The 69,265-nt window shown below is 31.5% G+C and overlaps 10 protein-coding genes and 1 long non-coding RNA gene across 14 annotated transcripts in view; 7 read left to right on the top strand and 4 right to left on the bottom strand.

Moving 5' to 3' along the window:
* Nucleotides 1-5,041: 5,041 nt before the first annotated feature.
* LOC114179382 lies at nt 5,042-6,729 on the top strand. Its single transcript, XR_003603463.1, has 2 exons — nt 5,042-5,365; nt 5,507-6,729. It is a non-coding gene; the product is annotated as an uncharacterized LOC114179382 (long non-coding RNA).
* Nucleotides 6,730-15,288: 8,559 nt separating this feature from the next.
* Nucleotides 15,289-16,816, top strand: LOC114174779 (L-type lectin-domain containing receptor kinase VIII.2-like). Its single transcript, XM_028059594.1, has one exon. The coding sequence runs from the start codon at nt 15,597-15,599 to the stop codon at nt 16,554-16,556; it is 960 nt and encodes a 319-aa protein (XP_027915395.1). The 5' UTR covers nt 15,289-15,596; the 3' UTR covers nt 16,557-16,816.
* A 5,892-nt stretch (nt 16,817-22,708) lies between these two features.
* On the top strand, nt 22,709-28,390 carry LOC114186963 (proline transporter 2-like). Its single transcript, XM_028075054.1, has 9 exons — nt 22,709-22,914; nt 25,362-25,426; nt 25,522-25,742; nt 26,171-26,395; nt 26,480-26,574; nt 26,795-26,984; nt 27,281-27,405; nt 27,481-27,696; nt 27,798-28,390. Exons 3-9 carry the CDS (start codon nt 25,643-25,645, stop codon nt 28,173-28,175), a joined length of 1,329 nt encoding a protein of 442 aa, XP_027930855.1. The 5' UTR covers nt 22,709-22,914; nt 25,362-25,426; nt 25,522-25,642; the 3' UTR covers nt 28,176-28,390.
* An 88-nt stretch (nt 28,391-28,478) lies between these two features.
* Nucleotides 28,479-30,461, bottom strand: LOC114186974 (immediate early response 3-interacting protein 1-like). Of its 2 annotated transcripts, XR_003605178.1 has the most exons (3): nt 30,216-30,461; nt 29,338-29,586; nt 28,479-28,699 (listed from the first exon to the last, which is right to left on the bottom strand). XR_003605178.1 is itself a non-coding variant. In XM_028075066.1 (2 exons), exon 1 carries the CDS (start codon nt 29,580-29,582, stop codon nt 29,349-29,351), a length of 234 nt encoding a protein of 77 aa, XP_027930867.1. In that variant the 3' UTR covers nt 28,484-28,699; nt 29,338-29,348. The 2 variants fall into 2 exon arrangements, 1 of the variants encoding a protein (XP_027930867.1); XM_028075066.1 differs by lacking the exon at nt 30,216-30,461 and having other exon boundaries at nt 28,484-28,699; nt 29,338-29,582.
* Nucleotides 30,462-32,485: 2,024 nt separating this feature from the next.
* Nucleotides 32,486-39,624, top strand: LOC114185439 (probable sugar phosphate/phosphate translocator At3g11320). Its single transcript, XM_028073163.1, has 6 exons — nt 32,486-32,696; nt 32,816-33,006; nt 37,299-37,772; nt 37,882-37,985; nt 38,270-38,498; nt 39,416-39,624. The coding sequence occupies exons 1-6, from the start codon at nt 32,645-32,647 to the stop codon at nt 39,560-39,562; spliced, it is 1,197 nt and encodes a 398-aa protein (XP_027928964.1). The 5' UTR covers nt 32,486-32,644; the 3' UTR covers nt 39,563-39,624.
* A 1,963-nt stretch (nt 39,625-41,587) lies between these two features.
* LOC114173629 (uncharacterized protein At2g39910) lies at nt 41,588-45,082 on the bottom strand. The gene is made up of 7 exons (XM_028058124.1): nt 44,447-45,082; nt 44,081-44,167; nt 43,785-43,975; nt 42,956-43,151; nt 42,617-42,681; nt 41,947-42,048; nt 41,588-41,862 (listed from the first exon to the last, which is right to left on the bottom strand). The coding sequence occupies exons 1-7, from the start codon at nt 44,957-44,959 to the stop codon at nt 41,712-41,714; spliced, it is 1,305 nt and encodes a 434-aa protein (XP_027913925.1). The 5' UTR covers nt 44,960-45,082; the 3' UTR covers nt 41,588-41,711.
* A 1,472-nt stretch (nt 45,083-46,554) lies between these two features.
* LOC114188892 (LIM domain-containing protein WLIM2b-like) lies at nt 46,555-49,851 on the bottom strand. 2 transcript variants are annotated; one of them, XM_028077594.1, is made up of 6 exons: nt 49,623-49,851; nt 49,193-49,436; nt 48,415-48,514; nt 48,284-48,318; nt 48,093-48,182; nt 46,555-47,031 (listed from the first exon to the last, which is right to left on the bottom strand). In XM_028077594.1, the coding sequence occupies exons 2-6, from the start codon at nt 49,325-49,327 to the stop codon at nt 46,810-46,812; spliced, it is 582 nt and encodes a 193-aa protein (XP_027933395.1). In that variant the 5' UTR covers nt 49,328-49,436; nt 49,623-49,851; the 3' UTR covers nt 46,555-46,809. The 2 variants fall into 2 exon arrangements, with proteins under 2 accessions (XP_027933395.1, XP_027933447.1); XM_028077646.1 differs by having other exon boundaries at nt 49,193-49,431; nt 49,623-49,831.
* A 3,035-nt stretch (nt 49,852-52,886) lies between these two features.
* LOC114177263 (trafficking protein particle complex subunit 5) lies at nt 52,887-56,321 on the top strand. The gene is made up of 8 exons (XM_028062541.1): nt 52,887-53,067; nt 53,192-53,280; nt 53,630-53,693; nt 54,466-54,543; nt 55,520-55,596; nt 55,693-55,759; nt 55,860-55,967; nt 56,059-56,321. Exons 1-8 carry the CDS (start codon nt 52,996-52,998, stop codon nt 56,086-56,088), a joined length of 585 nt encoding a protein of 194 aa, XP_027918342.1. The 5' UTR covers nt 52,887-52,995; the 3' UTR covers nt 56,089-56,321.
* A 1,723-nt stretch (nt 56,322-58,044) lies between these two features.
* LOC114180211 (endoglucanase 1-like) lies at nt 58,045-60,565 on the top strand. The gene is made up of 7 exons (XM_028066512.1): nt 58,045-58,325; nt 58,426-58,635; nt 58,748-58,948; nt 59,040-59,132; nt 59,241-59,402; nt 59,608-59,719; nt 59,907-60,565. The coding sequence occupies exons 1-7, from the start codon at nt 58,092-58,094 to the stop codon at nt 60,392-60,394; spliced, it is 1,500 nt and encodes a 499-aa protein (XP_027922313.1). The 5' UTR covers nt 58,045-58,091; the 3' UTR covers nt 60,395-60,565.
* A 1,214-nt stretch (nt 60,566-61,779) lies between these two features.
* LOC114175563 (sedoheptulose-1,7-bisphosphatase, chloroplastic) lies at nt 61,780-64,435 on the bottom strand. The gene is made up of 8 exons (XM_028060319.1): nt 64,164-64,435; nt 63,929-64,048; nt 63,638-63,823; nt 63,086-63,167; nt 62,759-62,980; nt 62,479-62,579; nt 62,318-62,389; nt 61,780-62,196 (listed from the first exon to the last, which is right to left on the bottom strand). Exons 1-8 carry the CDS (start codon nt 64,260-64,262, stop codon nt 61,915-61,917), a joined length of 1,164 nt encoding a protein of 387 aa, XP_027916120.1. The 5' UTR covers nt 64,263-64,435; the 3' UTR covers nt 61,780-61,914.
* Nucleotides 64,436-68,984: 4,549 nt separating this feature from the next.
* The window catches only part of LOC114179715 (uncharacterized protein At2g39920-like), a 2,011-nt gene continuing 1,730 nt past the window's right edge, over nt 68,985-69,265 (top strand). The window contains exon 1 of one of the 2 annotated variants that reach the window (XM_028066139.1): nt 68,985-69,265. This exon is cut by the window's right edge and continues 206 nt beyond it. The gene's annotated coding sequence lies outside the window, so the exon portion shown is untranslated. The other variant, XM_028066147.1, reaches the window with a different exon arrangement.

Below are 69,265 nucleotides of genomic sequence, written 5' to 3' on the forward strand. Positions count from 1 at the left end.
CTTAAAATTGATTCATCTATACTTTTAGCAAAGTTTAATATTAAATTTTTGTGTTTTAAACAAAAATGTTACCCGAAATAAAAAAATTCAATTTCTTTATCAAACAATAAAATAAAAATAAAAAAGATTTAAATTACTTTCTGGAAGAAAAAACATCTTAAACAGAATTTAGCTACAGAATAATTTTTTTAAATTATTTAAATCTCTCTTCCAAACGCACTCTCACCGTCAAACGACATAATTTTATTTCATCACATCATACACAAACAGTATCAGTTTTAGTAATACACTTTTTCTTTTCTTCATAATTTGACTGATGGGGAAATATGTAAACAATAACCAAAGTAAGAGATCAAGATACATTTCAACTTTACTGAGGTTAGAATGTATGATCTAAAAAATAACACCATAAGATGTATTTCTCATCCTTTCTTCTTTGGAATTTTTATTTGGATCACAGTTTTATCTTCTTTATTCAAGCTTTCGTTTCGGCCTTCTCTGGGCCAAATCTCACTTTTTGGGCTTTCACTTCCTGTACCGCGTATATTACTTCACACACCCCCTCAAATTGATCATTTTGTCCTTTGTGAATATGATTTCCGGAACAATATTTTGAATTCTGGAATGTGTTTTCCAGAATTTCTGGAATAAGATTTTCGGAATAAAATTTTCAGAAATTTATTTTACGAAACAATGTTTTAAAAACATATCAAATGTATTTTGGAATTGATTTTCCAGAATGAGTTTTCCGAAATAAATTTTCCAAAACACATATAATACCTTCCGAAATTAATTTTCCAAAACAGATATATAAGATAAGTTTTGGATGTTTCAAATTAAACTTTCAGGAACATATAAAATATGTTCCCAATAGAGCTTTTCAAAACTGTTATTTTTCACATTTTCTCTCTTTTTATTCCTATGCGGTGTTTTCCCTTTTTTTCTTGTTCGTCTGCAACTATGGTGACGATGGAAGTGGTAACGACAGCGATCGTGGTGATTACGGTGGTGATGAAGGGTGTTTAAGTCTTTTTTCTTAATTATGGTGGTGCAGGAAGCAATAGCCCATTTTGTTGTTGATTTGGAGTTCGTTCGTGGACTCCAACCAAATGTTTAACCATCGACCACAAGAACAACAAAAAACAGTGGAATGCAATGCGGGTGGGCCAAATCTCCCCTGGCCCACATCTAGTTCCAGCGAACGCTCTCACTCACACTAAGTGCCGAGCGTGATGTTGATTGGAACAGTGATACAATACAACTGCTTATATATGTTATATCTTGATCTTCTCATAGGGTGTCAATAGTTTTTAAATTTCTTCAGCCGCGCCAGTAACTTATTTTTCACAATATATAGATTTACACATTTAAAATAAAGATCAGTTATAATTGTATGTTTTTACTTTATAAATTTTTTAAATGGCCGATTTTAATCACATAGTTAATTTATTCTAATGTGATGACATGATAATTCCGTAAAATTAATCGACGTTAACTATTTATTTCTTACAAATTCGATCATTTAAAATAAAGAATTAAATAATTCATCATTAAATAAACCATAAAATATTTTAGAGAACAAAAATAAAGAAAATAAATCACTTTTCAAATTGAAGTAAATAAATTAATTAGATCGCAATTATCAAATTTTTCGAAAATATAATTAACTTAACTTTTTTTATTAACAATTATGGAAATTATGTATTTGTTCCAAATAGAGATTCCACAACAGAATATGAATAATAAACTATCATTGAAGCTTTAAATGACTGTATTTTTTAGAAGTATCAAATCAACTTTACTTTAAAGGATTTTTTTTTTTGAGAATTTAATTTATTAATATAAAAGATAATCATATTTTTTCATTCAATAAATTTAAACTCCAATCTTCCTGAAAACAATAGAATTAAAATTTTCAATGGTAGGAAGCTAAGGTAGGCAGAAGATATATTTTTTCATAGTGTGTTTCCTTTTTCTGTACACTCTTGGTGGTGAAATGGTCCCCCCTGTATCCCACATTGGCATGTACCCATATAGCCCCAGCCTCTCACAACAATCTCATTAATTTACTTTTCATTCCTTCTGCATAAACATTATCTTTCGTTGGTTCAAATATTGTCGTTGTTTTGATCTAAAAGTAGACAAAAAAAGTTATCTAGTATGATTAGGGTTAATGAAGGAGTGAGTAAGATGACATGCCGTAACAAACAAATGGACTTAAATTTGTTGTGCAAAACAATATCTCATTGACTGTGACTAGGACACTGCACAAATACAGGCTCAGAGAAACACTTTCTAGTGACCACTGTCCGAGGATCGCACCAATACTTTATTAACACAACACAACCCAATTCCAAATTCTAGATATCATTTCTGCTATTTAAATTTAGTTGAAAAACCAGCTTCTGCTACATCACCAGGAGCTGATAGGTACGTACCATAAAACTTTTTTCATACCCCAATCCTGATTGAACCCTCAAAGTGGAACATATACAAGAAAAGATTGAAATGTGAATGGAAGTTGACACTGAGCAGAAATTGTACGTTAGTGGGAGATGTACAAAAGGAGAAAAAGAAAAGAAAAAAATGAGGGTTGGCCATGAAATATGGGTGCAGTGCATGTTTGAAAGCAATGTGTAGCAGTGATTAGTGAGTATTGAGAAAGGATGGGTGGAAGTAACATTTGTGTCCTTCAAATAACAGACACATATGCATAATGTATTCTCCCTCAGAGGTCACAGAGCTGAACTAAAAATCTTCCACTTTCAAATCACACGAGACACCATCGTCCTGAATTTGTGTGTATATACTGAGATCGTATATAAAGCATTATAAAATGTTAAGTTAGTGGTGAGGTCTATGAGGCATCATGATTCGTTTTTGACCCAATTGGATGTGGGCATTGGTGAGTAGTGATGTTTTGCACATTAGTGTGGACAAGATCTAGCACCATCTATCATAATTTGGAGCCATCAACTGATTAATAGAAGCGTAAGAGTAAGATCACTTGTGACCATTATGTGAAGTCTTGCTCATCGACCAACTTTTGGAGACTACTGTTTTCTTCTCCTATGCTAACACTATGCTTCACCTTCTCTTCTAATAACCACACATTTCTAATGGCCTTTCATGCAAACTCATCTCACATGCAATGAACATATATACCTTTAGTAAATTCGCTTTGAAATAAGAAATACAATTTCGTAGAAGAAAAACAATGTTATTCGAAATCAAGTAAATAACATTTGAAAGGAAATATTCACTTGATGCTGAAGTGTGCAATTCTAAGTAGCCATGTGGAGAACACATGGTTGCCAAAATAGTAAATAATGTGTTCCTCACATGTTTTCTAATGGAATGAGTGGATGGCTAATAGTAGAAACTAGCTTGAATTTATTTTTCAATTTTAAGAATATATTTATGATTTTCTAGTTTCAATTAGTATCAATTTCAAGATGAAAAAGTAATGGTTTACTTAATTTTTATATTCTACATATTAAACTATGTGTGATAGAAATCTCAAGGTTTTGTTTTTCTATTTGCTCCAAATTAAAGGTTTAATTATATTTTTTAATCTTTGATAAATTTGAAAACTTTCAGTTAACTTTCTAATAAATTTTATGGTTTATAAAATTACAAAATTACAAAATTAAAAACTATAAAATTATATTATTTTATAAAATATAATTTTATATTTTATATTTCATAATTTTATAATTTTATAAATTTATAATTTATAATTTATGTTTTTTAATATTATAATTTTTATTTTATATTTTATAAATTTATTATTTTTATTAGTTTTAAAAATAATTTTAGATAAATACAAAAATAAATTTTTGGGAGAGATATTAGTAATGATGGTAGTTTACAATAATATATTATGTGACCGTAATTAAGTATGATAATAATATAAGATAACGTCATATAAATGACAAATAAATTTAATAACAAAATTTAATTAAAAAGTCTTAAAAATTTTGAAAACTCAATAAATCATAAAAATCCAATAAGAATTTAACAAAAAAAATTCCAAATTAGATTAATTTTATTCCAAACAAGTAATATTACATAAAAAAAAGTCATTATTTTAATGGTTGTAATTGAGATCGCACGTCCAATGAAATTAGATTAATTTTTTTATATATAAAACGATAGTAGTTTTAGTTTTGATTAGTTGTACACATATCCGATCAATTTATTTTATTTTCTTCTCTTGTTGTTTACTGGAACCAATTACAAAATTTAAAGCTACATTACATTACAAAATCAAAGAAATATTACAATTATTTTCTTCTCTGTTTATATTAGTAATACTAATTGCAGTTATTTTCATTCTCAGAAACAGTTTTCTGGGACTACAAAGATGGAATGATTTTTCATAAGAGTGAGATATTGAAATGAAATACTTTATTATTGCATTTAATTAAGGAATTTACGATTCAAAACACTAGAAGAAAATAAACAAAACCCTGCCAACAGGAGAAAATTATATGACCATTTAATCAGTTTAATTAGATCAAATCCAGTTTATTACCTTCTAAATTTTGTATTAATGAAAAATTGAACTTGGAACTCACAGACAAGCAATTCTCTAAAAACAACTTTAAAAATACTCCTTCAATGTCCTCTTAATTACTCTTCTATTTACTCATTCAATTATTTGTTAAGCAGAAAAAGTAAAATTTGTTGTGGCGAGATTCAACTCGTCGTTTAATAATAAACAATGGTGAGAATATAATTAAGATATATATAGCAAATATAATATTATGAACTAATTGGGAATTTCCAATAATGGATAGGTGGCCCACAAGGGGGTGAAATTAATTTCCGTGTGTTTGAATTGATAGGGAATGGGCTCTACATTCCACAAAATATCTTAATTTTCTGAATATCATTTTCCATCATTCCCAAATCTACGTTCACAACAATAATAAATAATTTATGAAAATAAATTGAAAGAAAAAAAAAATGGTAATGGAAACAGTACTCCTTGTTATTACAAGCACCACTTTCTCCTCTCACCAAAAAGTCTCTCCCTCAAACTCAAACCTACCCACTTTCTCTCACATAACAGCACCAAGAGAGAGGACTATATAGTGTTAAACCCTCAACACACCCAACAATTCAGAAGAAGAAGAAGGGTTTGGTTATTCCACTGCAACTGGAGGAGGCATCCAAAGGGATCGCATTGATCCAAAATCCAACCTTTCATATTCTCTCTTTCCCACTCACAATATTTGGGATCATGCTATCCTTTTGGATTTCTCCTTCAGTGGCTTCTATAACCCCATGCTTTTTCCTGCACCACAACTTATCATCCATTCTCTGCCTCAAACACAATCGCACAATTCATTTCATTTCTGTAAGTATGTTTTCTTTTCCTTTCCAAACCCTCTTGTCTCTAACACTTTCCTTCTCAATTTCCATGCTTATGCTCTTTTTCAATTCTTGAAATATATATTTTTTTATCAGAACCCAATCATATACTGTTTGTAAAAACCAGGTCTTTGATTGCCTTAATTGTTTCACGTTTCTAAGCTTTCTTGAATCTGTATTCCTTTTCTGAAAAGAGCCACCGGATCGATCCGACCCTCCAGGTAATTAGTTTTGCAAGTTTTTTCTGTCATCTTCCTTTTTTTTTTTTCATACAGTAGTTGCTTTATGTTTTCGCGATGTATTGTTTTCCATGAATGTTAGTTATGTGTCAGTTTATGTGTGAAAGTGTCATATACACATACTAAGTACATGAATATATCTCAGAGTGAGGTCACTCTCTGAAGCCAGACATATATTATACGCTTAAAAGTTAAAATTACAACCTAACTTAGCTTTTATAGGTGAAGTACACATGGGGAGACCCTTTTGCAGTTTTTGTGTTAAGATTAAGAACCATTGGGATGTTTCTTTTCTATGATGCACCACTCTTCATAGTTTCTTGCCTCATCTTAATCAATCAGCATCCTTTAAGGGCTTATGTTATTGTTAGAATAAGAGAAAGAAAAATCTAATTTATGTTATCTGCAAGTGCTACAGATGCGCATATTCTGGCTTTAAGAAGTAGAGGGTGGCACTGTTAGAAAAATAGAAATCATGATTAAGTACAATAAGAAAGTGGGAGCAAGCTATTTAGCAATCAGTACTACGAATAAAACAGTACCAAATGATTGATGGGAAGGAAATGATTCTATGTATTTTGGCTTGGTAAAAATCATATCTACCCCATTTTGGAAGCTTTTGATGATTACATGTATCCAACAGATTGATTTTACCTTTTGATAAAGTGGCTTTTTTTGGTTTCCAACGAAATCAAATCTTTTCTGTATATATTACACCTAACTTGATGAGGTTTTCTGGTCACAGTTAGTTGTGTTTGTGTTGAGATGAAAATGTTGGAATAGTTTCCATGGCCACGCAGTAGCATAGTGGTGGCCCTCACCTGCGTCAATTATACTCCAAAAACTCTTGCTTTTATGGACTTTAAATTAGAATCCAAGGCATTAGAAGTCAATTACACTTGTAACTTTGGGCCTCACAACTCGTGTTCAAAGTTCAAACCGTCACTGATACATGTGCTGAGACAAGTTAAGAATTAAAAGTGAAGAAAAAGTCTTGCAAACGTTGTTTATTTTTTAAATAAAAGGATCATTTTTTTTTCCTTTTTCCTATTCTTGGCACATGTACCCAACATTCTAGCATAAACCCACCTATTCTTCATTATCCCTTTAATCACATGCCTCCATATTCTTCTCTCCTCTTCCACTTTTTTTTTTGTATACTTTTTCCATTTCTGTCAACAAAATTAGTCGTTGAATCTCTATCAGTTTCCCTGAAATGGCAAAAGCTTTTCAGAATAATAATATAGTAATGTAGGTAAAGGCTAGAATGAAGGGTTTCGCCACTTGTTTCATGAACCATTATCCCATTTAGTTTATTTTAATATTCCAATCCTATTTACTCAATTTGCGTATCACCTAAAATGTGCTCAGTTGCTGATTTGAACTATTTGAAAGACTAAAAAGAGGCTCAAGTGGGGCCTTCTTGAACTTGGATCTATGCAGCTATACTTGGGAGTTAAAAAATGTAATATTGTATAATATAATATTCTTGGTTGAGCATAATGATAAAAAGATCATTATCATTATGATTTAAAAAGCAATAATTATAATTATTTATTCAATATAAACCAAAGTTGAATAGAGCCTCTAATGTGGTTCAAACTGTTTCCTCTCTTTCTTAATTAATCGTGGCATATGGCTGTTTATGGCCTTCAACCAACTGATATCAGTTCGAAAAATGGAACTATTCAAGGAAGCAAATTATTCAGTATTTGTCTTTTACAATTATTGTAAGACCTTAATTTAGTTTCTACAAAGCATGGTCAACAATTAGTATGTAATAAAATAAATTGACAACGGGATCATTTGCTGATGCTTTTTTTTTTTCCTTCAAATGTATAGCTATATTCGTAATTTCATTTGTTATAGGCACATTCACGATTCCATGTTAAATTATCAAATATTTGTATTTAATTCTTGAATTTCTTTTGAAGATAAAAACACTTCTATGATAAAACATGCAGAAAGTGTGTTCTGTAAGACCCCTATAAACTAACTTGTGACTTATTTTACATAAGAATTTGGTGAGTATATGTTTAATGAATACATGAAAGTAACATATTTTCTAATTCTGTAGTTTACAAACTACAAGCTATTTCACCTAGTTTGTAGTTGATGGTTTATTTATTTATTTTTTTTCATTATTATCTTTCATGTTTTCATACATTTCAATGGAGATAATTAATTATTCCATTGTTTTTAGTATTTATTGATTTATTGATTTTTTATTTTTATGAAGTTCAAATTACAAAAGTTAACATTATGAATTGAAGTAACAAAATTTCATTACATGCGGATATGTAAAAATTATACAAATAACAATTGTAAAAAACATTATACGTAAAATTAATTTAAATTGAGAAATAAATAGTTTTAAAAATTAAATAAAATTAAAGTTGATTGATACTCATTATATAAACTCGTCTAAATGAAACAACTTCAAATATAAAAAACATATACAAATTTTAAAAATTAAATAAAAGTACTAAGAAAATCTAAAATTGTAACTATATAATAATATATTTTGCTTAAAATTATAATTTTTTATATATATATAAATGAAACTCATGCAGATATATATTTGTCATCTAATTTATCTGAAACTTCTATTTTAAAAAGAGGGATCAAACCTTCCCCTCCCTTCCTTTTCTTCTAACCATTTAATACCTTAGTAAGTTTGATCTTGAACTTCAATATCATCTGTAATATGGATATCCATACCCATTATACTCTAATTTAAATTAAAAAAATGATTAAAATATTAACATATTAATTTTGAATGAGTTGTTTTTTTATCATTTAGTTTTAAAAAAATGATTTCTTTGTAAATTGTTATTCAACATTATTGTATTTTATTTGAATTTATGATTAAAATATGTTGTTAAATATTTATTTTTATTTTTTAGTAAATACCCACGGGTATCCACATAACATATATCTGACGGATATAAGTACAAGACAAATGTTTATCCAACGGATATAGTACGGAGAAGCTACTACCCTTACCATACACGTTCCGTTGACATTCATATATGTGATACACAAATAAGATCAAGTCATTTATAACCTAAATAAATTTGAGATTAAATTTTGGTATGATATGCAAATGTACCTTATTAAGCATAAATTTTAAAACATTAGCACAAAGAGGAAATTAAAATTTGCAATACATACACACAGATATATAAGTTATAACAAAATATATTGAAAAACTAATATTAATTAAATATAAATAATAAAAAGAATATAAAAAATTATATATATATATATATATATATATATATATATATATATATATATTTATTGTAAAACTCACACCATAAAAAATACTAAAACAAGCGAAAGCTACATGAAAAAATAATATTGTTCTGAATATTACTATTTACCCACCTATTGTAATTGATCTACAATAATCAGTTATAACATGCTAACCGGTTTATGATAAAATTTATTTTAACTAATACTGGTGTGTGTAAATTATATATTTGGTCCTCATTTTCCTTCAATTTTGTTAATTCAGTTCTAATAATTTTTTTTTTCAATAAGGTCTTAATTATCGTTAATTTTGTTCAATTTGATCATTTTTTACTAACTCCATTTAAATATTTAATGATTAGTGGTAATGAATAGTAACTGTCACACGTCCCTTCGTGGTTTTTTTTTGTAATTTTTTATTTTTTTTAATTTATGAAGAAATGTCCACATTTCAATCCAATTACTGTCACGTGTTATATTTGTTATTTTTGTTCAATTTAATCTAATTTTTTTTTTGTAATGAACAATGACTGCCACATGTCATTTCGTGGTTCTTTTTTGTAATTTTTTTATTTGTTTTAATTTATGAAGAAATGTCCACGTTTCAATCCAACGACTGTCACATGTCATATTTGTTATTTTTGTTCAATTTAATCCAAAATTTTTTAAAATGGAACCATTTTTTCTCTTTATAAATTGATACTAAATTTAATTTTTGTATAGATGTTATAAATAATGTTTTATTAAAATTCACATTTTTATTAATTTATTTTTAGGGTTACAATTAGTTTAAAATTAGAACGAAAACTTTAAAAATGAGAAATAATATTATTGATCTAAAATTTTAAACTAATTGTAGCCCTAAATGAAAAATATTTAATTAAAATTTGAATATTAATAAAAGCATGATTATAACTTATATAAAAATTAAATTTGGTAAAGAATAAAAATTTTTATTTTTTTAAAAAAAATGAACTAAATTAATAAAAATTACGTTTCACCAAACATAGGCAAATTATACCTATTATGAAAAGAAATCTAAATAAATACATAAATAAATACATGAAGTAAACATTAAACTACTTATATTATTATATTATTCTCTATGAATCAAAGCTAACTTAGCTAATTTATCAACATAATGATTTCCTTCACAAAACACTTTAGTAACTTTAAACTGCATATCTTACAAAAATACAAGCACCGACGTCGTCTCCATGTAAGATTCCAAGAACTAGGGTTTTGGATGGATTCTCTATTGGATTTCTTTGTGGTATTTCTCTACTATGTCTCAATAATATACTGATTACCACAAATTTTGAGGTTTTAAAATATATTAAAAAGATATTTAAAATGTCAACACGCTGTATTTTTAATATTCAACAGAGAACAACACAAAAAAAAATAGTAGAGAATCTGGATTCAAGAACTAGTAGTTGATTCAAAAAAACATAGCAAACTAAAGAATAATCACTTCTCAACCAAAGCTTTTGAAAATCCTTCCTCCAAGCATGCTCAAAATCGTAAATGACTCTTATAAAATCAGCATAAATATACCCCTAAAGAAGCGGAAAAACTATTCATATGTTCACCTTGACTTCCTCTAAAAATATCAACTCATGTCATGAAGTCAAACCAAGACAACTCCTAAAAAAATCTCTAAATTTACCTTATGCCAATTGACAGATGGAACTTGTCATATTAAACGAAGTCATTCTTCCTTTCCTAGTTTGAATATTGAAAAATTTCAATACCAAAAAAATTAGGGATAATATTACTCGTATGTTTTTAGATTAATTCACAACCATTGGCACTAACTCCTTAAATTTGATTTTTTTTTTTACTTTAAAAGATTTTGTGTTTTTTCTTTAAAGATGGATGAGAGCACTTATATATATATATATATATATATATATATATATATATATGCAATATAATATATGTTATGGTTTTTAATCTTTATACTAAAGAAGGATGTTGTTATAAATTATGTTTTTATGCATCTCACCTTTGTGAACATCTGGATTCTTGAACGTGAACGACCATGGAAGGTACAGTAATTATAAACCAATATGAAATTTAGCAGTTACAGCTCCTAACGCTGATCCAATTTGAAATCACGGTCACACAAAAACGTGGTCTCCAAAGTGTGGCAGTTTTACGAAGATCGTGGGAGTGGCTTACGGAAGATTTTGAAACTTTTCCGTCGTTAAAGCACGTTGAATTGTCAGGTGTCCATAGTCTCACGTTCCATATCAGATGCAAAGGATCCGTTGACATTTCCAAACGTTGTCTTCAATGCAAGAGCTTCTACTAGTCCGAGTTGTTCCAGAATCCGACAAAGATGTCTGAATGATGAAGGAGGAATATGCGGAGTTTAATCGACAATCGAGCTAGAAGATTAGGCGCAGTTTGACCTATGCAGAGTTGCATTGTGTCAACGGACAATCTGACGCGTTCAGAGTTCATTGGACAAGGCTTTCTCGATTACACATTGTGGGGTGAGTGTTGACCGTCACAAAGAGCCACTTTTTTACGACGGACGGAGTCCCGGTGACGGTGACGGAGATTGGAGTTTTGAGTGTCTGATGAAACTCTGAAAATGCTAATCTTTTTGTTGTTTCTTATTAAAACATAGAGTGTAATTTATTTTGGACGGTCAGGATTTCTTGAAATATAGAGAATATCGATCATTGTTTGATAGTTGAAACAAAACAAAACACTCTAAAATAGTACAAAAATTTAAACACATCCTATTTTTATATACTTGTAAAACGTTGGAAATTACACTTTAGAGGAGAAATTTTGTCACCCTAATGTGGCCACCTAACTTCACCTGAATTAATCGAGCTTGAATTAACATGAGTAGTGTTGGACGAAAAATCAATTAAAAGTGAAAGGTGGGAACAAGAGCGGTTCTAGAAGGTACGTAGAACACGTGTGTGGGCTTTCCTTAAATTATAGAGGTGTATTTAGTTCATAGTTGTAATGAAATGACATTGAATTGAAATTGTACGCAAGGATGGGTCCAGGTTGAGGTGAAGATTTTTGGGCATAAAGAGTGTAAAGATTGTCTTCAAATATGAAATGTGTATAGTTCAAATGTCTCCCTCTCGGACTACACAAACTTTATATATAGAAGACATAAGCTGCCAAAAGAGAAATAGACCATGTTTCTTTCATGAAATTAGGGGGAAAAATAATAGAGTATGTTTAATAAACTATTTCCTAGAGATTTTTGTTGTACACCATCCTTCCTACAATAATTGTCGGTTTGAAGTTCTAGTCATCATACCTTGGCAAAAAATTACACTAATCTAAAAACCTCTTTGCTTTGGTCCTTTGGAGGAAAGATTGACTATGTGTAGGACACACATTTGGCCCCATAATCCCTTGACCTGTCTCCAAATTCAAACTCTCATTTCCTCAATTTCTTCTCATTCTTTAGTATTATTGTTCTTTGTAAGAAGTTGGTGCCACAAATTGAGGATCTAAGGATTTGATTTCTTTTCCTTGTGGGTGGGATCAGTTGATTGAGATGTGTGAATTCATAATGTTATAAGATATGTATTAATTACTTAACTATAATTCTTCATCTCCTTTATTTTTCACCCTCATAGGTAAATTTTAAAAGTAAATGTAAGTCTAGGTAGCATAAGACAACAACAACACTGTTGGTTTTGTTTTGTTGACAAGAAATAACATTCACCCGGTCGACCATAATAATGCATGGATAACAACAAAAGTTGTTTTGCCATTATCGCACAGTAACATATGAATTGCCTGTTACTGTTCTAAATGTATGGAGCACTCTTAACCTTAAATCATGCATGGATCAATTCTCACGTTAAAATTGAATGAGAAAACTTTTTTTTATTATAATATTGGATTTGGTTGGAAACACACTCTACTTCACTTTACTTCAAATACTCTTTAGAACTCATTTCAGAAGTAGGTGTGCTTGATGCAAACCATCCCTTACCCTTGTTGATCTTTCGGTTAAGCTTCATGCAAATGAAGGAAATATTATCATTAATGAAGCGCAGAGTTTTAACACCGATTATTTTTGTAATTTTATTTTGATTTTCGAAGCAAAACATATTAAGGCAACATAAAATAAGGTGGTCTTTTAACTTGGATTCTAAATCGAAGTATAAACTTTGATATTAAGGTTTAGTTGTCTCTAAAATCGAAATTCAAAATAATAAAATATTAAGAAAAATAAAGAAACTTTGGTTATGTAAAACAACCGAAATTGTGGTATTAAAAAAGATTAATACTAAAACCAAAAGCAAGTAACATAGATAAAAGTTGAAAACTGGTATTACCTAAGTTCTTGTATAGTCAAGAAACTTATTGAATTATGATGACAACTTCAAAAATAATTTTTTATTTTTATCTTTTTTATATTATTTGATATAAAACTTTGGTGAACACTCATTACAAAACCACCACAACACTACATTGTTCTTTTTTTTTAAGCATTACATAGTTGTTGTTAAATGAATTGGTAATTATCTTTTGTTAAATTTCAGAAATTGTTTACCCATACAAAGCATTGATATAATTTTTAATCTTAAATTTAAAATAATAAATTTATAAGTCTTTATGTACTCAACTTTTTATATGTAACTAATTTAGAATTTAGACTCATTTAAATTTCTAATGATATGATCGTATACGTGAGATTTCTTTACTTTTTCATATAACTTATGTATCTTTCATCGGTGAAATCCAAATACAATTATTTTAATGAGGATAACCTAAGATGATTAGTAAAATAGATCATCCAATTTCCGGAATGGGATATACAAGTTGTAGAATTTAGCTAAAGTAACAGTGAAACATATACAATGGTACATCAATTTAATTTTGGTTACATAACGGGGTACCAAAATCAAGGTCAACTTCAACATATTGTTATTAGCCAAATTCAGCAACGTAATATTTTAGGTATGAAGTTATTGAATTTGTTCTGCCAAATGGAGCATGAGAAATGGAGAAATTAAGATTGTGTTTCCTTTTAAAAATTTGTGGATTTGTTTTTTCAGTATGGTGGCCCCTCCTGTGAATAAAATTAACTACATAGGCATAAGTTTAACTCTCACGGAAGCTTCTTTCTCCTATGTCTATGCATAACAGCTAAGGGTAATTATGAATCCTATTTTCAAATCCATTTTGAGGTGGAAAGGTCTTCAATAAAATTAAATTCAAGATTGCAAATCCATTTTGATGAAGTACTGCACCCAGCTCTAGCCACGATGCGCAGTCCGTATAATTGTGAGTTGGAGATTTTGTAACTTTGTATGACTAAACCAAAATCCCTCATTTTAGGGAGTTTCAACACCCCAGTTGCACAAAGCTTTAGGCAATAAACAACAATAATAATGCATTTATTAGAAGGCAAAGCAGAAATTTAGATGGAATACCCTGTAATGCAATGGTGAATTTGAGTAAAAGCAGTGTCTTCCCTGTGCATTCACGAATCTGAAAGTAATGAAAGTCCATAGACGAGTTGTGGAGTGTGGAGAGGCCCACATAGGTGCAGCAACTAATGCGCCCTAGTGTGGGGGCAGAACAAAACAATGAATGCGGCTACGGATTCACTGTTTAGTGTGCAAAATAATGAATGCTCTAGTATGTGGAAATTAATCTTCGGTGGAGTTCGATCTTCATTTCAACTCCATCTGTTTCCATCTTTGGCTCACAACAATTTTCTTGACTTTCGTTTTATAATAACTTATTGTTCCACATCTTTTAAAAAAAATTGATTTTATAATATTTAAACAAGGTATAAACTTAATCTTACAAATTGATTATATGAGAGTGAATTAGATTTAAATTTTATTTACACGAACTCAGTCTTACCTTATAATCTGATTTTGCGGGACAATACTCCGATGTAAAGATGAACACTCATCTCATTTTATACTTTTTAATAATTTTCTAATTAAATACGAAAATTATGTTTAATAAAAACTATATAAAAAAAATTTGTACTGTTTCTCTCAAACAAATGTGCACCTGCCTTGTCATTTCATCTATTCAGCTTTAATTTTTCTGAGTGGCGAATCTTGGGCTTAGACTTTAACAAACCCAGGTTCCGGCGCTGCAATGGGCCCAACCCCAAATATAGTCCAACTATGATGAGCCTACATTCATTATTTCTAACTTGTCGTCACCCTAGACCAAAACATAAAAAAAACCCGTCTAGGTAAAGAAATATAATTGCAATTTCTGTAAACTTTCATCGTAAATTGAATTGAATAAAAACAATGACAAATACTAATCCATATGATTTCTAATAATAAAGAAAATTTTCCTCATGCAAATCACATCCCTTTTTAGACTAATATTAAAAAAAATCAGAAAGTAGTAAATCATTAATTTCTGAAGGAGTTGCACGGATAGAAACACAAACACACGACAGTAGATGAAAATGTTCATGTTATACAGCAATTTAAAGATAGAAAAGGGTATTCTTTAAGACAAAAATATGTATGGTTTTTAATTTGTGAGATAGTATATATCAAGAATAGAAGAAATCATAAAATGAAACTAAGAAAAAAAGGGTGGATTGAGCGGTGGAGACGTGGGCAGCAAAAGAAGCAGCAGTTTTGAGCTGTTGAAACCAAAAACAGAAACATGCGTGAAGAATAAAAGATTGAAGAGAGAGAGGGAGACACAGAGAGAATCATTATCCCACCGAAAAAACGTAGCGGCATGGTTGCATTCTCCCTCTTCATCCTCTGTTCCTTAATCATCCTCGTCCAGCCGTCTTTTTCCTCCACGCAGCCCCCCAATCTCGACCCTGACAGCATCAAAATCTTCGGCGACGCCCACGTTGTCACCAACAACGACGCCGCCCCCCACGTGCGCCTCACCAACCCCTCCCTCTCTTCCTCCGGTCTCCTCCGCCGCCCCGAGCCCCTCGTCTTCGCCGACGCCAATACCACCCTCTCCACCGAATTCTCCTTCTCCATCTCCGGCAATGGCGACGGCGTCCTGTTCCTCCTCACCGCCGCTTCCGGCAACGGTTCGGATACCGTCGCCGTCGAGTTCGACACGTCCAAGGATGAAAATGTAGGAGACCCCAACTCGAACCACGTTGGCATCGACGTCGGAACACACGTGTCCCTGGCTGTCGCGAATGCTTCCGACGTGGGTCTGGTTCTGAATAATGGGGAAAAGTTGAATGCTTGGGTTGATTATGAAGGTGGTTCTAAGGTGATGGAGGTTAGGTTAAGCAAATGGGGTGAACAAAAGCCTTCCGATCCCATTGTTTCTCATAAGATTGACTTTTCTAAAATGTGGGGTGGGAATTCTGTGTTCGCGGGTATAACTTCTTCCAATGGTGGCCACTCGCTGCAGGTTGTGAGTATCTATTCGTGGAAGCTTAGATTGAAGAAAGATCCAAATGGGTTGCATTCTCATCCTGTGGATCCGAATGGTTTATCGGAGGATGAGCATAGGAGAGTTTGTCCTCTGACGGTTCTTGCTGGGGTGATTTTTGGAACTGGGTGTCTTGCGTTGATGACGTTTGTGGTGCTGTTTATGTGGGTGATTTTCTTCCAAAAGAGTGCGGAGGAGTCTCTTGCGAGAATCCCTGATCACTCTTCGGATATCAGGTATGAAAGAATTGATGTGGCTGTCGACAAGAATGCGCAGGATGATGAGAGTTAGAGACTAGGTGAAGACTATCATGTTTGTAACTTTTGTCGTCACTGTGTTGTGTATTTATGTCCCCTGAAGGACTATTGTAGGAGAGGTGTTGATACTGTAAATATGTCTGTAATATGTAAAGTATGACGGCTCCCTGCTTGGGAAGCACTTTGATTTTAACTCTGTGACATGATTGTTGGCAGATTGTTTGCAGCTTATTGCAGCTGCACTTGTGATGTACCCTATATCGATACTATATGTTTACTTCTTCATTCTGTGTTTTTTTTTTTTGAGCTAAATTTCATTAAGATTTAACAGATACGTTTGAGATTTTATAGCAACAGAAACTAGAGGATGTCGTGTTTCCTAACTAAATTCAAGGGGTTGTGATATCCTCCAAAAGGGATTGAAAAAAGGATGCACTAGCGTTGTATTTCCTGGTTCGATGAGGAAAGAAAGGAATTAACTTAATGCAACACAGATTGAAAAATTCCTGTTTGTTTTCAGCGTCTGCTTTTTTTTGGGTGCTTTGATGCAGTCAAGTGGTGACATGATGGATAACACCAATATGCGTTGGAACTATTCATATTTATCTATGTTTTCTTCTTTCCTTCAAGCTTTGTCCTTATCGAACAATCTTCTATTGTTTTCCACGCAATTAGAATCATAGACTTTGAGGTACAACCAATGATGCTTTCTAAATCAGTTTTTGTGCCTTACGGTAATTGTACCCTTCAAGATAGATATAGAAGGAGATTTCACGACTTCTGACTGGAAAATTATCCAAACACTCCTTAACTTATAATATTCATTCTGGTAGAAGCACGACTTCTTCATCCCAAAAGTGAAAGCAAAGTAAATCATGCGATATTCTACCTCTGTCATTGCATGTTGTAACTTCTTTCTTAGAAATGAACGATGCTTACAAACATTCTCTTTTAAACTCCAAACAAATATTAAAATATTACATTCTCTAGTTTATATTCTCCGGAAGAAACTTTCATCTGTAAAACAAACTCACTTTAATAAGATTATCTTTTAGCGAGGTTTTTCATATATATTTTTCCAAAAATATTTGTCAAAAACTTCGTCTAAATAGGTACCAAGACGTTTACTATTATGTGTCATATATGACATTAACATTTTGAACCATCAACAACTTATAACCCATAGAGGATCCAGATAACATGTCACACGATGGACACTGCGTATGGATTTGATCATTTCAGATGTATAATCATGGTGGTTGAAACCCTAAATAGAAGACACTTAGGTCACTATATCCTCTTCTTTACTATGTATACACCTTAAACGCATAACTTATTTATTAAAAGAATACACTCTTTCACACAAAAGGTCTTTTTCCCGCAACAGTTGCATTGTCCACCTCAGCTTTAGTACCACTCAAGAGTTATATATGGTTTCTATTCAAATCACGTTTCAGTATACATAATTTTGTTCAAGGGAACACACATTTTATAAGCGGTAGAGTTTTCCCTAAAAATATCTATTATAATATTGAATATAGTATTAAGTAGGATTAGATATTATACTTTGCTTTAGTTGCGCCGATAAGAGTGCTAACAAATGTAATTTGTTAAAATTACATATACCAAGAAACTACTTATTTAGACTTTATCCACAATTGTACTAATTTAGTAAAAAAAAATTGTATTGTCTTCATTATAATCAAGTGATAATTAATTATTTTTACGTTATCACAAAGTTGATGGTCGATGATGATTATAATTATAAGATTTTAGAAATTTTTTTAATACAAGTCAATTACAGAATGAGGTAGCTAGTATATGGTCGAGTCAAGATTCTCTATAGATTTTTTGGATGTTATCCTCGGTTGATTATTGAAAATATATTATATTAATACTTTAAATATCTTTCTAATATATTTTAAAATGTCAACATTAATAATAATCAATGTATTATAAGGCACAGTGAAAAAATAACACACAAAAAAATTCAATAAAAAATTTAAATTCGACCCGGTCAGACTTTTACATATTAAAAAAGACAAGTCAAAAGAGCACAAATAAATTTAATAAATATGTGAAAATATAAAATAAGTGTACTACTTAAAAAAAAAAAAGTGATATAGAGAAAAAGAAAGCAAAGATGCAGCGTGAAGGAGACATCAACGTAGATGTTCGATAGGAAAAGGTAACAGCACTACTCCAGTAACCTTTTTAATAGTATTTGTTTCCAAAGTTAACATTATTAATTAGATTATCTTACTAATTCTACAGATAGTTTTATCGGTCTCCCTTAATCCCAAAATTAACTGTGATAAGCATTCAAAGTTAACCGCTTTCACCTATAATTTCACAAGGAACAAAAATAATAAAGAAATAATGCAGTGAACATTTGAAAGGAATAATTCTAACCTAGCTAGTTTGAATGGACTCGTTATTAAATAGTTCCAACATGCTAAAAGCTCAAGCATTATTATATATTATTATTATTATTGTGGTCAAAAAAGGGTAAGAGACCTTTTGAATGAATTCGAAATGATATCACTCTCTTTAAAAATCTTGTTAGAATCTTTCCCACTTTAAATTTGCTCGGTAGTGAATTATGTGTCATTTTTTGTATTAAGAAAATTCAAAAGAAAAAAAATGCCAAGTTTTAGTTAACTTTCTTTTGAGCAGTCACCAAAATTAAAGCAATCCAATATATAGAGTTTGTCTTTGGATGATATCCAATAGTAGGAAAGAAAGATGGGCAACCTTTGGTTTGGAATCATATGGGAAAAATATCCAGCAATGGTGGTGGGCCATCATCAAACCAAATACATCATTCATAATTGTTCAATCAATCACTAATCGTGAATTTCAGGAGGACTTTAAAGGTTTCAGAGCTTAAATCAAATTTAAGAAAGCGAGGTTTTTTTTATTTAAAATTTATTTTTTAAATTTTTTTATACAAAACTATTTATTAAATTATTATAATTAATTTTATTTAATAAATAATAAAGTTAATCTATTTAATTTTAAATAATTTTTTTTATTTTTAATTTTGAGAAATGTTTTTAGCTTTAGAAAATAATTTATTGTTTTGATATAATTAAGAATAATTTGTTTATCATTCTTTAAATTAGTAATTTTCGTAAATATATTTAATTCTGAAAATAAATCTCTTTTATCATTATCAAACAAATTATTTTCATGTTGGATTAGATAAAAAAACTCTCGAAATTCATAAATCAAAAAATATCGAAAAACAAAACCGAAAAAAATAATATATTTATAATTTTAATAAAAATATAGAATAAAAATAACATTAGTACAAATAGAAATTAACACAAATAGAAAGAGAAAAATAAATATGAGGATAAAAAAATTGATATAAGAAACAACATGAAATTTAAAGAATGAAACGTGTAAAAGATCTCAAAAAATAACTCTACCTTAAGAACAAATGAAAACAATAAGTATAATAAAAGTGACAAAAAGATTAAAGAAGAAAACAAGGAAAGATAATAAAAATCATAGAGAGATAAAAAGAAAAATAAAATTAAAATTGATTATAAGATAATATAGATAACTAATATAAATATTTAATACATTTTTTTCATACATATATATATATATATATATTTAAAGAGAAAGTTAAAAAAACTTACTTTTTATGTACATTTTCTTTGATAAGTGTACTTTCTACACATTTTTTCTTTATTTATGTTTTCGTCATTGGAAAACAATTGTTGCTTAATATAAATTCATTTCAAATATAAACAAAATTATAATCTGATTGAAGTAAACTTTATTTTTAATATATTAATTAGTATACTGAAAATTGTATCCCAAAATAATAATAGCAAACGATAGTGAATCAAAAAGTTGGGAGAGAGAGGGAAAAACAATCAATGGGAGTGGTTAGAGTCATTCCATTCACCATGCCTTTTGGCAAATCTTTTTTCTGTCGTACTAATAGTTTGTGCTATTAAGATTCGCTAACTTTTTTGAGCCAACACAACCAATAAGGTTAAATTTGTAGGTTGTTCTCTTCTGAAGAATGCTGTGAAAAATGTGCTCCTTGAAAAAAAAAACTATATGAAGATAGAACTTTCTTCTATAATAAAATAACATATACTATTGTTGCTCAAGTGACAAAACAATGTTGACTCCGAATGATTATGCTCACTGTAGAGATAGTTATTTTGTAAATATTTTAACTCTTACATTAAGCATAAGTCTGAGTAGGGTAGTGCATAGATAACAGACTTGAGAAGGGTATTTACTGTATAGTATTCACATGAAAATCAAAATAATAGGATTTTATCACCCTTTTGGTTGTTTTGTTTGTATTTAAGCTGAGAAGGGTTGCTTATATGTGTGCCACCAAGTAATTCTATGATATGTGATTTAAGACCACTGGTTTTGAGAATCTGATCTTTGAAGTTGACAAAATTCGGCATATACATTCATTACTTTCGAGAACATATAGAACTTTATATGTCAAACTTCACATTTACTCACTAGTCTTGGATTTAGGAAATATGTTTAGAAGTTAATGTCAGTTTAGTTACTTTTGTTGTTATTTTGTAATATAAATATGCAATTATATTTCACATGCAATCCATAAAGTAAACTCGTGTAATAAAGTTCAAAGGTTTTCAATTTGTATAATAAAGTTCAGAGATTCAAGTACAAGCATAACTTTTTTCTGATAAACTTTGTCCATAAAAGTTATATTATAATTTCAAACGTAAAAATGTTGTAGAAAAATCACTTATTAATAATTTAAAGAGACATTGGTACACTTTTTTGTTATCTAGAATGTCTTTCGATGACTATTATATTAGAACCATGTTGAAAAAGATGTGATAACTTGTTTTCCATTTAGTTCAAATTTAACATTAGAGTTACATATTAACCACTATTATATGTGAGAAACAAACAAGATTGAAAACAATATCACCCTTATAGTCAGAAAATGGCAACTGTTACAGTAAAATTGTCTTTCCTTTCTATTTAGCCTAAGATTTAGACAATTGATTTTCAAGTTTGGTTCTAACATAATTCTTGCCTTTAAAATTTAAAACCACCAACACTTTTGCAGGCACTGATTGAACAGAAGGTAGTTTCTGACACGAAAGGTTTGTGGGCAACACACTTGCATTTTCCACCCCACGTTTGGTAGCAACATCAAAAAGAGTTTTGCTTTAGGTTAGCACCAATAATCTTGAAAAGCATCTATAGAAAGTTATTCAACGAGAAAAAGAAAAGAAAAGTAAAGATGCACCACTAAGCAGACACCTCCTCAATCATTGTTAGCAAAAGATTATCAACACCACCACCACTTCCTTCCTTCAACCCTTTTACAAATCTACTTTTCCCCAATAATACCATGTTAATTAGGTTATCTTAATTACCCAAAATACACCAAATCAATTCTCTCTCATTCCATATTAATTTGCATTCAAAATCAACCACTTCCACTTATATAATTTCAAAAAGAAAAAAAATAGGAAAAGAATGCTATAAAAAGTCGAAGGAATATTAATCTTTCTTAAATTGACCCATCAAAAAATTTTAGATACAAAAACTAAAAAACATATAAATTACCACGAACTTGTGGTTTTAAAAGTGACTGCAATCACATTCCTCGTTCGTATGGACAAAATCTATCTACAAAATAATTCTTCAATATTTAAGTTATAATTACACCAAAAAAAATATATTTTAAAATATTATTTATTCATAATATTAAATGAGTCTTATTGACTCATATTATTTAATATATTTATTAAGTCAAATACGTATAATATATTTATTAAGTCAAATATGTCCATTTACGGTAAGTATTTATATATTGTAAATTAATCTTTATCATAAGATGTTACTTCCAAAATGGTCTACAATTTCTTTAGTACATTTTTTGATTTTTTTATTTAAAATAGAGAAATTGACATTGCCAAAGTAAAAGCATAAATTCTATTAATTATTAATGTGGTCGAAATGGTAACTAAGCATTGGAAACAATTCAAAACGATATCACTTTCTATAAAAATCTTGTCAGAATCTTTCCACCTTTATTTTTGTTGTGTAGTGAATATTGTGTCATTTTCATGTAAAAAACATAAGAAAAAAAAGGCGAAGTGTGAAAAACAAGTAGTCTTTAGTTCCAAGTGTAATTTAAGCAATAAAAATTTGGTATTTATATATAAATATGGGATTACCCTTCGACCATACCCAATAGGAGGAATTGGGGGCAACCTTTCATTTGAAATGAATTGGGATAGCACCCACCATCACATGCAACACTGTCTTTCTTTCATTCTGGCATGAACTCGCACCACCTTCATTCATAATTCATCAACCAACCATTCACTGGATTCTCGTTCGTTAACTTCAGTCAACAGGTACGCAACGAAAGTGACAATTTTTGAATGAGTTAACTCTGTCTCAGATGTTTAATTATACTATCTTTCTTTTTCTTCGTGTTTGACTTAATACTACATCTTATTGATCTTTATTTGCCTAAGAATGTGCGACCCTGTTTATGTCTCCATGAACCTAAGAAGAAAAGAAAGCGTTTTCTTTTGTTTTTTATGATCAATATTGTTATGGTTAGAAGTGGACTTTAAACCTAACTCAATCTCACAAAATCAACAAAATTGATCCATTTATATATTGTGAATTGATTTTTATCTTTAATCGATGTGAAATTTATGATAGTTATCATTTTTCTTCATCTTCGAAATCTGTTCCTTTGATAAGGAAGGAAGAAATTAGATATGGAGCCAGAAAATGCATTTTTCGTAGCTATAAAAATCTGTTGGCACAATAGGGTAATGTTTAGTTTGATTTAGAAAACAGAGAGTTTCCTCTGAAGAGATGTTAAGGTTTTTCTTTTCAAGTGTTATCATATTTGTTTCTTTTACAATAGCGGTAAAAGTCATATATTTGTGCTATAAATGGGTATTTGTTGAGAAAGAAACACCAAGCCCACATGACTTATATGAACTTTTGGTTCTTTCATCTCATTGGACCAGTTTTTATATCTAAAATATTTATTTTTCTCTCTCTATTTTTTTTAGTTATGTAATTTTATTTATTTAATTATTTTTTTAATAAAAAATGTTTATTTGGTGTCAACGAGTAGGCAACCTAACTTTATGATTAATGGATCGGTGAGTTGAACTTTCACGACTAATATAGATATTCAAATTATTACTATTATTTTATGAGTATAATTTTGATTATTTATTGTTGTGAATATTTTTATATTATTTACTGACTAATGAAAAATTAGCTTCGTATAACTCTAAAAAATAATTGTAGTTTAATAATTTAACTGATAATTTATGATGAGGTGATGACGTTATAAAAAAAATTCAGAATGTTAATACATTTTAGACGAAAAATGATGTATATTTAAAAAAAGTCAATTAAAACAAATATTTATAAAATGACACGTTGAATGGACCATCACATATAATAAATGACATTCTTATCTAGATATTGAATTCCAGTGGTGTATGTATATTTACATCTATTTCAGTTGTGTAATAAATATTAAAGATGAGATTTGGACTATAGAGAAAAGAAGAAAAAAGACACTTGCTTTTATTATTATCAGTAAAATATTTAGTAGGAATAAAATTAAAACAACAAATATAAATAATTCTTGATTTCTTCGCCCCAGCTTTCTTCCCAACGTTTGTGTAGTGACTTCTCCTTCTTCCATGTTCAAAGTGTTTGTGTTTGTGTTTGATTCTCACGCCTTCATTTCCGCTTTCTTTTATTATTCTATTTAATGCATATCTCCTTTGGGTCAGCTTTGTTTTCGTTTGAAGGCACCAATAAAAGAAATTGTTTTTTTTTTTTTCTTTGGCTCTATCTATTGTTGCTATAACACTTTTGATTGGGATTTTCCTAATAGCAATATTGTCCCTTTAAAGAAAAATTAAGTTAAATCATTAATTATAAAGAAAATAAAATAAAACGCGTAGTATTCTTGCCTTTTCCAAGCAGAAGAATATTATTTTCAAGCTTAATTGTTGAAAAAAGGACAGTAATAATTTACATTTAATTATAGTTTTAATTTATAATCATAAATAACATTGAAAATAGTTCATCTAATACCTTGGATGTTTTCTATATTTCTCATTACAGTCAAAAGTAATATATTTTACATAATAGGAGCATTTTGATAGGTATAACATATAGTTCAAAAAAAAAATTAACATTAACTAAACACGTGTTTTAATCATTCCTTAAAATATAAATTTTCATGAAACTTTACTTATTAATCAGATATATTTGTTTTTAAATGTTTAACTACTATGGCTTCTTTTCAGAAGGAATTACTACAGCATTTAAATTTCAAAACCAATTTAACAATCATTAAAAAATAAAAAACTTAATATGACAATACTATAAACGCAGACAGAATTTATAAAGTTCAAATTTAACATAGAAACTTACTTTTAGTTTTACTTAATTTAAAATTAATGAAAATTCACAATCCTAACAGAATAAATTTTAAAATACAGTCCTTCACATTAAAAACACTATGTCTCTCACACAATTAGAATTTTTGCATCACATTGAAGCTTATGCAAATATTAGAAGGAAAAATAGAGTCAAGTGATAGGTCTCACAAGATGGACGCACTGAATAAATGTGGAGAACCGATTTATCTTTACGCGTTCTGTCTGTTCGTATTAAAGCACACGGACAAAACACTGCATGAAAAATGAAAAATTAAATTACTAAAAATAAATGATATTCATTTGATAAGCGAATAATTTGTTTTTAATTTGTTTTTAAAACACGTTTAACACTTTCCTTTAATTTAATCTAGAGTATTAAAAGCTGGATCCCAAGGTCACATCTTTCCGAAGTTGAAATCCCTTTGAATAAGGAATTGTAAGTATCAGTAACATAGTATTTACCTCATTAATTTTTGTCTATAAAAGGAAGTGTGATGACCAGTTATTGTTGGTCTTGGTTGAATATATCAGAGAAGGGTGTTGGTTCATCTTCTCAGGCTGGCGGTAAGGCCTTGTTTGGAAGGAGCAGCATCTTACCCTCACGCTGCTCTCCACGACAACGAAACAACAAACACTGTCACCACCTCAAACAATGGGAAGAGGAGACATTGAACTCGAACCAAACAAGGTCTATGACCACCATGGTGCACCAGACGTTGAAGTTCCAAGTACCGCTCATCAAATTAGCAGCGGTTTGTAATCAATCTCATTGCTTTTCACTTTTCCATCCATTCATTGCATTTCCAACATTTCTCTCTACAGAAACACTCCAAGGTTTTGAGTTTGAATCAAAATGATGTAGCAAGAACATATTTAACACGTGCTCTATTTCCAACAACGAAGTTGTGAAGGCAGATTAGGAATTCTTCAAAACTATACCCTTTTGTTTTCACCAATTCATTTCGCTTATGTTTCGACTTGGGTTTTACATTACATCTATGATTTTTAAGTCTGGATTTTGACTTTGCTCAATTGCCCAATACTCTAATCTTCTATTTGTCTTTTCTTTTGAATGGCATAGGAAGAAAACAATAGGAATTACTTCTGCCATTAACTGTTTGATTTGATTCTTCCCCTTTAATATATATTTATTCAATTTCTGTTCCGTTTATGTGTGCAGATTCATGGTTTCAAGTGGGTTTTATCCTCACGACTGGAATCAACAGTGCCTATGTGCTTGGATATTCAGGGACTGTTATGGTTCCATTGGGATGGATTGGAGGTGTGGTTGGTCTAGTTCTTGCTACCATAATATCACTCTATGCAAATGCTTTAATTGCTCAACTCCATGAACATGGAGGACAAAGGCATATTAGGTATAGAGATCTTGCTGGATTTGTGTATGGTAAGACACATTACCTACTTTTTCATCACTTCACTTTGCTTTCCGTGTTATTTCCTGAGGCTTATGTTCATTTCATTATTGCAGGTAAGAAGGCCTATTCTCTCACATGGGCTCTGCAGTATGTCAATCTTTTTATGATAAATACTGGCTACATCATTTTGGCCGGTTCAGCCTTGAAAGTAAGAGAGATTGTTTGAGCAAAGTATATATTTTCTTGCCATTTAATTAGATTTGGATTCTTCTCCTTAATAACTTATTCCACAACTGATAAGTCTCTTGCAGTCATTTATAGATTGCATTGAACTTATTTCATTTTTTTTTTCTTTTTTGCTTTGTTGAAACTGATATCTATTGAAGTTTTTTTTATCCTGAACCAAATTTTGTTTTATTGTGGTACAGGCTACTTATGTTCTATTCAGGGATGATGGTCTATTGAAACTTCCTTATTGTATTGCCATAGCTGGACTCGTGTGTGCAATGTTTGCCATCTGCATTCCTCATCTTTCAGCTCTCGGAATTTGGCTTGGATTTTCAACTATCTTCAGTCTAGTATACATTATCATAGCATTTTTGTTGTCGCTTAAGGATGGTAATATCTCGTGTCTCAAATGTTTTATCCCCGCAAGTTAATCTCACGATCACTTGTCAACTGGCTTCTTACTACTTTTTTTTTAATGTAAAAAGCAACACACAATGGAATCATGTTTGAGACAAAAATTATAACTATTAGTCTCTGACAGTGACATCTCAAATATAAAACTCATGACTAGTGAAACAAACAATATAAAACTCATGACTAGTGTCTTATGCTTACTTTGTCGTGTCCAATATACTGTGAAAGACTTGTCCTGTAAGACTATGCACTAACCAGTAGAACGTTACCAGGATTACACTCACCGCCTCGTGATTACAACCTTCTAGGAGATGGTTTCAGCAAAGTATTCACCATAATTGGGGCATCTGCAAACCTTGTGTTTGCATTTAATACAGGCATGCTTCCTGAGATACAGGTTAGATAAAAGCTTGTGAATTTTCATATTATGTTCCAGAAATTGAGTTTTATTTGGTTATAAAATAACTCGCAGGCAACAATTAGGCAGCCAGTTGTGAAGAACATGATGAGGGCACTGTACTTTCAGTTTACTGTTGGAGTTTTACCGTTGTACCTAGTTACGTTTACAGGATATTGGGCTTATGGATCCAAGACATCGGTGTATTTGCTTAACAGTGTAAATGGTCCAGTTTGGGTGAAGGCTTTTGCCAATATTACAGCCTTTCTTCAATCGGTCATCGCATTGCATGTACATACATCTAAATTAGACTTTTTCATTACTATTGAATGTTTTACATCAATTTTTTCCTTGGCTTGACTTGATAATAATTCTTGTTCTGCTTCTATTAGATCTTTGCAAGTCCAATGTATGAGTTTTTGGATACTAAATATGGGATCAAAGGAAGCGCACTGAATGTTAAAAACATGTCATTTCGAATCGTGGTAAGAGGTGGTTACCTGGCTTTTAACACATTTGTGTCGGCTTTCTTGCCATTCCTTGGAGATTTCATGAGTCTAACGGGGGCGATAAGCACATTTCCCCTTACATTTATTCTTGCAAACCATATGTACCTTAAGGCAAAGAAGGACAAACTAACAACCTCGCAAAAGCTCTGGCACTGGTTAAACATTGGTTTCTTTTCCATCATGTCTTTTGTAGCCACAATTGCTGCCATACGACTTATTGCTGTAGACTCCAAAAATTACCATGTTTTTGCTGATGTGTGATTAAATTCCTTCTATTCTTTCAGCAATAGCAACTCCATAGTTTTTAGTGTTTAAGGTACTTTTTGTTTTAGCAATAAAGATAAGCATAGAATTTCCTAGTAGGAGATTGTACTGTACCAATGTATTCATGTATTTAGTTGAGGAAACCTTTTAGTTTTAATCAAAACTGGTCACTCAGATCAGAAGATATGCATATTTGGCGGTTAGCTACGAAATTGATCATATTTGTGACGGAGTTACTCTATCAACATCAACTCAGTCATGCAAGTAAGCAAGTATCAACAATACATAAAATAAAGAAAATGATAATCAATACTCAATAAACTGAATACAACACTGAATTTAAAATCATAATGTCCCACATTTTAGCCTAACTAAGTTAATACATTAAAGAACGTTATTTGGTGGTAATAAATAATATCAAACAAATAGGAGACATACTTTAGTTGATATTTCTATACAAGAATTTGGTAAGCCTGCTATCTTAAAGACCTTCGTGAAATCATCTAACAAAAACTCGTAACCTGCAATATTTAAGAAATAGGCACTTGTATCAATAAATTAAGGTCTTTAGGCTCTTTTTGAATAATATATATGACAAATGTAATATACATGACTATGCCATTTTCATATCTCTACCTAAATGAGAAGATAAGTTATATACTCTCCAAACTTCATCAGTGATGGATATAAGAAAATGCTAAGGATTGTTGACTCAGTTATCTTGATTTCATTGAACTATAGGGTTAGTTTCATATCATCAACCTTGATTGATTATGGTTATAAACCTCGGCTATTATTATTCCAAACCAAACAAGAATTCTAACACTTTATTTAACAGTTATGTGCAACAATGAAAAAGATTAAGAAAACTAAAGTCAATAAATAACACATAATGATGTAGTATGATGTAAAAACGCCATTTTCCTAACTCAAATGGCTAAAATATGACTTTAAGGAAAATGTAGATTTCATCTTAAAAGACACATGGAAGTTCAGTTTCACATATTTTATTGAACTAGATGAAGAGCTCAAGGCACTCTCATAACAACAAATGTTTGTTTGAATGATCTCTTTTGAAAAAACATACAGTCAACAAATGCATGAACATATAATTGAAAAAACATAAATAAAATGCTTGAAATAGACATCTCAGTCTCACCTTGTGAAGTATCATCCAGACACCAATTTGAGAATGATGCAAATGGAGTTGAGAAGTATGAGGGGAACTCTAAGGTACTGAGTTGCATAAATGAGACCTATAAGCTGGCCTTTGAACGACTTAGTCCTTCCAACTGAGAAATCTGCGAAACCCCATCCTCTAGGTGCAAGAAAACGACCCTCATTTAAAATTGCCATTGCATTTGCAAGAAGTAAAAACCCCTCAAGTAAAGTCCACAAACCCATTTCCCTACATCGAAAACAAATCCAACCATGTCATTATCACGTAACTGGTCCAAACAAAACTTACATTTTACATAGACATGTTAAAGGGAATAAGAGTATGCTTTCATTTTCACAGAGCTCAGCTCAAAAGAAACCTATTACCAAAGGATTGAATGCTTCACTTTCCCTGAACTGAAGGTTGGTGGTACAAAACAAAAAAATTTCTCTTTGTTACTGTTTTACAATCAGTTGGAGACCAGGTGCACCTCACTCAATTACCATAATTAAACTGCTGTTTTTAATTAAAAATACTAGAACATGAATGCATTGCACCAACTAAAATTCCACAATCCAAATTTCCTGATAGAAAATAAATAGCGGTAAATGAATCTACATTTGTGGGAAAGGATGAACAGAACCGGGACAGACATTTAACTCGCACCAATTTATACAAAAACAGGAATAATGTTTGAATAACAAAACCACAACAACATTCAGACAATGCTATGAAACAGACGATTAAGGATGACACAAAATCCTAGATTTTCCAACAAAAACCAATAAGAAAAAAATGTTGATGCTTATTGTTTCAATAAAAAACAGGATCAAGTTAAGATTCAAATGAGTTAGTTTGAAAAGAAAATTTGAGAAAACCTGATATGGAAACGTGAGATGAAACACGATCTATCAGATCATGTTGATGTTGAATGCGTGAATGAAGTTCGGAGGAAGGAGAATCCAACACCCCAATCAGCTTGACCGATGGGAAGAAAAGGTCATAGTCATATATTTATGTTGGATCCGCAAGCCCAGTAATTAAGAACCAAACCAAACTCACTTCGCAAAAACACAAGAAAAAAAAGAAGCACGTCCAGTATTCTAGTCTCTCGCGTAACTGAATTGTTTTTTCAAACACAATAAAAAAGAGGGGCCGAGTATTTTAGTTTCTCTTGTAACTGATTTTTTCTTTCTTTTCTATTTTTTTTTAGATATTTTACATCATTTTAATCATTTGATTTAATCTAAATGTACTGAAAGTATAAAGGTCTTTCACATTCTACTTTAATCACAAAACTATCGTTAACTTTTATAAAAGTGTAATTTGTATTCCCTCGAAAACTCATTCCTTCCATCTACTTTGTACAATGTATTGAACTTAAGTCAACATTTGTATTTTAGTTTAAAGAAGGTGAAGATAAAAGAGCATATTTTAATAAAATAAAATAAAAAAAAGTGTAACCATCTTGATGAGATATTAAATTTGATATTAGTACATTTATATGATTGGTGTTTTTACCTGACACCAACGAAAATTTCACATTCGAAGTAGCCTGATGTATGATTCAGCAAAAGAGGACAAAGTTTAAAGAAAGAGGAAAATTCACTTGTAAATTGCTTTATATGTTTAAGTCAGCCAGAGATTATGAATGATTTAAGTATATAAAGTATTTATGTTGTGTTTGTTTCTAGGTATATTGTTTAAGAGAATAGATGAGGATAGATGAAATATATTTGTTTCTAAAATACATATATCATATATATTACAATATACCTGATTAATCATTTAATTTTTTTTATTTAAATATTATATCTATAAATTATATATATTTAGAATACTTAGATATAACTATATTAATAAAACTATTTATTCATATATAATAAAAATAATTATATTCATTTTCTTAATAAAAAAAATTAAATATAAATTTAGATATTAAACTTTTGACGAAAAATTAAAATTCAATTTTATTAAAAAATTTAATATATTTTGGTCATGAAATTTATAATGAACAAATATATTTTTTTCAATTCAATTACTTTAATTTTCTTTTTCGTGAAACAAAATTGATTGTATTATCGTTTAAGATTTTTTCAGTTTTTCATACTTTTTATTTTAATATTAGTTGAAAAATATTTAATTTTAATATTAGTTGAAAAATATATTTAACACGTAATTTTTTTACCGTAATTAAATTAAAATATATCAAAGTTTAATAAAAAGTAAATTTTATCATCGTATTAAATATTTAATAAAAATAATAATAATATGGTACCTAGGATATTCGAATATCCATTTGCAAAGATGACCCCATTTGTAAGATGTCATGTCAGCATTATTCATTATTGTTCTAAATAACTTCAGGTTTTCATTCTCATGGACCAAAACCCTCCTTTCAGGTGAATTCCAACCAAAAGAAAATATCTTTCAGAATTCTGATTGGTCCCATCAATCCATTCCAGTAATTTAAAATGGTTATTCTTATTCTTCATTAATCTCGAATTCTTTTCTCTCAATAACTTTTTCCCTGAAAAATTCTGGTCTGAGAACAGTTTCACATAATCTTTCCATTCATTACAATTTAGATATTCATCACTGAACAATGCTGAGCAACGGCAGTAAAAATAAGATTTAATCGGTGGAATGTTACTTAATTTCGTTTCAAATATCTAGGTATTCGCTTCTAAAAATAAAAATATGTTAAATTTTTGTTTTTTAAAATATGTTAAATTTTAACTTTTTCAAAAGTATTTTAATTAATTTTTTTGAAAAAAAAAATTATTAATATTAAAATAATTTAAAAAATTAAGTATTAATATTTAAATTAAAATTTAATAAAAAAGTTATAAATAAAATTAACGGTATTAATAATTTTATTTTATTTTAAAAAATAATTAAAATATTCTCTTAAAAAATAAACTAATTAAAGAACTGAAAATCAAACTAAAATATCTAAACAGAAATAAGATTCATTCTACTAATTAAACTAAAAACCACTAAACCAGGAAAAAAGAGAAAAATGTCGAATCCATCTATTATAAAAATAATATAATAAAGAATCTATGTAAGAAAATTCATTTCATTAATTATAATATATATAAAATTGTACATGTTAAAGTGTTGATTGATTCATGTGGTTTTTGATAGAGGGAGGAACACATCATTGTCACCCATGAATCAGTACTGAAAAAGAGCCCTTGTTCGGTTTCTTGTTGCTTTTCTCTCTACTGAAACTCTTCATTTTCCCTCTCTATACTCTCTAACAGTTAGCAAGCTTACCCAGATTCGTGGACTTGCTTCTTCAATGGCTCAAATTGCTCTTATTGCTCCACCAACTTTCATAGCTATCACCACCGGCATGTACCACTCTCCATGCTATCAAATTCACCATCCAACCTCTTATCTCTTTTTTTTTTTTCTTTTTCCTGATTTGTTTTGTGTTCAACAAAGTGAAATGATCATTTGATTTGAACAGGTAGGGGAAAACATGAACTCTCATATGCAAGAAAGAAGGTGAATTTAGCATCAGTTGTTCCGAGTAGGAAGATGGAGAAGGCTTCATTGTTTGTTTCTTCAAATTCCGGTGGTGAAAGGAGTAGAAGTGTGGCGGTGAAAGTTTCAGAAGGAGGAGCCATCTCTCTCCCTCAACCTTGGCCACCACAAAAGGTAAGTATAATTAAGGAAACTTTTCTTATCATAATACTTCAACAAATCAATTATTAAAAATATATCCCATTCTTTATCCAATACTTTACTAACAACTTAACACCAATCTTCCTATTCAAAGTCTTAACACTAATTGGTTATTTGTCGAGTTATTATAAATCAAAATGGGGATTCTTTTTAAAGTTTTTTTTTTTAAATACTGTCCGTATAAATATTTTAACGAATAAATTAGCACCGAGTTTACCTTTAAATGATTAAATTCATAGATTTTATACTATCACAACACAATCACTAGATGTTGACAGAATACATAATCAACTATAAATTAATTTTTCTATTTTAGGAGAAGAATTAGTTGGTATTTACCGCGATAATTTTTCTTATGATTTAAAAAAAAATAGGACATCATATTTATACGTTGTTATAAAAATATATATATATATATATATATATATATTTATATTTATATTTATATCGTGAACTATTTAAAATGTATTATAAGTCGTGTGTGGTGCATGAGACGGAATGGAAATAATAAGTTTATTAAATATGATGTTTTTTTTAGATAAAATGAAAGATATCCGGTAATGATACAATAATTCTAATTTATTTGAAATTTCAGATGTTATTTTTTATAAACATTTTCAAAGAAAAACAAAACTAAAAGTGGAAAGAATTTGTACATGAGTTGAAGATAATTTATACACAAACTGAAAAAATAGAAAAATTACAAAAGAGAGCTTTAAAGATTAAATAGTGAATAATTCAATTTTAAATTACGAAAATTAGTAAATTGTGAATAATCCAATTTTAACTTATGTTTCGGCCTTCCTCGGTAACCTACTTTAAAAACTTGAGTTTTATTAAAAATATTAAAATAAAGGTTAAAATTTTAATTTTATCCTTTAATTTTTATAAGAAATTTAATTAGAATCATAGTTCTTATTTGGTTTAATTTAGTTACGTATTTTTAAAAAATATTCAATTAGATTTTTTTTATATTGACTTCAAATTTTAATTATAATTTATATATTAAGTCATTCTATCTAAAAAATCTAAATATTTAAATTAATTTTTATTGGTCAGAAGTGATTTGATATATAAATCAAAACAAAAATTTAAAATGAATCACGATTTAATTAAATCATTTTAAAAGTTAAAGAATTAAATTAAAGCAAATAAAAAATTAGAAATCTAATTGATTTTTTTTTTAAAATTAGAGAAACAAAATAAGATTTTAGCCTAAAATAAATAAATATAAAAGTATTATACATTTACATTATGAGCTAAATATTAGTTTCTTACCAAACATATTAGTGAAGTTAAATGTTATTTTAAAAAAATATTATTACATATGACTTTTTATATTATTTTTCACATATTCCCCTTTTTATCTTTATTTTTTTATTATATTTCACCTTCTTTTCCTTCTGCCCTTTCCATTCTTCCATTCATTCTCCTTTTAAAGGTCTCAGACGAATATTAGTCTACCAATTTTTTTCAATAAATAAAATTTATGTAACCCTAATTAATAAATAAAAATTTAAGATTTAAATAATTTAAAAAGTTACCTATTAATTATAGGTGCATTACTAATAACAAATAAAGTCGTTGCGTTGCATACTTAAACGCAGGAGGACAAGTTTTTATTCACTAGTTAATACTGTGTTTCTTTCCTAAGCAACAAATATCAAAAAAAGACAACTTTTCTTATAATACTCTTCAATGACAAAAATCATATTTGAATTTTGGCTATGTACTGTAGTTTTTTTAGTGAAATTTACCGTACTTTTACGTAATTTACTTCCTAAGAAAGTCTATTTATCAACTTCATTTTTAAACGAAAATGAGAAACTTTTGTTACCAATCTTGTTCTTGTAAGATTAAATGAACTTGCTACGACTTAATTAAGGCATGCATAAATTTTAAGGGAGAGACAAAAAAAAGGCTCAAACAAAACTAAATAGCCCAAAGGGCCACATTAAATATGATCCACAAGTAATTGAATTATGGACCCATGTCAAATATGGCCCACAAAGGATTGAAGTATGTTATCATAGACAATAAATAATAATGAAGTTTTTTTATTGCAAAAAGACAAAGACATACAAAAGCCTAAGTATTGACATCTATTTCTCCAAAACGAATGAAATATTGACATCTATTTCTGACATACTAGATAACTCCAAAATGAAAGTCCTAAAACTATATTTATAGTCTTCATATTTATGCATCCATTTATTTATTAATAAATTGGTCCCTTCCTCCTTTCCCACAAAAACTAATTTTTCTAATAATGAATTTAGCATAGACCAAGTCCATGAATGAATTCAATTGTTCAAGTTTGACGAGGACATTTCGAGAAAAAATGTTGTTTTGTTTTCTGTTCCAATCTGCAGCAACTACATAAGTAACAAATGTTTGAGGGAAGACGATTCCATGAATTGTGACAGGCCTCAACATTAAATATATCATCTTCTGAAACAATCTTACTTAGCTACTTATTACTTTTTAATAAAATACATTAATTTGAAATATATTTATTGCATGTACATCTTAAATATATTTTAAGATAACGAGATTAAATTAATTAAAAAATATATTTCAATCCACTAAATATAATTTTTTTAACTTCTATTTTAATGTTAGAAAATGTATGTTGTGATCTTCCATGAGGACTTGTATTTCCTGGAAATCAGAGAGAACAGTGACTTTTTTCCTTGCTTTCGATTTCAAATGGACTTTAAATTCTCCTGAATCCAAAATCAAGTTTAAGGTGCGTGTTTACACGTTCTCAATGTGAAATAACAAGTTATTATAAATTCATTTTCCGAAACTATCTTAGAATGATTCTCAATTTCTGATGGATCTTCGATCATGCAACACCATTTTTCAGACAATCCCAATCGGAACAAACCCAAACTTTTTGCAGGGAAACAGGAGAAAATAATGCTACTTCACATGCAAAACCCCTTTCTCAGAGTGATTTGTGAGTAACGTATATTGAATTCACAAAAAGTGAAAAAATAAAAACGTAGAAAACAAAATAAGGACGTGTTTGGACTCACTTCTTGACACCTCCCACGCCAAACTTTTCTGGTCAACTCTGCCAAACTTCAAGTTCCTGCCATAATAAGCGCGTTGAGTTCAGCAACAATACGAATATTATTCTAGATTATTAGTCCAATTTTCACGTCTAAGTTAGACTTATTCAGTCCTACTAATTAATAATAGTTAATAATTTTATTTTTTTTCATTTTATGTAACACCACACACAAATCACGCGCTCCACCGGTGCATCCAGTTGTACAAAATCTCTTAATTGTTGATGGATCATGGATCGTGCACTCCTTTCATCATCCCAATCCAGATTTGATTCCTTCATCTGTTTTGTTTCTTACGATATTATTACCATCTTTTTACATAATACTAATATATTTTTCGAATCATATTTTTATTCCGTAGCCCACACCCTTTTATTCTCTTCTTTACCCTTTATTCATTTGCAAACAATATATTTAATCTTTTAAAATTTCCATTCAACAGTTGACCACGCAACATCTACCTTATTTCTTAACAAAAGATGGTACCAATTAAGATATTTAAGTACTAAAGATAGTTTATTTCTCACCCTGACAGAAAGTAATTTTAAAAAATTACAGATTTTTAAAGATCTTAGCAATAAAAATAGTAAAAGGCATTCATTTCAACCCATATAAAACATTCCTAAGTTTAACTGTTTCTCTTTATATTTTTCTTGCAACTTACATCTTACCATAATTACAGAGGAAACTAGTAAACAGTGCAAATCTGCCCCAATCAAATAACTACCCAATAACTGATAGTTGTGCTTCCTTTTTTGGTTTTACAACCTTGGTATAATAATCATAATTAACATTAATACTCTAATATAATATAATATAACATAATATAATATCATATAATATAACAAATAGTTTTTTAGTAATATTATTACACCTTACTTGTGCAGCTTTAAATGCTGTTTTTCTTTTCCTCTCTCCCTGTATCCGCGTTTGGGTCCAGTTTGAGTTGCAGAGAGGTTGCAAGCACATCCCACGCACACATTTCTTTCATCTGTCATCCACAGGACCCAGATTTCTAATTCCGACCAAGACCTACCACTATTCTTAATTTCTCCGACCCCAAGCCATGGATTTGCAGATCCATGGCTTGTAAAGTCAACCCCTTTATCATTGTCTTGATTGTTCCCACTCAAAGCTAAACCCTTCTTCAATGCCCAGATCCCCATTGACCTTTCTCTGAAACCGCAGGGCTCTGAAGATCAAATCGAAGGCATCAACAGAATGAAGGGTTCCAACCGGTTCTTCACTGTAGCGCTGGTGGCGGCGTGGTACTCCTCCAACATTGGGGTGCTTCTCTTGAATAAGTATTTGCTCAGCAACTATGGGTTCAAGTACCCGATCTTCCTCACCATGTGCCACATGACGGCGTGTTCCTTGCTCAGTTACGTGGCTATCGCGTGGATGAAGCTAGTGCCGTTGCAAACCATTCGATCCAGGGTTCAGTTCTTCAAGATCTCTGCTCTCAGTCTAGTTTTCTGTGTCTCCGTTGTGTTTGGGAACATTTCTCTGCGCTACCTCCCCGTATCGTTTAACCAGGCTATTGGCGCCACCACGCCCTTCTTCACTGCCGTTTTTGCTTACCTTATGACCTTCAAGAGAGAGGCTTGGCTTACTTACCTCACCCTTGTTCCTGTTGTTACTGGAGTCATCATTGCCAGTGGGGTATGTCTCATAATCCCACATCCTTCTAATGTTCAGATTGGTTCAACATGAAATTGAAAATATTTAATTATCTGATGTTTGTGTTGTGTCTTGTTCTATTTGGCCTTAGGGGGAACCTAGTTTCCATCTGTTTGGATTTATTATATGTGTTGCGGCTACAGGCGCAAGGGCTCTGAAATCAGTGCTACAAGGGATTTTGCTTTCTTCTGAAGGGTAAGAATTCAGAAACTCTACAGTGATTCGTTAACCATTAATGTTTTAACTATTTGCTTTAAACGGCAAGTTTTGGTCCCTGTTTGATGTTAACTAGGGACAAAAGCTTAACTTTTATCTGTGTGTTAGGACTGGTGTTTACAATTTTCTAGGGACTAAAACTTAAAATAGGACAATTATATACACCAAATGAATAGTTTAATTATGGTTAAATTATCCCTATGCTTTTCTAGAGTGTTCAAGTTCTATGTTGAAATGGTATTGACAGATTTCTTGTGTGGCAGAGAGAAGCTGAATTCTATGAACCTTTTGCTTTACATGGCTCCAACGGCTGTGGTTTTCCTTCTTCCTGCAACACTTATAATGGAAGAGAATGTGGTTGGCATCACGTTGGCTCTTGCTAGAGATGATTCCAAGATCATTTGGTATCTGCTGTTTAATTCGGCACTTGCATATTTTGTCAACCTGACCAACTTTTTGGTCACGAAACATACCAGTGCTCTGACCCTTCAGGTAAGTCGGATTTATCTAATCGCCTTCCATTCCTCTATTTTCTTAATGTACTTTTCACTCCAACAAACTGTCTGTTGTCTCATCTGTTGGTAGTTGGGACATCAGATTTTGGTGGTTGTCAAATGAATTTGTTGTCAAATCACAGGATATGTATCACCATATCGGCATTGTCTTGGTCACTGTTTTGTTTTTTCTTAGTTCTTCTGCAATGATCAGTGGTTGAGTTATCTTGTTTCCATGATTGTTTTTTGTTTAAGAATTGGAATTCTTTGAAAACAAATCACTTCAGATGTGTGATATTTTACATTGTCTAGTATTTCTCATTTTCAATCTAGTTTCTCAAAATTAATAAATATCCAATTTTCCTAGTTTCTAGATTGTGTGGTTACCGGAGATTTCATAAATAGTTATTATAAACTTATTGAGGGGATGTCAATCAGAACTTTCTGCTGGATCCCTAAAGCTAGTACTAGGCCAGTACATTCAAACATTGCTAGAACTGTATTAACATAATCTGTTGAACTCCCATATAACTTTGATCTTATTTGATACCTCCTGCCATGTTATCCCTGATGAATTTAGGGTGATTGATGTGTACATTTGCAAGAAGATACGAGTGAGTTATTGGGAATTTCTCATGGAAACGTACATTTAGAAACCAAATCTATATCTCTTTCAAAGTTCTCATTGACTTTTGTTTTGTATTCCCCCTTCTGATTAATTGTGTACCACTAAATGTTTTTGGATTGATGAAATCTGTGTGATTCAAATGAGGATGTCTGATGAAACCTGTGTGCTTTGTTATGCTGTCCGTCAAATTTGATTTTATCTTTGCTTGAGTTTTTCTGTCTGTTTAATTTCTGATGATTATTCTTAAATTGAATTGGATTGATAATGTAAGAGTTGGCCTCATGCAGGTTCTAGGAAATGCTAAAGGAGCTGTAGCAGTAGTAGTTTCAATTCTAATCTTCAGAAACCCAGTTTCGGTCACTGGAATGATGGGTTACTCACTCACAGTGTTTGGAGTTATACTCTATAGTGAAGCCAAAAAGCGAAGCAAGTGATCTAATACATCATCATTCATTTTCAGCAAGCATTGAACGGACAACCTTTAGCTATACTCCACGACATTTACTTTTCATTACTACACAGGCAACCTCACCATTTCAAGAGGCAAATTTGATTAGCATGCTAGTAATCTGAATTCAGAGTTTTCTGACTCTAATACACATTTTTTACCCACACGCCAGGCCTCATTGAAAGGTTTCCGCATTGTATTAGCAAAGATGCAGAAATGATCCACAGAACAGAAGTTGCAATAATCGAGTACTTTTTGTCATTTATTATTGGAGGAAAAAGAGTTGTAAAATTGGATATCTACACTTATATTGTTCCATATGTTTACATTCGTTTATTAATGATAGAATTGATATTTTTGCTCATCTTCCAAATTCTTTAATATCATTTCTGAGATATTTTGAACCAGAGAATGGTAACAAAGAATATAAACAATCTTTACATATTAATTATTCACGCTCCATGATTTTTAATTTTTAATCGCACATATGGTAATCTCTATACACACCTTGCATGAAACACATGGTGAGTTCCGTATTCCTTAACTCGCCTGTAGAAATCAGAAATGAAATTTTTGTTTATTCATTCTATCCAAGAAGAAAGTTGTTGCATTAGCTGTCATCATTGTCGAGCGAGTAAAATCAAAGAAAAGTCAACGCTGCTAACTCAAACAATTAGAACTATTTTTTTAGTGTACATCTATTTCAATTCTGCGGATTACAGCAAATGATTTTACTTATGTAAGATAAACTTTAAAATTTGTAGTTCAAGGTTCCAATACATAAAAATGTACTCACGAAAGTGATAGTTGCGTTATTGTCATGAGCATAATTAGGGATGTCAGAAAAATGTATACATGCAGGTATTTGCAGATAAAATATGTAATGAGTAGAAAAATAGTTATTGTAAATGAATACATGCAGGTAACGGATACAGATATTTTTAATATCTGTATGTTAACGGACGGGTATAATAGTATTTGTACCAGTGAATACTCGTACCCACTACACTCTAATTTAAATTAAAAAAAAAATATAATTGAAATATTAACATATTGATTTTGAATAAGTTACTTTGTTATCAAGTAGTTTTTTAAAAAAAAAATATTTCTTTGTAAACAACCATTCAACCCTATTTAAATATTATTTGAATTTTGTTTAAAATCGATAAATGGTATGTATTATAATTTATTTGAATTTACGATTAAAATATGTTATTAAATATATTTTTTTTTGTAAATACATGCGGATACTCGTAGAAATTCATAAATATTAAAAAATTATGCAAATAGTTACGTAACAGATACCCAACAAGTATGAATACGAATACGGATGAATATTTATTCAACGGATAAGGTACAGAAAAACTATTACTCGTACCCTACTCGTCCCATTGACATCCCTAAACATAATCCACAGAAGAAATAACATGAAAATACGCCTGAAGCGAGCTAAAATACATGAGACCATAAAAAGTTTATTCGAACACGCATAAAGCATATGGGGAATAAATTAAAATACTATACGAAAGCGATATTCAAATATGTTTAAGTGTATTAGGACAGTTTTTCCATGGTTGTCATTACTGAATACCACATTTCTTAGTTTATTTCTTTCTCCACTTCTGTAGTTTCTTCCTCTAGAATTTGAAAAGTTTACAATGTGCATATTTTAAATTTTATTTATTTATTTAAATTAGTACCCTAGTGAATTGTATACTATAATTTAAAAATATTAACAAAGACAAAATACGAAAACAATGTAGCAATCCTATTATATAAACACATTGAAGAAATCCTATTATATATTATTCCAGATTAATTAAAGATGAAATGCCATTCACTCCATAAAACTGCAGATGACGTTTCCAAGCAAGAGTTGTAAAATTGAATATCTACACAATTTGTTTAACACTATTTATATTTGTTTCTTAATATATGATAAAATCTACAGTGAATTTCTTTAATAAATGATTTCTGAGATGTTTTGAAATTGAAAATAGTAAAAAACGAGTTTAAAAAATATAAAATAAAATTAAACTTGCATGTTTGTTATTCTCGCCCCCAAGATATCTACTATTAATTACATGTACCCGTATGAACTCAAATTGCAGTAACATTGAAATAATATAAACTTATCATTGAACGGGTACCGAAACCTGCTGAAGACAATCCTCTGAAGGCACAGTCTTAGTATTACTTCTTCCACTTAATGACAGATTAAGAGTGGTCAAGTCTGGATCCAATCGATGCTTGTCCCAAGCCGCCTCAAAATGCAGGCCTTTGCTTCTGGATACACAGAAGGACATGAACTAAATGAGGGTATGAATATATCACTCGTACAAAGAAATCAATCAAAAAATAAAGCCTTACTCTTGAAGTAGGATTAGTATCTGATATATATTTGCTCTAATATCTTCCCGAGCTGTTCTCAATGCTGCCTCCTTATACACAACAGCAAGTTCATCTACCAATCTGAAGTGAAAATGAAGTTATGTGCTCGAAATGAATTATATTAACAAGGTACATATAGCATAGAAATAAAGATGTTTATATCCATGAACTCACGGACCCAGGATTTGGCCACATAAGTGGGAACCAAGATTAATTTCAGTATCTTCAAAATTATCGTAGAAAGAGGATAGGAAGAAAAGGACTGCTGCTGATGTACTCTAAATCTCTAGTGTATTGATGGATGGATTCAGTAAAATTAACTTCTAAGGCAACCCTTGTCTAGAATTGGAGATCAAGAACCGTTGAAAATTATGTCAAGAAACAGCATTCATTGATGTCATAAACATCAAACAGAAACATAAGTTATGGCCTCATCTTGTAAAAGGAAAAAAAAATATTCATAACATTAATTCAATAAAATATTTACATCAGATCATTACAGAATAATGTTTTTGACTATGATAAGGATGAAGACACAGTCAAGTAAAGATAAGCTATAGTGCTACAGAAGTTAATCCCTATTTCTCAAGTACATAAATGTCACATTTATCTTAAATAAATATTGAATAAGGTAATTTTTTTAACTTACTTTGCAAAAAATGGTGAGTTCCTTATCCACGTCAGTCTCAAAATTATATATGTACACTTTAGAACCTGAAGAATGAAAATATACAAAAGAGTTAATCAGAAAGTACTCTTTTTCCTTTTACCAATTACTAAAAGAATAAAGTAGCATATATGTTCCTCAATGCCAAAACCATACACGAAAGGAAAGTCAAAGTCAAAACGTTTTCCATCTTCCAAGTTAAAACAATTCAACTATTCTGAACGTACATCTATTTCAGCAATGCTGGTTACAACTAATGATTTTTGTTCAGTAAGATAAACTTTTAAAGTGTCGAGTTTCAATAGATATAAAAGTACTCACCAAAATAATAGTCTCATTGTCATCTGCATGCATCCACTGAAAAAATAATGGGAAAATGCGCCTGAAGTGAGCTAAAAGAACAAGGCCAACTCCATCAAATAGTGAATCAGCAGATTTAAGCCATGCAATTCGTCGCTCTTTATTTCTGGGCTGGCGCTCCAAGTGACTTATCATCTCATTTAGCATCCTCTCAAACCTATTCAAGATAATGATATATTGAAAACAAGATGTAATATATGCTTCAAAGAGCCAACAATTTAAACAAAAGGACTCCAACACCTTAGAGATTGAGGAAACTTGCTGACTTATATCAGTATGGACTATAGGGAAGTTATATAACTTTTTCCAAAATAAATAACACCCTAGCAAGTAGTAAATAAAAACTATATTCATTCACTCTCTACTTGATGAGATCGAGATCATTTAACCAAACGTTGTAAAGGTTTGTAAAAGTAATTAAAAAATTCATGCTCCCTTGATCCATTAAAGGCCAAAACTTCCTTTGCTATATATAAACAGAGCTTGTAATTTGTTATTCCATTGTAATTAAAAGAAAAGCATCAATACTAAATCAACGGGTACTACGATATTTTAAATTTCTGAGAAGTGAAAACTACGTTTCAAGTAAGTCTGTACAATATTCAAGAACCAACTGCATAAAGATGGAGGACATGGCAAAGTAATAGCCACTTTCCTGCTTATTCAGATAGCGAATTATTTGAATGACAGAATTCCCAACAGAATTCAAACGTGAAAATCTTTAAAAAGTTCCCGTGAAGCTATAACATCTACAATTGAAAGATAATAGAAAGGAGATGGATGAATATACCAAGGACTACGGGGATTACTTCTCTGAGTAAGAGTCACAAGAACTACCGACGCCTCAACCACATGATGCCATATATCGTCATCAGAAGCCGTGTTCTGGCAGCAGGCATCTAGAACAGCGTCCACATACCCACCAAGCTCAGCTCCATCCACATTTCTCCCAATATGTGCGAGGCTAATCATGCCCTGACCCTGAAGTCACACAAGATAACAATACTCACTCACTACGAACAGAACTATTTCAAGATTCACTAGATTATATTTGAACTTCTATTGCAATTACAGCACAGCACATACCTTCACTACGGCGGACCAATGATCAACAGCAGTCAGTGCACAAGGAATCACCAATCCACACAATTTACCCAAATGAGGATAATCAACCTGTCATAAATCCAATCATTGTCTTATGTCTCAGCATGGACAACTAATGCATGCATCCACTGCATGAGTTCTTTTTACAAACCATCCAGTCACAACCTGATAATCGGTTGACTTCTACAGTAACCTCTTAACTACTTTCAAAGGCATTCCCTCGAAATTTCTAGTTCGTTGGAAATGTAGAATATATTTTCTACTAAGAGTATATAAAAATTGAACTATTAAATTGTTATCTTCATTTTATTGTTGTGATATCATACAACCAAAGTACCGATATCTAACCTGTGTAATAAACCATCTAAACTGAAAAGCAGCGAGAATGGCAAACCCAACGGGAACTCTCGCCGATGCCGCGGAGAACTCGTCGCTCTCATCAGACTTATTTATGGAGCTCTCCTGAATTCTCTCTTTCAAAAGTGGCAAAACCTCGGGCAACAGTTCCAGTACCAACCTCTTCTCCGGTGGAACAACGACATCACGATTTCCGTTGCCGAGTTCGGCGTGATAAGCGCAGGAGAGCTCGGAGAAGGACGAGGTTGCGAGAGAGGAGAGGTGGCTGGGGATCCATGATAGAATGCCGGAATAATCAAAGGCGGAAGAGCAAAGGAGAGCGCAGGCGAGAGCGAGGTCTTTGACGGAGGCTGTGGGTAGTAGGAGGGGTTCGAGAAAGGCTTTCACAGAGACATTGGAGGCTCGGTGTGGAGTGTAGGGGACAGTGGCCAGAGACTCCGATAGTCGGGTCGATGAACGGAGAAGAAGGTCTCGGAGCGGGGAAGATGGTGGTGCTTCCAACATTTGGTACCGATTAGGGTTTGGTTCCGCCGCTAACGGCAACACCGCCTGTCTTCTATAAACGACATCGTAATAAGCCACTATGTACTGTGAATTAACCAAAAAAACTAAATCATTTCCGTACTGTTCAATTTTTTTTCATTCAAATACTAATGAATAAGATTGAAAGAAAATAAATTTATATATTATTTTTAAATATATTTAATTTAATTTTAGTTAAATATATTTATATTCTCTTTTAAAAATTTATGAAAATAGTGAAGATGAAAAATAAAATTTGAAATGTTGAAAATACAATATTATACTTTGGTAAGGTAACTTTTCTTTATAAACATGTCTAAGAACATAAAATAAAATATAAAGATTAAATTCAATATATGAATTAAAAAGTCTTTTAGAAAGAATTTTTTTTTATTTTATCAATTATTTATTGAAATGCATTATTAGTTCTGAATCTGGTCGACTAAATTAATTTTATAGTTCAACTGATCATTAAAACTTATAAGAATGAGGTTATAAGACTGTCTTACCAGTTTTGTTTTAATGGTGATATGTTATAAAATTCATATTTTTATTGGTATTTCAGTTCGTTATCTTTAAAAGTTAATTTAATTATTAAAATTTAATGTTATTATTCTCAATATTCTTGTCATATCATGTTGACATATTTCAATATCAATTTCTTATAAGATATCAATTTTAAATTTAAAACTTTGGAAACCGTATTGGAGATGTTCTAACATTGATAATACGTTTACTTAATTAGAAATGAGTTGTTAAATGGTTAGATGTGACTTATCAAAAGTGGTACACCGTTGCAGTTTAACTTAAATCTAATTTAATCCTTTAATATAGTGGATAAGGTTAACATTGACCTCTTTATTTTATAATTTACATTTATATAAATTTAAGAATGAACAATATCATATTAAATAAGTTTAATTATTTTTGTCAATCATTTATTTGTAAGGTCATTCAAATTGACTGAAATCTTTCTAAGTTCAAATTTTTTTTAGCCATTTTTAGAGGCTGCATTAAGTGCTCCGTATGTATTAATTTATTAAACCTATGGTCAGTAAATGGACCAAGGTTTTTTAGTGCAGTTTGAATTGTAAGTTAAGCTACATAGGTACATAATTAAAACCATGGTCATTATTAACCTTGTCCTTTTCCTAATCAAATGGTCCAAAATTTATATATTCCTTCATAATTGTTTTTCTCTAAATCCATGAATATCTTACTCCAGCAAAATGAAACACATGCAAGGCCAAAAATTCCCTCTCGGAATATTTATGCAGCTCGACGACGTGGGTACTTGTTAACAATGAGACTTGGTAAGGGCGAGTTTGATCCTCACATTAAATAAAAACCAAAAAAATTGAATAACATACAAAAAGACTGATATAGCTATTTTTAATATAAACTTTTCCATGACTCTACTAAATATTTTTAGTGTATCTTTTCCCAAATGATCTCAACTTAGGTTGGATTCCCAAAATATCCAACTCTTTGCCATTATGAGACCCAAGTCAGAAAAATACCAAAACCTCCAACAAGAATACAAATATAGAGTATAAGATAGAACTAGATAGAAAATGTAATGGAGGCAATAATATCATCAAATTGGAATGATAATCTCGCAAATCACGCACTCATTAGTCATTACGTAATGTCCATTATATAAATAAACCACACAAGATTTGCACGCCACGCATGTGTAGGTAAAAAATATCAGAAATGATGAAGTCGCGAGAGAACGATGAAGAAAGAAAAAAAAGCCACACATACAAACACTTGCTTGATAGACCAAAATGTATTGTTAAAGAAAAGGCAATAGAAGAAGGAACCAACACTCAAGATTCTGGAACAGTGGCTGCTGCTGCTGCCGCCGCCCGTTTGATTGATGCAGACTTTGTCAGATGATTATAGCTCCCTTTCTCTTTGAAGAGCTGGGAGAAATGGTGCTTGCAATACAGAATGCCCTCAAGGGCTGCATAATTCGATGGGGTTATGGGACAACCACCATGTGAACACTTGAAACATGATTTGTGATAGGCCTGCCCTTCCACTGTTACCTAAAATCAAACAAAAAGATACACACGTTTATAATAGTAACAAGAAAACCAAGTTCAAGTTCTAGTTCTGGTTAAGAGCAGAACTGCAGATTTATAATGATTACACTTACATTTTACTGATTCAAGATAAAGTCGGTAGATTTTTCAGTTTGGTTATGTACTATCTACTTTCATTCCAGCGGAGCTAGTTCTCTCAAGTAAAAAATTCTCATTTTCCTTTTTTTATAAGTATTTGTGGAGAAATTTATCTAAACAGGACCAATGGGACAAGTTTTCTAAGAGAGCTACCCCCAGTATGAATTTCAGGGGGTAATGAATAAGGTCATGTTTGATTCCCTTCTTACCTTTTGGCTTTAAAACAGTTTTCTAAAACAATGTCATACTACACAACAATCAATTCTCATTCAAAATCTATGAATTTTGAAAAGTTTCCAAAACAAATGCCAATCTACTCTCCACTCCTATTGACAGAAAACTAGAAGAAACTGATACAAGAGCTTGACATTACCACAAACACAAATTGCCGGGTATATATGTCCCTATCAGCATGGATTTCGTTAGATGGAAATTTTATATTATTTGAGGGTGGAGGAAGAAGCTCCACAATTATTCACAAGCAAATATATATTTGTTTTCTTGACCTGTAGAATTATGAACTAAATCAGGATATATGTTTCATCATCTTAAGCACAGAAATAAAGTATGAAAATTTATCTCCACACAATTATCGATAAGGAAGCCATACAGAGTCTAGCTGTGGTCCGAAAAGAAAATGAAGTCCAAACTCCTCTTTTGCACAGTATTATTTTGAGGCAGTAAACACACTTGATTTCACAGAATCAAGTTTACCAGAACAAAAGGGGAGTCCAAACCTAAAATACTAGTCCATTAGATAAAAGAGTCTCAAGGCTTGACAACTACATCAAGTAGTTTATTCTACTCGATATAAGACTCCTAACACTTGAACATCCATATGCCCAATTTGTAACAAAATATTTTGCAATTTCATCATGAATATTGACAATCATCAAGTATTTTTGCTTAAGATTTTTGAATCCTACCTTCTCCAATGGATAAGCGGTTTTCCCACATGTAGCACACTTTTCTTGTGTGCCAGAAAACATGCTCGCAGCTTTACTAGGTGACCTTGTCTGGAAAAAACAAAAGATGCCAATAGTTATTCAATAATACCAAATGCTGCAGACCTGTTTATCACAATGAAGTTTGAAAATTGCAAAAGAAAGCTTTTTACCAGCTCAGGAGTAGTCTTATCAGCTAACTTTGCAGCTGTTCAAAATGAAAATGTGGCCAATTAAAGCGACATCTGATTCAAAAATCACACAAACACAGGTTCACCTCAAAAAGAAAAAGAATAACACATACGTGACTGGAAGTTCTTGCTGAAGGTGCCAGTCTCCTTGAAGAGCTGCTCATAGTGAGGTTTACAGTAAAGAACACCTTCCATTGAGGAATAGTTGCTCAGCTGAAACAAAAAGAGTCATCAAATAATTCGTATGAAAGTTTTAAACTGAAATACACTAATGCTAACTCAATTAGTGTCCAACATCACTAAAGCCATGTTTGAATAAACTTCATAAACACTCATATGGAAAGAAAATAAAAAGGTAAAACGAATTGAGTTTCTCTCATAAGTTAAAATCAATTTAAGCACTTCACTTTTTAGAGAAGTTTTTCATCATATAACTGCTTCCTCCCGTTAAGGTGCATAAGTTGATTTTAGCTTATAGGAAATGTTCAGTGCATTTTACTTCCTTATATTTTTCACCTGTAAGTATCTATAGAAAAGTTTATTTCTTCAGACGCGAAGTAAAAGGAGCAGATCTGTGCCATTACAAGAAGCAAGTGAAGATTTTAGACTCCAAAAATTCTTAGCTTCATCAAATTCTAAAAAGATAATGAGGGTAGTATCCCAATTCTTTTTCTGATAAAATCATAAACTCACAATATCTTTTTATTAATCAGCTGAAAATCCCGTCGAAATTTTACATGGATGCAAGGCAGCGTCAAACAAAAAGCAAGAATCTTTAGCAGAATTTAACAAATATCAATAAACAACAGTATTAATAAGCCATCAAATAAATAATGCAACTAACAAAAACAAACAAAATACAAATCATATTAATAACGCCAAAAGAAATACCTTTAATGTTCCTTTGCAGTGGGAGCACCTGAAGCAAGCTTTGTGATAAGCAGTGCCATCTGCAGAAAGCTGATCAACGGGATAAACCGTTTTCTCACAAGCCTTGCACTTTTGCTGGGTTCCGATAAAAGACATTGTTGTGGCTTTTAGATCTAAATTCACCACCAATTCCAAATTCGCAAGGCACTGGATCGGCTTCAGTGACTACTTTTAGTGTTAGATTTGCCTATGACAATAACCTGAGCTACTCGTGTCAACCAAAAACATTAACAACAATGAGCACAAAAAGTTCGAGCAAACCAAAGAAGAAAAAACAAATTTTGAAAGCTTTAAAAAATCCTCGCATGAATGAATCTGTTTGGTATGGTTGAGAGAAACGAAATAGTATAGAGTTAACGCAGTCAAAGTGAGTATTTCATTTTCAGCATACCTTGCGAGATAAAGTGGCGAATGGTGGATCGGTTGTGATCTGAAACTTTGAACTGAAAAGCTGAAGATAAAGATAGAGTGAGAAATTCTGAGGGCGACAGTGAATAAGAGAACAAGAAGACGAAGTTGAGACACAACTCAGGTTAGAACTCTGGAAAATGAATGTCATTCAATTTATATTGATTGATAACAGATCATATCTTGGTAATCATAATGAAAATCCATTGAGTAGAGAAAATGAATGCATTTCTATTGCAAATAATAATATTCTTTCCCATTACTCTTTATAATTAAAAAACAATTAATTCAGTTTACAATAATAAATTTATATTTTTAAATTACCTTTATTGTCAAAAAATTTGTAATTATTCTTTTATGTAAGTTTGCCTCTCTTTTTTTCGTTATCAATATCTCAGTTGAAATAATTAATACAAAAATATATTGGACGAAGTCGTGTAAAAAAAAATTCAATTTAAGTGTTATTAATAAAATGAGAAAGAAAGAATAATAAATATTAGGAATGAGATACAAATATCCCTGCTGTCTCCATAGACACTTTTTTATTCGTTTGGTAGAGTCCACTAACGCTGTTTTTTTTTTTTTTCCTTTTCTTCCCTTTTATTTTTCTGTCTCTGAGACATGGTCCATCATGGCCAACAACCCAATCACACCATCAAAATTACAAGACGCTCAAACTTCTTTTTATTAATAATTAATTAATAATGGATTGATCTCTTTCTTTCTTTCTTTTTTTCTAAACTGATACATTCTTTTTAAAGAAAAAACCGGAAGTAAATTAAACTCCCGTGTCGAAATTTCAAAAATATAAACAATATTCATTTTGTTATGAATAACATTAATTAAATACGCGTATGATCACAATTCAATGACCTACATCTTATTTTCGTACAAAATATTATTGAGCACAAATTTCATACAACTTATTGCGTAGATAAAATAGGTGAAAATAAATATTAAAAAGTCAAGGAGAAAATAAACCAAAAGGGTTATTTTGTTTAAATGGTGAAATAAATAAGAGAAAACTATTTAAGTAATTGGAGCAAAACATACAAAGAAATAAGCCTAAATACTTGTTACAAATATTTTATTATTATTATTATTATTATTATCTATGATATGACGATATATCTAGAATAATATATAAAAAATATTTCATCTTTTGTGTGTACATTTTATTTTTTCAGTTTTATTCTTAATTATTATTTTAAAAATTATTTATTTTATAAATAGTTTATTTTTAACTGTTATTTTAATAACTTTTTATGTCTTTAACATTTATCTGAAAAACCTTTTTTGTATAAATATTTTATTTTTCCAATTTTACTTATTATTTTAAAATATTCTAAAAATCACTTTTTGTTTTTAACAGTTATTTATTTTAAACCTATTTTAAAAATTAATTATAATTTCTAAATTAAATATTATTGATCTTAACTTAAATTTCTATAAAAATTAAAAAATATGAATACATATACGTGAGAACGCGTGTGTTTTCGCTAGTAATAATAAAGAGTGTCCAATTATGTAAACGTCGGTACAAGTACTCATGACTTGAAATGTTTATGCTTGAGAGGAAGTAAGTACTAATGTGAATGGACTCACACTTGAAGAGGAGAGTATTATGAATCCAAGTGTGAGTCTAAGTTTCACATTGTGTAAAAATAAGAAAGTTGAGCACAATATAAAGATGAATAAATAAAGAGTGTCTGATTATGTTAATGTCGGTACAAGTACTCGTTCGTGGCTTGAAATGTTTCCGCTTGAGAGGAAATACCAATGTGAAAGGACTCACACGCGAGGAAGAGACTGTTGTGAATCGAAGTGAGAGTCTAAATCTCATATTGAGTAAACATGAGAAAGTTGAATACTGTATAAGGATGAAAAAGATTCATAAATCCATTGACTTAAAATTTTGGGTTAGAGTTGGTGTCAATATCTTATGTGTAGGTTTAACTCATGTCTCATTGGTGATTCTCTACCGAAAGATCCAACAATTCTTACCTGGGATGGAGGATTTCGTTGAGAAATATTTATAGTTTTGAATCGAAAAAGTACTCAAAATTGAGATTTTACTCTGATTTAATTTTGTGGGTTAAGATTGAAATTTAATGTCATCATTGTTGTAGTTAAGACAATAACATTGAGATCTTAAAGTTTGACATCTTACTTTGTGTTGAAATTTTCGATTTTAGAATTGCATAAATATACCCTTTTGATAGGATGATGTTTTATTATCTTGTGCAACAGGTGGAGAGAAATTGAGAAAGGTACGTATATGATGGTGAAGAGGAAAAAACAACAAAGGTTGTAAGGCAAAAAATAAATACTTGAATTTTGACACATAATATAATTTAAATGATATTAGTTTAATAAAAAAAAAATTCATTTACTTAACAAATATTAAAACTCATTTGAGTAAAAAAAGTAGTAAAAACTTAAATTTTATAAGTTTAAATATAAAAACAAAATTACTAATTATATTATTTATTTTATCTTCACTTAAAATGAAAGCATTACAAAACATTATACTTTAACTTATATAATCTTTTGTACTAACCTCGGTTGGAGGTGTCTTTAAACTTTTATCTATAAGACCCAATTTGAATTTTACATTGAAAAGAGATGATTGTAACTTTATTTTAAGCTCAATAGTTATTAACATCTAAAACTTGGAAAAAATAAATTATTCTTAGTCAAGACGATTAAAAGGACAAATAATGTTAGAATATAGTTTTGTTCATTATTAGTCATGGAAACAAGAATAGAAAAAAAGAAAAAGAAGTAAATGAAAGATTAACCACATTTTTTTACCACTCTTGATACCATGTGAAAAAAGGAAATAAAATAAAAAAACAAATTTGTATGTTAATTAAATGAAACAACAACAAATATATACACGAGATAATGCTTATAATTATCTTATGTTTTTTAATTTTAGAATACAGTCCCCGTATATCTTTAGCTAATTCCTATAAGTTAGTTAATCTAATAAGAATAATTATAGTAGTTTATTAATAAAATTATTGAGATTGTATTGATTTCTTTATAGAACCAAAGTAAAGTTTTATTTTTTCAAAATTATTCTTTATTAAATACAATCTATGATTATAAAATAACTCTCATGACAAAATAGTGTAAAGTAAAGTTGTAGTTAAAATTTAGTGTGATATTTTTTATTTTTGCATCATCAATATATTTTAAGTAATTCTAACCGGTGAGGGCAGATGAAAAAGAAAATTGATCGTAATAAGTGATGGTATTTCTCAAATTTTAAAATGTTGAATATATAGCATACAGCGAAAATGATCAAATAGGCAAATCTGTGTTAACCTAAAAAGTGAAGCAAGAAGAAGATGATCGGCGTCGGAAAGGCCAAGCAGTACGGTAACGTCCTTGACAAGCCCCTCACCAGGGGCAAGCAAGAGGTCCCTTCTCTCTCTCTCTCCCCCTTTCAACCACTTCGTCAAGATCAACTATCCAGATCTCGCATTTTTCATCACTTTGATCCCGTGCTTCCAATTCCACTGCTAATATGATGTGTTGTTGCAGGTTAGTTTGAGTGCATTCGCGTTCTTGTTTTCGGAGCTTGTTCAGTACAACCAAACGCAGGTCGATAATATTGGGGAACTCGAACGAAGGTTATCATCCATTGCATTTTGAATTAATCGAAATCGTTTATCGGTTTTGTTTTTATTTTATCCGTAGGTTAAAACTTGTGAGATCGTGTGATAAAAAGTAGGTACTTGATTGTTGAGGATGATTTATTTTGCTTTGATGGATCCAGAAAGTTAACAATTAGTCTGAAATGTTAGTTACAACTGAATAGTTCCTTCGTACTTTGTTTTAAACTTAAAGAAGCTTGAAGATATACAGATTCTAGACTGATTTGGCTTGAAAACATCATTTTCCTGATCCTTTATTGTATATATTTTCAAATTGACGCGAATTAGTTTATTGGTTTAGCATCTAACAATGCAAATCTACCAGACTGGAGGATGCTGGATATGCGGTTGGGGCACGAGTTCTTGAGCTGCTTTGCCACAGGGATAAGGTATGGTTTTGGGCACAACTTTTTGTAACCGTTTTCTTTGTTTATCACAACCGGGGTTAGAAATCAAAGGTAATCCTTGACCCTGATAAGAGGGGATACTATACTGGGTAATCCAGCAGTTTCCTCTCTTTGAAGGATTTATCACTTTGAATGGCATAAAACTATGCATCCTTATTATATTTCGATCCATGAGCTTGTGCTTGGAGTCTTGGACTGTTGTAAGCTAAATGACCTATCACTTGGGTTCGATTATTTTTCAAACAAACAAAGGAGGAGCAGAAGATAAAACACTTGTGTTCAGATCATCCCAAGTGATTTCTGAGCCTGTGGCATTTTCATAACCATCTCTACTCGCTTATTCTTCTTGATTAGGTTATTTGGTAATGACAATTCGTTACTACGAAAAATGAAGTCTTATCAGTAGCTGTACAAGCCATCCACCATTATAATTAACAACTCTTAATTGCACCTAGACTAATAGATGTGACATTTCTACTCTCTGTATTAATCAGACTGAACCACCCCTTTGGCGTGTTAACCATCGATCTATAAAGTGAGAGAATCCAGGCACATTCTTTTTTTTGTCAATGTGATATCATGGTTCAAAGAGGGGCCTGTATGTTGGTTTATTTAGCAATTTGATTGTTTGTGTATATTGAAACTTGACCCTAACTGATTTAATTTTCGTCATGAGGGTGGAATGCATCTGTACTTTTTTGTTATTTTTGCATGAGGTTAGCATGATTGATGTATAGTTATTCTTAAACTACAGGGAAACAGAAGGGAGACACGGCTGTTGGGTATTCTTTCTTTTGTACACAGTACAGTGTGGAAAGTACTATTTGGAAAGGTTAGCACCTTTTATCAAAATTTGCTTTTGTTCCATCATTACCTGAATTCTCTTGATGTTTGGAAAAGTGAAATAAATGTTGTGTTACACCAGCATATGAAGTATCCTTTGCTTAGATACATGAGATTTTTTTTAATTTTTTTGAGCCTTTGTCATCCTGTTATGCATAGCCTTAGCAGACTGGCAAAAAGGTTCTGTGAAATTCTGTTAGAGAAGAACAATATTCACCTTGCAATCTTGAAAAGAAGATTATCGTAGCTGTGAATCGTGCATTACATGACAATGTAGACTACTTTTTATACAAAGCCATTTTGATTGTTCACTCTTGAAAGTTGTGATGGTTGGCTTTAGCAAGCTTGTGTGGTTTTTCACAGTAATCTTAAGGTTCATCTTGATTTGGTATTTGGAATTAGACCACTGCCTACTCTAAGGCCCTTTAAATGTTGAGCAAGTAAATATATTGTGGTTTTATTTTATATTCTATTGGTTACTAGGTCTTATTCCCCTAATCATGGATGTCCGTTGAACTGATCTCTGGTGCTTGGGAGCATGCTGGGTTGGGTTGATCATCATCATGTCATGTTTACTTGTTTATACAAAGAATCATTAATCATTGATGAAATGTTGGTTCTTGGCGAACCTGTATATTTTAGTCATGCGTTCTACATCATGATTTCCCATTTGTCTTTTGGAAATTCCCCTTTGCTGATCTAGTGAGAGACCTGAAACACAGTGCGTTAGCTGTGCGAATTGTCCAATACCTGCCTAGGCATATATCTTGTAGTTATGATCTAAGTAAGAGATATGACTTGAACCCAATGAAACTTTGATACCATTTGTTTTTAATAATCGAGCACTAGTTTTCTACTCTGGTTTTTCATGTCATGTACTCGTTTCCCTTGGAATGCGTTAAGTTGTCAACTATATTAATTTTTTAGCAGCTCCTTAAGTTTCAATGCTTTTCTTCTTATATTAGGTAGCTGATTCACTGGAGAAAGGAACCGAACATGAAGATGAATACATGATTAGTGAAAAAGAGCTTCTAGTAAACAAGTAATTTCAGTCGCGGCATTTTATTTGACTGTTACATACTATATTTTCGTTCATCAATTAGTTGTGAGTAAGCTTGTATGGATCTCTGCTTTATAGATTCATTTCTATCCCAAAGGACATGGGGACGTTTAACTGTGGAGCATTTGTTGCTGGAATAGTACGGGTATGTATTTTGCCATGCTCAGTTACTGTCATCTGATTATCTAATCCTTATAGAAAGTGTCCAAATCAGTAGTTTTGTTTTGTTTCATCTATGGATGAAGGGCGTTTTGGACGGTGCCGGATTTCCAGCTGTAGTAACTGCGCATTTTGTGCCCATGGAAGGTCAACAACGACCACGGACGACAATTTTGATAAAATTTGCTGAAGAGGTATACTTCCATTGCTTTTACTTGTTACGTGTACGTATGCTGATAGCTAAATTACAAACTGATAGTTTCCTTTTCGGTTTCTACCTACCAGGTGCTACAAAGAGAAGCAAGATTAGGCTGATATTTATACAAGGAATTTTTAATTATGATATCTGTAATGCTGTACACCACCATAGAAAGATGTGGAACTTACACCACTGCATGTGAAAAAGTAATTTAGGATTTTTCATTACCCTATTGATTTTTCTGAACTCGTGTTTTTTATTCTGATGTATGTTATGGTCGGAATTATCCTTACACACTGTACAAAAAATCTCGTGTTCGTGTTGATGCTATTATTTTCAATTTCTGTCACCCCTTGTAATAATTGAGCATAACCTAGGAAATGAAAGCTTGATTTGCTAGCAAGCCATGGCATTAAAATCGCCTATGGATTCTCCGTCATCTCAACGATTGGTATGCTTTAGAAATAAAAGAGAGCGTGATATAAAAAAAATATAAACATAAATTATATATATATATATATATATATAATCAGCAACATTAATTATATTTGTCATAGGCAGTTGAAACTTGACAAATTAAAGTTGTTGAAAAAGGAAAGTTAGTATTAAATTTGAAGGGTTTATTACATTTATTTGATATTTTATATAAACGAAAAACATTTTATAACAAAACCGTGTTTAAATTCGATAAGATTAATAGAAATGATAAAGTTTGTACATTGAATGCTTGTATCTTTTGTAACGAATAATTTTTCTTAAAAATTGAATAGGATTAATATACTAGGAAAATACTTGTTATTATTATGTGTTGGATATGCTTGTCTTCTGTCATTTTGTTTTATTTAGTTAAAGTTTAACTATTATAATATTTTTTATTATCTTTTATATTAATTTTTAATATATATATATATATATATATATATATATTTCATATTACTTTCGTGATTTGCTAGCCTGAAGTGTTTATGAAATATTATATTGATTTATGTTTTGAAATATTAAATTTTATATTTAATTTTATAAGGTGGTTTAGCGTAAGTCGGAAGGGCGGTGTGAAAGGTTGTGTTTAGAAGTAAAAGATGGAAGAGTTGTCAATTTAACTCTTTTCACTTAGTTTTTTTAACAGGAATCCAAATACGTCCTTTTAATAATTTTGCTCGCTCTAGGAGTATAGATGATTTTTTTTACTGTACGTAGATCATTTTTCCTACTAAAATACTAACGACCGTTGAGTCTGTTGTAAAATCAGCGGTTATTGGGACAAGTACGGTCCATCTTTCTGAAATCACGGATGCTGTAAATCAAATGGCAATCCAATTTCAAAATTCACAATTTAATAAACAAAAGTGTCGAGCAAGAGACCGAATCCAAGATCGAATGATTAATCGTGGCATGACACATCTGTTCCTCTCTTTTCTCTTCCCACCGAAAAATGCACGAATCCTTGACCATTCATGTGAACATCCCTGTCACGTGATATATACCATGGTTGTTCTTATTGGTTCTGTGGCATTTCTATATTCATTAAAATGTTCTCATGCAAACCTTCTACAGCACCCGTCTCTCTTTCGCTATGCACTCGTGGCCGTCAACTCCTTCATTTTCTCATGTGACTCCTTTTTTTGTGTCCGTGACTTCCTCCCTTTGCTACAGACAAATTACACTTCTCCAAGATACCCGTCTTCTAACTAGTTTTATGTCCAATTTCCTGGCGTAAGTTTCGCCAATAATAACCACAGTAACATAACTACTATATCCTAATCAAACATGCATTTATTTTCAATGTATTCATCACAAAATGGCTTATCTTCAGCTCAAGTGTTCAATAAAGAAGTCACATGTTTGGACTTTCTGCTTGCCCCGTTTGCCGCACTTGATCATGTGACCTATCACATAACGTCCACCTAACCAACCCTTCTTAAACACAATCTTCTGAGTCCAATATTATTCTCACTAAAAATGACAACTTTTGAAACAATTAATTTGGAGTTAATTAATTAATTCATTCATATATACCCGATGACAAGTTAAGTAATCTCCCATGTCCCACGTTATAAATATAAACAAACCATCACTCCATTCCCTGAACCCTCTAATTCTGTCTGTCTCAGAAGTGCACATGCGAAAAGAGATGGCTTCAGCCACCACATTTTCCCTAATGTTACACTTTCTGTTGTTAATATTATGTTCTTCGTTTCATCAACCAAGCTCAGCATTCACATCGCAAGAGTACCAGGAGGCTCTTGAGAAATCCATTCTCTTCTTTGAGGGACAACGGTCTGGAAAATTGCCTTCCAACCAGCGACTAACATGGAGGGGAGATTCTGGATTGTCCGATGGCTCTTCATATCATGTATATATACACATTGATATGTAATTAAAATTTTGAACTAAACTGTCTTATGGTTTTGTTGCTCACTAACAGTTTAATCATGATTAATGTTGTAATTCAGGTAAACCTGGTAGGTGGTTATTATGATGCTGGAGATAACGTTAAGTTTGGGTTGCCAATGGCCTTTACTACTACATTGTTAGCATGGAGTGTGATTGAATTTGGAAGCTCGATGATGGAGCAGATTGAAAACGCTAGAGCTGCTATCCGCTGGAGCACAGATTACCTTCTTAAGGCTGCCACTACCACCCCTGACACATTATATGTCCAAGTGAGCATACTTTTTTAACAGCCACCAATTTAAGTTCCATGCCTAGTTTGATTCTAAGAAAAACCATGAAAGAAAATTGATAGAAATGAACAAGAAATGTTGATTGATGCAGGTAGGAGACCCGAACATGGATCACAAGTGTTGGGAAAGGCCTGAAGATATGGACACTCCACGTAATGTATATAAGGTATCAGCTCAAAACCCAGGATCAGATGTAGCAGCAGAAACGGCAGCTGCACTGGCAGCTTCTTCAATAGTCTTCAGAGATTCGGATTCAGCATATTCCTCCAAATTGCTTCAAGCAGCCATCAAAGTAATTAATAAATATACATAAACCGTTCCTCCATTTTCATTTCTTGATAAGTGTTCTGTATGTTAATTGTCTAATCAATGTTTCTTTTCAGGTATTCAATTTTGCAGACCGTTACAGGGGTTCTTACAGTGATTCTCTTGGTTCTGTTGTCTGTCCATTCTACTGCTCTTACTCCGGATACCATGTAAGGCACATGCAGCTTCAAAAACTTAATTACATTTGTAACAATGAAACATGTGGCACGAATACGTGGTTTCTAATTGGACTTGTTTTTGTCGTAAATGCTATATAGGATGAACTTCTGTGGGGTGCATCATGGATTTATAAAGCCTCAGGAACTAGCTCGTACATGCAATATATTCGATCCAATGGCCACATTTTAGGCGCCGATGACGATGGTTTCTCCTTCAGCTGGGATGACAAGCGACCCGGAACTAAAATCCTCCTTTCCAAGGTACCCTCTGTTTACTTTCAACTCAAATTTCCTATTTTAGAGTGAAAAAACTGAATTTTTTTCATAAACTAAAATAAACTAGTAAAACATTTACGTTTTACAGAATTGATGAGATAAAAGTTAAACATACAAATTGATTTTAGGTTCAAACTTTGTATATATATGTGTCACTTACAAGGTTTATTTTGCATGGACTCGGTGTCAGGAATTCTTGGAGAAAAATTCAGAAGAGTTCCAATTATACAAGGCACATTCAGATAATTACATTTGCTCGCTAATGTCTGGAATACCTGGTTCTCAGGCTCAGTACACTCGAGGTAAGAAAATCTCGATTATTTATTATTTATCCTCATGGTTCATTAGAAAAAAAATATTGAAAAAGTAAGAGACTAGCAAGATCTGGTATTCAGAAAAGAAACATATTTGATGTTTTTCATAAAAACTTTTCATTCATTGTTTTATTTGTTGTTTTGTAGTGAAATGTTTGAGTGTGAAATTGTGCAGGGGGGCTTCTTTACAAGGGGAGTGAGAGCAATTTACAGTACGTGACATCGACAAGTCTCCTTCTGTTGACATACGCTAAGTATCTTTCTGCAAACGGGGGCAGTGTGAGATGTGGGACTTCAACGGTCACGGGTGACAACCTCGTAAACCTAGCCAAAACACAAGTTGATTACATTTTGGGAGATAATCCAAGAAAGATGTCTTATATGGTGGGTTTTGGGGAGCAGTACCCAAAGCATGTCCACCACAGGGGTTCCTCTCTACCTTCGGTTCGTGCCAGGACTCAGCACATTTCCTGCAACGAAGGGTTTCAGTATCTGTATTCAGGCTCTCCCAATCCAAATGAGCTTGTTGGAGCCATAGTTGGTGGTCCTGACAGCAATGATAACTTTTCCGATGATCGAAACAACTATCAGCAATCAGAACCAGCAACGTACATCAATGCACCCTTTGTAGGTGCTGTTGCCTATTTCTCTGCTAAACAATAGTGTGGTAGTAAGAGAGTAGTACCTATAGTTAACGCTTGTATTTAATTAGAAGAATCTCAGTATGGCGTTAGCCCCATATCGTTTAGGTCCGTGATGAATGTTTCCACCCGACAAGCAAGGTTTTTTCTCAAATCTAACATTCTCTTCTATCTATAAAATGTCTTTCATAAAGTAATATTAAGTTTAAGTTTATTAAAAATTATAAAATGGAATGGATATAAACATGTATTTGAGAATTATTTGTTCTTCTTGTTACATGCTATGGTGATTTTTGTTTTAATTTTCTCCCAGCATTTTTTAAAAACAAGTCAACATAAAAATTATTTTATCAAATTCGTTACACATTGTCATAATAGCACATGGTATATGTAACGTTTAATTAAGATATTTTTCAGGACAATGATCCTAAAATATACATGTACCCTAAAGTTTAAAATATCATACTTAAATAAAATTATCTTATTTTCATAAGCTTGAATTGTGTATCTTAAACCATAATAAATATCTCTCTTTCTGAGAAAAAATAAAACACTAAATCAATAAGTACTATATTGAAAAAGAAAAGTATTAAATGTCAGAAATAAGAAACTGACATTTTCAAAAACTGTGTAAAATATTGAAAAGGGAAAATATATTTTTAATTCCTCAGTGTTTAGAGACATTTTCTTTCATAATATTTTTAGTTCTTATTGTTAAGGGTCACTATTAAGGGATGGTATGACACATATGTTGACTAATATATGTTTTATCTGTCTCTGTTTTTGGGGAGTACTGTTCTCCCAGAAAGAAAAGTGAGTATTTCCCTAGTTTGTATCAAATAATTTATATATAGAAAGAAAAAGACTTATTTGCCCTGAATAGTGTTTTAACCCATTTTCAGAATTGCAAAGAAATGAAACGAAAATCCCGTGTAAAGATAAAATTACGCATTCATTCTTGTTAAACACAATTTATTTGAACAAATATAATCTATTGTATATATGCATAAACGTAGATGATAATCTATTACCTTATATATATATATATATATATATATATATATATATATATATATATATAATATTACAATAAAAATAATTGTAATAGTAAATTACAAAAAAAAATATTATTATTAATATTAAAATAAAATATATAATTTAAATATTAAATAAAATTAATTTCTAATAGTAAAATAATTTTGATTATTTTATAAATATATAATTTTATGTATTTTTAAAAACTATTATGTCTATCAAATAACTTATAATAACTATCACAAACATTTTATTTTTCATTTTTCACTTTTTCTTTTGATTGAAATAACCTCATTTTTCACTATCTTTTGTTTTGTTTTATCAAATTTCATGTAGTTTTTTTTTTTTTTTGTCCAGATTTAATGAGTCATATTAGCATAAAATTAACTTTTATAGCGATAAACAAACAGGAAATATGTGACTAAAGTAACAGGTACTTGTCTGAAGATAGCATATATATTTTTCTAGATGCAGAGAAAATTGAAAATGAATCGTTGGTTTAACATATTAAGCAGCTGCTCCAACAGCTACACCACCCTTGAGCCTGGATTTACCGTATAATGTTTCTTCAAATCGTATGATCTCATTCTTGGATCCATAAGCAACTTGAGTTCTCTCATCAATGTTATTGATCACCTTGTCCAGCACAGACTGATGGCCATCACTGCTGTAACCTCCAGCGTTTTCAATCAACAGCCCTAAAGGAGCTACCTCAAACAACAGTCTCAGCTTCGCTTTCGCCGATGGTGATGCCACGTTCGTGAAGATGCCTTTTTCTTTTACAATAATCTGCAATTTTTAAATCATGTTGATTGTTATACCAGGTTCACAGAACATCCATGTCTCATAAACAATATAAAAAACTGCTCTGCCTTAAAACATTATGCATGACTGTGTTTAAGAAAAGAACCTGGTTCACATCCGGCACCATTCCTCCGGTGTATCTCAATGTGTATTTTTCGTTGACGTAGTAGTCGATCAACTGTTGGAGGAAAAAGAAAGCTGTAAGTAATATTAAACATTATTAGAACACTAAAAGCTTCCTTTACTGGTATGAGAATACAGGTAGACCTTAGCATAATCGAGGTTGTCAGATGTGGCTCTCAAATTTCCTGGAGAAAATAGTTTTCCTTCACCAATTTCTGTGGTCTCTTTGACATGCTGCCATTTTCCTGAAATATGAAATATATACATCAGAAACGAAAAACAACGAAGGAACGAACATAAAGAGTTTACTTGTTGAGTAATGAGGAAAGTCATTGACAATGACAAGTTCCATTTTAAGTGAGCATGGAGTAATGTAGTAATGTGTGACTTCTTGCTTACTGGATTCTAGTAAATGTTATCTTACCTTCATCAAGAAGAAGAAATTCATGGGTGCCTGGGAAGCCTTTTATAGCAAGCACATATGTGGTTCTAGGACCCATAACCCCCATGGCTGCTGCAACTTGATCTCTTCCGGTGACCCCTGTCAACTTATCTCCCGGCCACACGCCAAAAATGGTGCCCACTGTGAAATTTGTGTCCACAATGCTGGAGCCGTCAAGGGGATCAAATGCAACACTAAATCCACCTGTTTGTTGCATATTCACACAAATGCATCACCTCAAAAGTTACATTTTGTAATACAGGCACACCTCAATTCAATTGCCAGTTTAACATAATTATTATGGCAGACCTTCAACTGGACCTCCCATGTCCTGGAGCTCTGGTTCTTCTTCAGAGCAAGCATACTTGCAGAAATGGGAGTAATTCAACGCCTTTCAATACAACATTGAAGATGTCAATTTCATCACATTGAAAGTAAGACATCTATTTATGATATATTTATCATCGGCTTTTATGTTAACTGATTTAAAAATTATACTAATAATGACTTTTGATAACAGTTCATCACCTGTCCTGGTCATACCATAACAGAGTGTCCCTAAGAAATCATTTGAACTGGTTTTCATTCTGAGAAATAAAATTGTCGATGAAAAGTTTTCGAACAACAGATCCCAACATAACAACTGATAACTAAAGTACTTTTTCTCTTACTAATAATTCTACTACTATTCATTTCATAATCCTGCACAAGAGCCACACATTTATGGGTCCCTTTTGTTGCACCAATCAAGAATGCATGAATTGGGTTAGTTAAACTATAACTGTGGAGAAATATGATGCAGAAGAATCTGATTTTGATTGTTTAATTGGGTAGAAACTTATTGCAAAATACTGGTCTAACCTCAAAGAGGAGCTGGTTAGCCAACATATCCACTGCAAGTTGCTCGTCCCCAAAAGAATTAACGCACTGCGTTCCACCACAAGAAGCCGTCTTCACTTTGAAGGAAATCGTTCTTAATGCCTCTCCCATGGACACCAACAACCTGATCAACCCCTTATCTGGTGTTGCTTTTGTGAGGAATTCTTCCTACAATACACAAACACCAACATCAGTTTATTTCACGTGCATGTGAACCAAAATACCAAAAGTTTGATATTGATATATGAACTTTGCACTGTCTAGATAACTCACCAGACTGTCACCAATTTCGCATCTGGTTACGACTGAAGAAGACTTTGTCTTGGAAACCTTCAGTGTCGATTTGGATGCCACCCTTAGCGATTCTCCAAAAAAAGAGCTCGATTTCAGACTCTATCATTGCAAACAATGTGGTGGTCGATATCTCATATAAAGAATTTAGTTGCAGAAAGAAAGAAAAAGGAGCATGGTAGGTAAAAGTAGAATTAAAAAGATTGAATCTGCATACCCTGAAGGCAAAAGATGGAGAGATGGAGGGTGGAGAGTGCTTGGAAGAAACAGTTGGTAAGAAAGGGCCGCGGGTGTAGCATGCTATGCCAGTTTCCATGGCTGCAAAGAAGAGGATGTCCAAAGGTTAAAGATGAAGTTGTGTTATTTTATGTTATTGCATTGATTGATAGATAGATAGTGAGACTAAGAAGGGAGAGGAGGGGATAGCAATTTTAGATATGTGGCTAACTATGTGTGTAGTGCCACGTGGCAGGTGCCGAGTAGATAGGCTAATGAAACTGCATTTTGGTATGAATATTTAGCATCGCATGTATTTATGTGGTTGTGCTATGGTCCTTTATTAACGAGATATGGTGGGGGAGATGCTAGCCACCACCGTTTGTTACTACCTGATTTGTGTTTAACTCTGTCTTCTGCTACGTGTGCTGTGGTCGCTCCTGTTTCACTTTTTAGCAACCAAAATATAAATTTAGGTTAAAGATAAGAATTTATTGAGACTAGGGTAAAGGAATATGAGGTACATTTAATCTAAAAGGGTTTTTATGTCAGCAATATTAAACTAAACCAAAAATATATATATATATATATATATATATATATACAAAATCTGAATTAATTGTTTTATAATGAGAACTAGTATACGAGTAAATGCTCGTAAAATATTAAAATATAGGGATAAATATGTTTTTTATTTTTTAAATTTTGGTGAATTTTGAAATTAGTCGTTTTTCGAAATTTTATAACAATCTAGTCCTCCGTCTTTAGAAATATATGGATTTAGTCTTTTTTATTAAAAAAATTTTTATTAAGTTTATTTGACATTTTAAACGCATTTTATGATAATATTTGAGTTAATATTGATGCAGAAATGTATCAAACGGTGTAAACAATTCAAATATACTATCATGAAATACGCTTGAAACATTAGATAAACTTAATAAAATTTGGTTAAAATGACTAAATTTATGTATTTTTAAAGAAGAATGACTAAATTGATCAAAAAAATTTTAAAAAATTAATTCTAAATTTCACTAAAAGTTGAGTAACAAAAATATATTTAATCCTAAAATATATTAAATTAGAAAGTCTCATTTGGTTTGAAAGTAGTTCCACCAGCCAAAATTTAATGTTATATGGAATATTTTACATCACATATTGCCTATTGATCTGGATGTGTAACATAAGGGGTAAGATTATGCTAACTTATTTATTTGTTATTGATATACTGGTGCAGGTTTAGACTTATTGCAGTAGGTTTTTCAGGATATTTATGTTCAGTCTATTTTGTTCGTTATTCAGTTTATGAAATGTCAAAGCAGTCCTTTACTTAAAGTTGTTAGAGTTGTAGTTATTACTGCAGTGGTGTGGATGATTTGGCATATGATAAACAATTACAGATTTCAATTTCAATTCAACACACAAAATTAAAAAAACTTTTCATTTAAATTGATGTAATGTACTTATATTTTTTGTAGTTTTTCCTGCACAATATAATTTTTTTCATTACTCTTATGTTTTCTTATGTTTCACCTTTATTATAAATGTGTTTCACAGAATATGAATACTTTTTGGTGTATTAAATTATTAAAAAATGTTTTGGAACCGTGAATTGTAAGGCCCCATTTTTATATTCTGCCCTAAAGTTGATGGGCTGCCTTTGTGAGTGGGCTTAAGGCCGGCTCAATGTATAAAATTCTTAGGTCTGCCCTAAACCTAGAGTTCCTTGCCATTTTCAGAAAAAGCTTTGTCCTTGCCTTGAGCCACAACCGCCTTTACCTCTGCTAGGGTTTGGAGAAGTCGCAGTCTAGCAAGTTCAGCCGCATTTGTTCCGTTCCGCGTAAGTCTCCCCAACTCAAGCTCTATGTTCGTTCCGTCTCTTCTTTACGTTTTCAGTTTGAGCCTTTTAGTGAGCTCGTTTTAAACCTTGTCCTGCTGGTTTCAGTTCACTAAGCCGTTCCTTGGGCTACTGTCCTTCGCCGCTCGAGTATCGGAAGCTCTAGCTCGCATCTCCCAGGTACGGGAAGTTAGGGTTCTAGTTTCGAGTCTTTTTGGAACTGTTTATGCGTTGTTTGTTGATTGTATGGTTGGATCTGTCGTTTGAGGTGTGAAAGTACTTTGCATATGTTGTTTGGTCAGAAAACATGGCTGTTGCAGTGGGGAACAGTGGTGAGACCTGTTAATCTCGCCCAAGCGAGTCAATCTCGCCTAGGCGAGATGAAACAGGGAGCTAGCCTAGGGCCTCTGCACGAAAAGTCGCCCAGGCGACTCGCTCAACTTTTGAGCGAGCAGGCAACTCGCCCAGGCGAGAGGGATCTCGCTTAAGCGAGATCCCGCGTTGCTCATGCTCCTGCTTTTGTGCTCTCGCCTAGGCGAGGGGGAGGCTCGCCTGAGCGAGCATGTCTCGCCTGAGCGAGACCCCTCAGCCTGAGCTGGATGTTGGGCGAGACAGTGCTGTGATTTGGATGTTTGATGTTTCCCGAGTGATCTATTTTGGTTGAGTATGATTGTGTGAAGATGGACATGTATATAATAGAATATTTTGCATGTTTGGCATGAGTTATGAACGACGTATGACGGGTTGGGTATGATATTGTCATGTGAAATGAATGAATGGGTTGGAACTAAAGGGATACGTGATTAATATGAGATGAGACCTTAGATTCATGGGGTGGTGATGATCAAAGGTATGGATTCGAAATCTGACGCGTATGAGGAATTATCTCAGGGGTTGGTATGGAAATGTAAATATGATTTTAATATTCTCTTATTGCTGAATTATGAATGTTGGTCCGTGTCAGCGTATAAATTCCTTGGGGTCTCTAGGTGAGACCTCCGGGGTTGCGCTTTAGTGGTCGGGACGTAATCCCATGGCCCCTGTTAGTGGGTGTCCATGGTGGTGCCCCATCTGTATAACTAAGTAAGGATTCAAGGTAAGGACTGTATCCTGACACTCTAAGGGGCCAGTTAGTCTCACTTAGAGCGGACTGACTCCTGTGGTGAGAGTAGCAGGAGGCCTGAAATTCATTAAGGGCTAACCTTGTGGTAAGGGAGAATTGATTCATCGTAACATTTGTAACACATAGCTCGGGGATGAGCAGCTCAGGTTCGAGCAGAGGTATCCACCACAAGTGCAAGCATCCGCTGAATCCGACTAAGTTATACGTATCCGAATGAGTCGAGTCGAGTCGTAGTGTATTGAATGAAGAGTCATGACATGTTTGGTTGTTATATGGATGTGAGATGATGAAAATATATTTGACTGTATGATGAGTATGTGTTGGCTATAGCTTACCCGTTTTGTTGCATGGTTGTGTTGTATGTGGCTGTTCTTCCTTGCGATGATCATCAACTTAGTTGATGGGAGCAGATGGACGAGGCTCTCGTGGTCAGCAAGGGAGTGGTGATTCAGTAGCTTAGCCATCTGGGCTGGAGTCATTTTATTTACGATTTCTTTAGGGCTACGGCCCCTGTATCGTCTTATGATTTCTTACTCTACACACCTTATTAGAATTGTATCTGTTTTATGTTGGCATCGTGGTGTGCCAGGTTGTAGGAGTTGCGTTAAGGACCCCAAGACTACGCTGCTATATTTTATCGCGTGACGTTTACTTTAATTTCGTTTAATAATTAAATGGGACGTTACATGAATAAAACATTAATAGGTTGGAGTTTATACGTAGATTAATTTAGATATTAATTTATTTAATAGTAAAAATTTTAGTACGTATTGTCAGTAATTAATTTAGATTCTAATCGATCATTAATTATAATTCTTATATGAATAATAATAATAATTAATTAATTTTACTTTCTAAAATTTATTATTATCTAACTTTTTTTAATGACTATACTCTAAATAAATTTTATAAGCAAATGAACAAACCTACAAGCATTACACACCTTTATATGAAAAGACTAAACATATTTGTATACTTTAATAAATAAACACACATTTGCATCTTTAGAGATTAAATTATAATTATATCTTTTACTAAATAAGAGTAAATCTTTCACTTCAAATAAACTTAAGTATTTATGACAAATTTTCATCTTAAAATATGATAAAAAAAAAAGACTTAATTAAGTTTTAATTAACTTATAAATATAAATATTTTTAATTGAGTTCTACTAAAATTTTCAGTTTAATCAAATCCTAAAAATATCATTTTCTAAGCATATGTTTTATTTTTGTCGCTAAAGGAATGATGTAATCATTAATTCCATCTTTGCATCTCTAACTCACCTATCAATTCACTCATTTTCTTTGCAATGTCTCACAGCTCATATTTTAGAAGAAATAAGTGAGTTAACTAACAAATTGAAGAAAATTGAAAAAAATAACAATTGCATAACACTCAGAAAAACAAAAGTAAAATCAGACACTAGTTTGATAAAAAAAAATACCTCAAATATTCGACCAAACAATTTTTTGAAAAATATTCTAATTTATGAGAAAATTAAAATTTTAATTAAACAAACAAAATTTCATTCTAAAATATACATATTGGAGTAACATAACTTATCTCATATTTTCCTTTATACTATATTCCCAAATTTAATCATTATAATTTAACACATTTTAAATTTTTAGTTACTTTAACTTATTTTAAATATGAATAAACAATAAAGACATGCAACTTCACACTTCCGACAAGTACACACATTCAAGAACCATCGTCAAGCTAAAAGGTAAAAACAAAACAAAAACAAAGGAAAGACACAGCAAAAATAAAGGAAGCTTCCTTCCGCGTCCTTTAACTTCTGGATTCCTATATTAAAAGTTTAAAAAAATAGAAACTAAAAAAAGTTTAAGTCGTTGGATTGTGAATGCAGAATCCTCCAATTAGAGTACGGCGACTAACAGAGAAGCGGCGAAATATCCTTGCACCCGTATCTATGGCAACGCATTTGTTTTTAGCATTTTTAACGAAAATATATAAACTTTTTTCTGCAAGATCATTGCTTTCGCTAAGTGATGTCTTTCTCAGGTGCTTTTCTCGTATAATCATCTCCGTCTGAAAGTTTGAAAATACTTTTCAGAAGTTTGTTTTTTTAAAGAAAACAGCAAAGTGCAAAGCTCGAAGCTTTTTGATTTGATAT

The sequence above is a fragment of the Vigna unguiculata genome, chromosome 1, assembly GCF_004118075.2.
Source record: "Vigna unguiculata cultivar IT97K-499-35 chromosome 1, ASM411807v1, whole genome shotgun sequence".
In the NCBI taxonomy this organism is placed as follows: Eukaryota; Viridiplantae; Streptophyta; class Magnoliopsida; order Fabales; family Fabaceae; genus Vigna; species Vigna unguiculata.

What these genes read in the sequence shown, in the direction of transcription:
- LOC114174779 (XM_028059594.1), top strand. Translation starts at nt 15,597, where the DNA reads ATGGTTGCATTCTCCCTCTTCATCCTCTGTTCCTTAATCATCCTCGTC.
- LOC114186963 (XM_028075054.1), top strand. Translation starts at nt 25,643, where the DNA reads ATGGGAAGAGGAGACATTGAACTCGAACCAAACAAGGTCTATGACCAC. An exon ending in TCTTGCTGGATTTGTGTATG is followed by an intron (nt 26,396 to 26,479) that starts GTAAGACACATT and finishes TCATTATTGCAG; the next exon opens with GTAAGAAGGCCTATTCTCTC. An exon ending in GCATGCTTCCTGAGATACAG is followed by an intron (nt 27,406 to 27,480) that starts GTTAGATAAAAG and finishes AATAACTCGCAG; the next exon opens with GCAACAATTAGGCAGCCAGT.
- LOC114186974 (XM_028075066.1), bottom strand. Translation starts at nt 29,582, where the DNA reads ATGGGTTTGTGGACTTTACTTGAGGGGTTTTTACTTCTTGCAAATGCA.
- LOC114185439 (XM_028073163.1), top strand. Translation starts at nt 32,645, where the DNA reads ATGGCTCAAATTGCTCTTATTGCTCCACCAACTTTCATAGCTATCACC. An exon ending in TTTCATAGCTATCACCACCG is followed by an intron (nt 32,697 to 32,815) that starts GCATGTACCACT and finishes TGATTTGAACAG; the next exon opens with GTAGGGGAAAACATGAACTC. An exon ending in GAGTCATCATTGCCAGTGGG is followed by an intron (nt 37,773 to 37,881) that starts GTATGTCTCATA and finishes ATTTGGCCTTAG; the next exon opens with GGGGAACCTAGTTTCCATCT.
- LOC114173629 (XM_028058124.1), bottom strand. Translation starts at nt 44,959, where the DNA reads ATGTTGGAAGCACCACCATCTTCCCCGCTCCGAGACCTTCTTCTCCGT. An exon ending in TTAGATGGTTTATTACACAG is followed by an intron (nt 44,168 to 44,446) that starts GTTAGATATCGG and finishes GATTTATGACAG; the next exon opens with GTTGATTATCCTCATTTGGG. An exon ending in ATACTAATCCTACTTCAAGA is followed by an intron (nt 41,863 to 41,946) that starts GTAAGGCTTTAT and finishes CTGTGTATCCAG; the next exon opens with AAGCAAAGGCCTGCATTTTG.
- LOC114188892 (XM_028077594.1), bottom strand. Translation starts at nt 49,327, where the DNA reads ATGTCTTTTATCGGAACCCAGCAAAAGTGCAAGGCTTGTGAGAAAACG. An exon ending in ACTGCAAAGGAACATTAAAG is followed by an intron (nt 48,515 to 49,192) that starts GTATTTCTTTTG and finishes TTTTTGTTTCAG; the next exon opens with CTGAGCAACTATTCCTCAAT. An exon ending in CCGCTTATCCATTGGAGAAG is followed by an intron (nt 47,032 to 48,092) that starts GTAGGATTCAAA and finishes GTTTGATTTTAG; the next exon opens with GTAACAGTGGAAGGGCAGGC.
- LOC114177263 (XM_028062541.1), top strand. Translation starts at nt 52,996, where the DNA reads ATGATCGGCGTCGGAAAGGCCAAGCAGTACGGTAACGTCCTTGACAAG. An exon ending in ATTGGGGAACTCGAACGAAG is followed by an intron (nt 53,281 to 53,629) that starts GTTATCATCCAT and finishes CAAATCTACCAG; the next exon opens with ACTGGAGGATGCTGGATATG. An exon ending in GGAAAGTACTATTTGGAAAG is followed by an intron (nt 54,544 to 55,519) that starts GTTAGCACCTTT and finishes TTCTTATATTAG; the next exon opens with GTAGCTGATTCACTGGAGAA.
- LOC114180211 (XM_028066512.1), top strand. Translation starts at nt 58,092, where the DNA reads ATGCGAAAAGAGATGGCTTCAGCCACCACATTTTCCCTAATGTTACAC. An exon ending in TGCTTCAAGCAGCCATCAAA is followed by an intron (nt 58,949 to 59,039) that starts GTAATTAATAAA and finishes GTTTCTTTTCAG; the next exon opens with GTATTCAATTTTGCAGACCG. An exon ending in CTAAAATCCTCCTTTCCAAG is followed by an intron (nt 59,403 to 59,607) that starts GTACCCTCTGTT and finishes ACTCGGTGTCAG; the next exon opens with GAATTCTTGGAGAAAAATTC.
- LOC114175563 (XM_028060319.1), bottom strand. Translation starts at nt 64,262, where the DNA reads ATGGAAACTGGCATAGCATGCTACACCCGCGGCCCTTTCTTACCAACT. An exon ending in CATGGGAGGTCCAGTTGAAG is followed by an intron (nt 62,981 to 63,085) that starts GTCTGCCATAAT and finishes TGCAACAAACAG; the next exon opens with GTGGATTTAGTGTTGCATTT. An exon ending in ATTTCTTCTTCTTGATGAAG is followed by an intron (nt 62,580 to 62,758) that starts GTAAGATAACAT and finishes TTCATATTTCAG; the next exon opens with GAAAATGGCAGCATGTCAAA.